Raw genomic sequence first — 66,044 nt, forward strand, 5'->3', positions numbered from 1 at the left:
TCAGTTGGGGAGATTGGATAAGCCCAAAAGGGTTCTGCAGGGCCCAGGAGGAACACGTCTGAAGGTAAAAGGCATGTTCACAGCCACTCTCAGCAAGAACAACCACAAAACCAAAGAAGACATTTGTCGTAAAGGGTTTATGCACACCGCTGCTGAGCGGGCATGCTGCAGTGGCACTACAGCTGGTTGCTAGAGTTAATCATATTAGCTTAGACTCTATTGACGCTGTCAAACAAGAATTCCCCAAGCTTTTCAACGGCTTAGGCAAAATGGAGGGGGAGTACAGTATTGTTCTGAAACCAGAGGCACAGCCGTTTTCCCTCTCGACCCCTAGGCGAATCTCTCTTCCACTCTTACCAAAGGTTAAAGAAGAGCTGAACAGGATGGAGCAGCAGGGTGTCATTTCCAAGGTGGAGGAGCCCACTGATTGGTGCGCGCCTATGGTGGTGGTTCCTAAGCGCACAGGAAAAGTGAGAATATGCAGCGATCTCACTGAACTAAACAAATATGTCATGAGAGAGAAGCATCCACTCCCTTCAGTAGAACACACACTAGGACAGCTTGCAGGAGCAAAAGTGTTTTCAAAGCTGGATGCCAATGCAGGATTTTGGCAGATTCCCTTATCCAGGGACTCTTCTTTGCTCACGACCTTTATTACACCTTTTGGTCGGTATTGTTACAATCGTCTGTGCTTTGGAATCTCATCAGCCCCAGAACACTTCCAGAAACGGATGGCACGCATTCTTGAGGGTTTAGAAGGAGTCCTCTGCCAGATGGATGATGTGCTCATCTGGGGGACGTCACAAGCAGAGCATGATGAGAGACTTCGAAAAGCACTGGTTCGACTGCAGGAGGCTGGAGTAACATTGAACGACAAGTGTGAGTTCTCCAAGAACAGGATAAAGTTCCTGGGGCAGGTCATTGAGGCATCGGGGGTTAGCGCAGATCCTGACAAGACGCATGCCGTGAGTTCCATGGATGAGCCCAGCAACATAAGTGAGGTGAGATGCTTCCTGGGCATGGTGAATCACCTAGGAAAGTTTCTTCCTCACCTGGCGGAAAAAACGCGCCCCCTAAGAGATCTACTGAAGAAGTCCAACCTGTGGTCATGGGGGCCACAGCAGCAGCAGGCTTTCGACGGCATCAAAAAAGAACTGACAACACCCCCAGGGCTTGCTCTGTATGATCCAAATGCTGAAACGTGCGTATCAGCTGATTCATCTTCGTATGGCTTGGGAGCAGTGCTTCTCCAGCGGCACGCCGATCTAGGGTGGAAACCAGTAGCATACGCTTCAAAAGCTCTCAGCGCGACAGAGCAGCGATATGCTCAAATTGAGAAGGAGGCCCTCGCTTCAACATGGGCCTGTGAGAGGTTTGCAGAGTTCCTAATTGGGAAAACATTCCACATTGAAACAGACCACAAACCTCTGGTCTCGTTGCTTGGCTCCAAGGGCCTGGACGAGCTTCCACCTCGTATACAACGTCTACGCATGCGATTGATGAGGTTCTCTTATACCATATCTCATGTTCCTGGTAGAGACATTGCAACAGCAGATGTACTGTCCAGAGCTCCTGTATGTGACACAACTGAGGGTTTGCCGGAGGAAGAAATCAACTTGTATGTGGAGTCCGTCATAGCAAGCCTGCCAGCCACAGAGCCACGACTCAGAGAAATCCAGACACATCAGGACAATGACAGCATTCTAAGCCAGCTGAAGAAGTTCTGTGTGGAAGGATGGCCAGATAAGTACTCCATCGGAAGGGTTTTCCAGCCTTATCTGCCATTTTCAGGTGACCTCACAGTCCACAATGGTTTGCTTCTTTATGGGAGCAGAATAGTGATTCCCACATCGCTCAGAGCAGACATTCTGTCTAAACTACATGAGGGACACCTAGGAATAACGAAATGCAGAGAGAGAGCTAAACAATCTGTTTGGTGGCCAGGCCTGAGCAGTGAGCTGATAAAAGTGATTGGGACCTGTGACACTTGCTGCCGTGAGCGGACTAACCACAAAGAAACCATGCTACCTACCGAGTTCCCACAAAGACCGTGGGCCATGGTGGGAACTGATCTGTTCCAGATAGAGAATAAACAGTACCTGGTCATTGTGGATTACTTTTCCAGATTCTTCGAAGTTGCCAAACTGACATCTACAACATCAGAGGCAGTGATCGAGCACTGTAAATCAATCTTTGCACGTCATGGCATACCAGAGCGGGTTCGCTCTGATAATGGACCTCAGTTTTCGTCTGATTCCTTCAAAAGATTTGCACAAGAATGGGGTTTTAGCCATGAGACATCCAGTCCCCACTTCCCTCAGAGCAATGGGGAGGCCGAGAGGGCAGTCAGGACCATCAAAAGTCTTCTTAAAAAGTCTGGCGATCCCTATCTCGCCCTTATGGCATACCGGGCCACTCCATTGGCAAATGGCTACAGCCCAACGGAGCTTCTCATGGGTAGACGGATAAGGACAACTATTCCTGTCATCCCATCACAGCTACATCCAAGAGGTACGGACACAGACAAGCTCAAAGCTATAGAACAATCGTACAGACAAAAGCAAAGACAAAACTACAACCGCAGACACAGAGCACATGATATGCTACAGCTCAATCCTGGAGACAAAGTGTGGGTCTCAGACATGGATACTAGAGGGACAGTCGTGTCCATGGCAGGCCCACCGAGGTCCTACATCATCGAGACAGCAAAGGGCACGCTGAGAAGAAACCGTTACCATCTTACATGGACACCTGGGGCACCAGAGATTTCTGGCGATCCACCAGAGGCTTCACCTGAGAACTCTGTTCCAGCTGCACAGATTGTGTCGGTTCCAGACACTATCTCACAGGAGGCCAGCCAGCAGACTCCTGAAGCTGGGAGCCAAATCCAACCCAGGTCTAGGAGGCCTCCAGCATACCTAAAAGACTATGTTTGCTCATAGGGCTTGGAACTGAGTGAGCACTGGGGCAGAATAATCCCCACACTCAGGCTGAGGGCTGGGTAGTCTACCCCATCCCTCATAGAGACAATGAGAAATAAAGCAAATGGTTGCACTGTTTAAACATGTTGTTTGTAGCTGCACTGAATAGTTCAGAAATGTGCACTTATGCTTAGTGTTCAGAGTTGTATACTTTGAGAGTTTATTTTTGGACATTCTGAGTAGTCTGGTTTGAAACCAAGCGAGTTCAGTAAACAAGCTGTTACCAGATAAAGCACAAGGACATAGTAATAGTATACTTTAAAGCGTGCGGGTCTAATCTGTTTTCTTGGTTATATTCCAGCATCACATCCTATTTAGTAGGGGGGATGTAGTATCAGGTAAATGTTAAGTGGTAGGAACGTTTCTGCTGGGTTGTTGTTGTAGGGGGGGATGGAAAATAATAAAGGACACTCATGGAGTAATGGCGCGTCTCGTGTGTCTGTGAGTTATGCCTCCAGTCAAATAACATCCATAACCTCAAATAACGGAACAATAATGTTAGAATGAACAGAGAATTGACATTTAAAGTACCTTTAACTGTTAATTCTGAATTTAAAGCCATATGAACGTTATGTAAAATCTATATCTCGGGCATGCATTCTGCAGTATTTAAGTGTTGGTGTTAGCATGCCCACATACCACTTATTTAAATATGTTTGTTGTGCACTGATATAGGGTACTCATGTCACCACGTTCCTCACATCGCCCAGTGTTAGTATGGGCAAGGGTAAGAATCTGCTTCTTTATATGCCTTGATTTCTTTGTGCCACACTTACACATGTGACCACATGTGTCCTATTCATGACATAAAAATTCACACTAACATTTCTGCTCTTTCTTACACGTCATGAGATGTTTGAACATGCTGATATGGTAGATTATGCAAGATTTCTCTTATGCTTTTATATTATCTAATATATTATCAGAGGACCTCAACATCCTCTGGAGTGGAGGATGTTGAGGTCATTAACTCTGCAACTGAAGTGAGTTTTGTAACACAATCACACTCATTTTCAAATGTGTAAAAATTACACAATGTTAGACATTTTATAGGCAGTCACCACAAGAGATATAATTGGAAAGATACACAAATACAAGATTATAGAACTTCTAGCATTGGTATTTAATGAAAACTGTTTTCTTATTTTTTTTTTTCAGTTTAGCTAGTATTTATATAGGTTCTCATTGTAAGGTAAAGATCCTACAATCACACAATTCTTATTCAAGCACTTGGCAACAGTGGGAAGGAAAAACTCCCTATTAAAAAGAGGAAGCCGCCAGCAGAACCAGGCTCAGGGAGGCAGCCTTCCACCATTGTCTCATACATGAAGCTGTATAGCCAATATTCAGAACACATGACACAAGTGTAGAAAAATGGCAAGCCTTTAATTCCTGCTCATCGAAAACTAAAAAGTAATCGCAGATCGCAAAACCAATTCAACTCCAATTGCTCCACAAAAGTTGTAATAAAACTCATCCAACAGAAGTCATGAAACAAAGACTTAAGAATAACGTAAAAAGCAAACTAAGACGTGAAGGAATAATAAGTAGATATAGAAAGTCCACAAATGAAAAACATTGGGTTAGAGAACCCAGGACCATGAAATACCTGAAAATTCAAAGGGGAAAAAAAGAACAGAACTCAGACAGGAAGCATACTTAAACCAAAAAGCAACTAAGAAAACTCTAACGTGATCATGACAGGTGAGATAAAAGACAATCTATAGGAGATTATTCCTGCGTTTAAATTTTTTTCTTTTCTTTTTTTAATGCTCTGGTATTTTGTTGTGAAGCACTTTGTGATCTTTCTCTCAAAAGTTGATATAGAAATTACATTTTCTATCAGTCTGAAAAAACTGCTATACATACACGACTAGAATCATCCGTGACGTTACATGCCAATACTGCTGGTTGTATAACATCATTGCATAATGAATAATTGGTTGACTGGCATTCAAGCACTCAGCTGATCCTGATGGTATACATTTATAAATGGTTACAATTTAAAAAATCTTTCAATTTCATGTTGCAATATGTTTGATACACGTCCTAGGTTTAAATTCGCCAGCTGGGATTTCTGTATGTTGTTTGCACGCTGTAACATCAGTAATAGCTGAATTTCTTATGTAAACGCTCATTATTTTCATATAGTTATCAAATAATATTGAATATTACTTTTAATTTGTTTGTATATATTAAGTTTAGCAGCAGTAAACGCATGCTGGTTCCGTATCAAAGTAACAAACTTTGAGACCGCACTAGTACTTGGAACTGGATGAAAGATTTGTGTGTGTGTGTGTGTGTGCGCGTGCGTGCGTGCGTGTGTGTGTACTAGGCCACCTAAATATTTAACCTACAGTGATACATTGAAGCAATGTTTGTGCTGATGTTAAAGCCAAAGGAGATTTGGAGCTCTACAGTTATTAAGTCAGCAGAGTGTTGGTGACTCATCATTCAGTAACCCTGATTTATAACTTTATGTGGTCTGACACTTTGTGGCTGAGTTCATGTGGTTCCGCAACACTTTCACTTTGCAGTAATACAATCTGAAGGTTGTTGAATGCTTAGCTTTGCGAATTTTGTTTCACTCCTAACTTGTTGCAATGGCTGTATCTTCTTACAGAACCATGCTGGAATCCAGTGAGCTCTTTAGAGCTACAGATTTGTTCACAAATGTTTGTAAAGACAGACTGCATGGCTAGGTGCTTGAATTTTTCATTTAGTGCTTCCATGTTAAATAGTCTTACTACCCACATAGCAACTGGAACTTCTTTGGGCAGGCAAACCTGTTTAAACCTGTTTTCCCCCTAAAAAAGTTAGGGCATTGTACAATTTAAATAAAAGAAAAAAATATATGCTTCATTCTATGGGTACTCACCAATAGATTTCATTTTAATAGATTTTTGGATTTATATTTACAGGAAAAAATATATGACAAAGATTATAATGAGAAGTGGAATGTTTTAATGTATCTATAACACACAGTGACAGAGCTTCCTTTATCAGACACTGTGAATGCCATTTCTTAGTAGTAAGGTAACGCCTAGATTCATACAAGACTTTATAACAAGACTTGTATGGACTTGCTGGCAAGCCCATAAAAACGTTAAAGGATGCTATTTCATTCTCCTTAATGTTAGATGACCTGATTGGCGACAGAGGACAGCTAGCGGTAGCATCCTGGTGTAGCTCCTGTTTTTTCTGTTTTTTAAAATGGGCTCTTTCTTGGCATTGTGGAGTAATTGCCAAATGCAATTGTCTATTAGTTATCAATCTGAGTAGACAGAGGAATAACAAAGTGCATCAGGTAGAGCAATTTATTCAAGCAAGTCCCACATAACCGACTTTTTGTTTCCTCATTCTCTCTCTCTCTCTCTCACTCACTCACTCACTCACTCACTCACTCACTCACTCACTCACTCACTCACTCACACACACACACACACACACACACACACACACACACACACACACACGAGGCATGGCCAAAAAGTGTTGTGAGTCGAAAAAACCCCTATGAAAAACACTTATTTTCCCCGATATCCGATCCAGTAATTTAGGTCAGGATGGGACCGATACTGTATATCGAATCGGGCCATCCCCAATTAATACTCATGAATAATGTAGTTACCATCGTTGTGCCATGTGTGGAAAAACATACTACAAGTCATTTGATAATTAGTAATGCACATTTCTTGCAAACCTGGAATTGTTACCATTTTTTTTAGTCTGGTCTATTACTAGTGCTCTATCACTCTTGCCAACCTTCAGTCCAGCTCAACAATCCTAAAGTTGTAATTTTCCACTTGTAAGCCAGTTTTCAAAGAGGTGTGGCTTCAGCCTCATGGACGCAGCGGTATTTATTGGTATGAAGGATATGAAGTTTACACACTTTTATGGATGACAACATTTTGTGAGAAACTTTATATGGATCACGCTGAGCAGAGAAATAAAGTAAGCATGTCGCTGCCACTGCTTCTTTGCAGAGGTTTGTCTTCATTAACGGGTTTGCAGTTTGATTTGGAAAAAGAAAATGCCTTTAAATTGAGCATTTCAAAAATGACTGCTGACAGTGCTTTGCAGCTACTACGAGCCAGTGTTTTTAATTTTCATTGTACTAAAACTAGCAAACAAATTTAGACAGTTTTTACAACAAAAGATACATAAAACTAATCTTTATGCTGTTTTTTAAAATGAAAGTAACAACAGATAAAATGATGTTGCAGGGGGTGACCACAGACACCTTTTGATCCCCTCTTGATTTATTTTTTTCTCCAGTTTAAGTGGTGTTAGCAGTACTTTTATTGTGAGTCAGTACCTGCAGCCCATCAAGGTTCCACAGGTAGTGCATCTCCTTCAGGAGCTGTGAAGGTTTGCTGCGTCTCCCAGCACAGTTTTGGGAGTGTGGAGATATCAGGAGAGGGGCTGTTAGATGAAAGGGCTAATATCTGCGCTTACAAATGATCTCCATTAAGCGTGTGTGTGTGTGTGTGTGTGTGTGTGTGTGTGTGTGTGTGTGTGTGTGTGTGTGTCTGTCTTTAGAGAGCATTAATTTGTGAAGTGAACCTACCTACACTTTTCAGATTATCTGAACAGGGATGTGCTCTGATCTGAACTATTTATTTTTCCTTTGTGTTCTGTTTGTGAGCTTTGTAATTGAGCAACACCACTCCAGCTCTACATCAGGAGGCAGGTCATGTAGGTATTTGAGAGAGCTAGTGGGAACCATTGTCTGTCTGTCTCTGAGGTAGTGAATGGTGACCCTTAACATCCCGGGCATGGTGGTGATGGTACTGGGCACCAGACTGTGGGCCTCAAGGAAGTCCAAGGGGTTAGAGGAAAACAGCAAAGCAGACCGGAGAGAGATCACGCTGTTGGGCAACAGAGGGATCAGTCTGGCGGTTGGAGTCTTCACTATGACAGGTTAGTGTGCAGTGTGTAGGGAAAATGGTGAATATGGGTGAAATTTTAATGACTATTGTTGCAGTGAGATGCATTCAGGCACTTTTATTTCCACTGAGATTTTTAAAATCTATGAATTTATGGTCACTTAATAGTCATGTTGTAACCAACTATGGAAAACTCTACAGTTTTAGTAATTTAAACATACTAATAATTAGTGTCACTGTCACTTTATCAATGCTGGTCATCATTCCCTTTTGCTATTAAAGTATTTATTTATACCTATGTTTATACCTACACTCTATACCCATACTCCATACTGGTACTCAGGTTGTTGCACTCCACTTATTGTATTATTTATTGTAGTGTTTTATTACTTATTATTCTGTTTGTTAAAAAACCAAAAAACAACTATTTATTTATTACTTAAAAAAAAAATTGTTTCTTCATTACTTGGTTTCTTTTTCGCTCCGGGACCGTGTGCACATATTTTCGTTCCACCTCATGTTAACATGCAATGCGAATGACAATAAAGCCCCTTGAATCCTTGTGTGAAAAGCCCTCTGATTTCACACGAATAACCCACTAAAGCCAAATGCATCTTCTTTTTTTATTTGTACTGAAAAACAATTATGAATCAAAGCTTGGTTGGTCTTTCTATGGCACAGGAACCATGTCGATAGATATTTTTTAAAATTGTATTTTGTTCATTTCTGAAGAAATGCTCCTTAAAACAGTTAAAAATGGCTCCTACAAGCTGGCCTGAGGCTGTTGGGTAGGCTGTTGCTTTAGATTTGATCTGTCCCAGCCTGCATCTGAGTTTTGCTATTAAAAATAAATTAATGGCATCAGATTTTAAGTACTGTAGTCCTTAATTGTAATTTCTTTTTAAAGGGTTTAGGTAACCTTGGATATCAGGACTTCCACCAGAGGACTCTCTCAGCCTCCTCATCAAATACAGCCAGGATCACCTGCTAGTCTTCATACTTTGAATCCCATCTGTGCTGACTGGAGCAGTCACAGCATCAACAGGTACCACAACAGAGTCAACAGCAAGTGTAAAAATATGAATGAATTAATATGACTTTATATAACATTTTTATGTTTTTATGCCAGATTGGAACATGACCTTATATGGCTCCCCATCCCCCTTCAAGCGAGGAGACGCTGGTCAGGTTCTGCCAATTGCTCTGCAGTACCTCACTCCAAACTACATCTCCATCATTGGTATTGGAGCTGTAGCTGCTGCTGTGATGTCCTCAACAGACTCTGCACTATTATCTGCCGCCTCCATCTTCTCATCCAACATATATAAGAGCATCCTAAGGACCACAGGAAGAGACCTGAAAGAAGAAGATTCGAGTTGTGGTTATGTCTTTTCTGGTTCAGTTTCCAGATTTTATTTTATTTTGGGGTTTTTTGCAGGCATCAGACAGGGAGCTCCAGTGGGTGATCCGTGTCACTGTGGTCCTGGTGGGCGTGGCTGGCACATCGCTCACCTTCCTAAACAACAGCATCATGGTTTTTTGGATCCTGGGCTCAGACATAACCTACACCATCATGTTCCCTCAACTAGTCTGCGTCCTCTTTTTTAACATCTCCAATGGTTATGGCTCTATCATGGGCTTGCTAGTTGGAGTGTTGCTGAGATTGCTCAGTGGTGAACCATCCATAGGGTTACCTGTTGTCCTTCACTTCCCAGGTTGCACTCTTGAACATGGCATTTATGTCCAGCGCTCTCCGGTCAGGACTATCTGCATGTTGTGATTTCTGAGAGGTGGGACGTACCCAAAGTGAAGGCCAACAAAGAATCACAAAAATGAACATTAATGATCAATGGCATCATCAAAACACACGAGGAGAAGGTGGTCAGAATGAAACTGAACTAATACTAACCCCCAGTCAGTTGGAGTGACAAACTAAATGATTTAGTGGGATGCAGATGTGTTTTTATGGTGATTTATTACCACACCTTCTGTTTTTCTGCCAGAAAAACAGAAATGAAGGACTTTGGAGGAATTCATTGTTTATAATCAGTGCATGGTTTGTTCCTGTTTATGTTAAGAATCTGTCACTGACTTACTTTAAAAAAAATACTTGAACCTTCTCTTTTTAGCACTTATATACCATTGCTTAGAAAAGGTTGTAGCTATGCAGCTTACAGCTGTTGCACACAAATACTTCATAAATTACAATCTTTCTTTTGTAGAATTCAGTAAAATTGTAAAATTTTACAGTTGCTTTGTGATAAATGTGTTTTGTTTTGTTTTTTTAATCGGAATAATTATATTAGGGCATTTGCAGTTTTATCAATGAGTCATTATACAATTATGAAAGATTTTGAAATTGTAAAAAAAACAAAGATCAGATAATTATATTTATCAATTTCTAGTATCAAATGTAAATTTTTCATGAGCTATTTTACTTGCTGTGTGGTATGCTTGGCATAGCTCTGTTATCAGGACTCTGGAACCTGAAAAGTAGATTTTAAAAACATTGTTTAATAAATTAATTGTTGTAAATAATGTTTTGGAACAACTTTTTCAGTAACTGCGTTTACATTTTGTTCCAGAATAAGTGTAATTTACACCAAAAAAGTTTGTTTTGGTATTTTGTGCATGGATTACTTTCAAAATTATATTTAATAAAAACGAAGAGGGTGTATTTTGTGTTAATTTGCTGGCAATTCCTGCTTCGACCTTATGGTGGCAGTAGCACTCCACACAGTCTGTGGGCGAGTCCATAGAAAGGCAAGCAAGGAAGCGCACGTGTGGCAGCAACAACTAAGATGACTACCAGCTGAAAAGTAGCTATCCGTGGATTGTCGCTTCACTGGCGTAAGGCGAGAGAATGCAGAACAATACAGCTTTCATGTAGCGAACCTCATAAAATGCGCGAACATACGGGAAATAATGAGTTAGCTAGTTTTCGAGGACCCGGGCTAGCTTGGCAGCCTGCTAGCTCGGTTAGCGGTAGCTACAAACCCTGGACGTTTTGCCGCAAAACGTCGGTTTACGTTTGGACCTGAGTGACGTGCTTTCTATTTGATTCGTAAAATAATGTAACGTTGGCATGTACCAATACTTCAAATAAAAAGCTGTAGATTTGCCGTTTGTCATATTAAATATGGTGGGAAAACTACTGCTCTTGCGGTTTGTCTACCTTCTTATTAAAAGCAGTGTGGCTCACTGTGTGACTGCCAGGTCATATGTCAGGTATTACAAGTGAAGGAGTGAAGTAGCAGAGGTGTGCCAAACCGTTTTCTTACACATAAGTGCTTTCTACTATTATACGCAGAGCATCTTTTTACACTGGAACAGGTGGTGTCGAGCCTTACTAATGTCGATCAGACTCAGGTGGACTGTTGCGTGTAAACAGTGCTCGGTTGGTAATAAGGGGCACAAACTGTATCCTTCAACACCCCTCAAACTGAAAATGTACCCCCACATTATTAAACCACCACCATCAGCACCCTAACAAGGGTGGGCTCCATGTTTTCATGTTGTCTTGACTCTATTCTTGCCGTGTGATTGGCTGATTACATGTTTGTAGTATACAAGCAGTGGACCCTGTGCACCTAACAAGGTGGCCAGTGAGTGATTATGTGTGTAAGCGCTTTTGAAACGTTTATTTGATCAATACCACTGTAAGAAAAAGTGTTAAACTTTATTTCACATAACTATAAGTTTTTCAATTTGAGTTCAGCCCTACACTTGGAGAAAAGTATTCATTTATATTGATTTTGATTAGCAGATTAGATTTTTGGTTTTAATTAATGAGCAGTTAATGAACAGGTGTACCTAATATAGTGGCCTGAACCTATATGTTTCATAAGTCCTTACATCTTTTTCTCTACATCTCACCACTTTATGTTTTAGGCTTTCTGTTTAAGAATAAACTAAAATGTGCTTTCTCACCCCAACAGCTGATTAGCTTCACTGCAGACATGGAGGGTGCTGGTGGGGAGGCTAGCCTAGATGTACAGGGGGCGGCGGCGGCAGCAGCACCGAGCCTCTTTGGACACAAACCAAATTCTGCTAAGCCGGTTTCAGCTTTGCTAGAGGAAGCAGCCCAGCTGAAAACAGAAGGAAATGCTTTCTACAAGGATAAGAACATTCGCTCAGCCATTGGTCGTTATCACCGCGCTCTTCTGCTCCTGCGAAGCATTGACTCAGATGTGACGACATCAGTGAAAGGGTTTGGGCCTGAGACACCTGTGCTCACACCTGAACAGGAGGCTTTATTGAGAAATACTCAAGTGGACTGCTACAACAACCTTGCTGGTAGGTAAATATCCTTCTGAGATAATGTCATATTCTTTCAAAGCTGTTGAAGTAGTCTTTGAAAAACTGCTCTCTAGTCACTAGTTTGATGCAAGTGCCTCAGTATAATCATTTCTTTATATCTCTTCCAGCCTGTTTGCTGCAGAGAAAGACTGTTGATTATACTCGTGTGCAGGAGTACAGTCTGCGAGTGCTAAAGTGGCGACCAGGCAATGCCAAAGCGCTGTACAGGGCCGGGGTAGCCACTCTGGAGATGGGAGATGCAGAGACAGCCAAAGAGTACCTCATCCAGGCCTCTAAAGAGCAGCCTAATGGTAAAGACCCAGACCATCATGATCTTCAAGCGCAAGTTGACGTAATAGTTATTTAGACATATATAGCCAGGTTTTTCTTCCCGCATATTACATTTTTAAGGACCACCAAAGAGGTTATAACCTTCTCCCAAAAGAAAAATCTCTAGGGCTCTGATTGAAAGTATGTTAGGTTTAATTTACTAAAGTTTTAAAAACATTTTGGTCCATCAAATTGCATAAAATAAACAGAAAATGTTGAGAGTTCTGTTAACTCAGATGATGCCAAATTTTGGTCATAACTACATGTGGATCGCAAAAATGGAAGATAAAGTTTAAATAAATGAAGATAAACAATTCCTGATAACAAGTCAGGAATTGATGGGTTCTGTTGAAACTATTTATAACATAGTTATATGGACCTTGTACTCAGAGCTTGTTTCTGTGCTGCCATTATTAGTGCCTCTGTGCTGTCTTTCTGGATGTCAGCCACTTCCTCTATCTGCCAGTTGCACATACTGTTTTAAATGCTACCGAAATATGCAGCACATTCATCATAGTAGTTATCATATTGTGACTAGCACTGCTAGCACCAATAGCTCTCACAGAGGCTGTGTCATAATCTTTGGGCCAAGAGGTATTTCTGGTGGCGACTTTCAAGAGCAAAAACATTAAACATTAATTCAGCTAGTTGCACTAGCTGAAAGCAGGAAAAATTAGCAATAAAAAGAATCTGTGTCTTTGATGAATAAGTTGTGATTTGTAGATGATTAACACAGAGCATGTCGAAACAGCAGTTCTTTGGTGGGAGCCGTGGACGCCTGTGCTCTCCAAATGTATTTATTTTTCAGTCTACATTTGCAATTAGTCCACCACCATAACCAAAAATTGTTCTTTTGTTACACTGCTATCCATTCGGAAATGGTAATTAATATTAACACTCATCTTTAAAGTAAACAGTCAGCTCAGCTTGAGAAAAGCTTACTGACCTTGTTTAACTTTGTGATCAATTAAACCCATGAGTTAGAAGCGTCACCATTTCCCATGTTAAAGGTGTTTAATTAAAGCACGTTAGAAGACTCATGTATGAGTCATTTCATTTTATCAAGACCAGGTGGGTAGCTTGTGCAGTTTTTTTTTTTTTTTTTTTTTTTCTGAAGGATATAGATTTGCTCATAGTAATTTAAGCATAGTTTAAATTACTGATCTTTTCTCTGGAGACCAGCGAGTTAAAGTATACGTTTCTGTCACAGATGCCAATGTGAGGAAGTACCTGCAGAGGGCTGAGGAGAAACTCAGTCGGGACTTACAAAAAGAGAAAGCCATGTATCGAGGCATGTTTTCCTCCAACCAGAATGATCGCTCCGAGGGTGGGATTAACCAAACCAGAAGAGCTGGCGACGGCGTTTAGCCCACAAGCTGAATGTGCCAAATAAAACCTCAGCCTGAGAGACTGCTCCAACCTCAGACCACACCACAAAGGGGTTAAAGAATGTTTACATGTCTTGAACGACTCTTGCTGTGTCTCCATGGGAGAGGATTGACGTAAGCATAACAGACATTATACAGACTTGAGGAAAGCAGTCAGTTGGAAAGCAAAGATGTCACTGCTGAAAATAGAAAAGACAGAAAAGTTGGTTTCCTAGCAACACAGTCTAATATAGTTCACAAAATGCTTCTGAAAGCTAAAGAGGCTCTTCATGCACTACTCAATTGCCTCTGTGATTGCAGTTGTTTGGTCAGTGATATGAATGTTAATTTTGTGACTTTTCAATAAAAATATTTGTTAAAAAAATGCTAATTTTCATTAATTTTTTAGCAAAGCCCTTTGCTGACACGTATCTTTAATGCACTTACAGTAGGAAGAGCACACGTTCAGTTATAAGTTTCCTTTATTAGTCATAAGCCATAAGAGGACACATATGTATCTTGGATAACTCATCAATACTTTAATTCAATGTTCATTTCAAAATCCTGAGCAAAATATCAAGTTAAAGAGTATTTGCTTAATTTTGGTCATAATCTGGCCAATGTGATTGTACTTCAGTGGCAATACTGCCCATGATCAAAGAGGAATATCACACTCTCACAATAGCTATAATCACTGAACAAGTCACAGAGCAGCATGCAGAAGGGGATTGTGCACGTACACATTCATACGCATGATTATGCACTGAAGCTTCTTACAGTTGTTATTACTACAGTATTTTCAAATGGCTACTCTCCTGTCACAATAGGATCCCAGAAGTGTTCCTCTTCAGGATGGCATTCGCACTGATAAAAATTAGGGTTTATAAGGGTTGCAGCCCTTTACAGAGCCTAAAAAGAATCATTCACCCCTAAATAACAGGTCACTCATGTTCCCTTCAATGATGCCTCCTTTCCACTGATGTGGTGCCTAATTTAGAAGGACTGCCACACATAGAGTATTCCTGGTACCAATAGCTAGCAGTGCACAGTAGCATAAAGTTGTTGGAGTCAAAGTTGAAATTATTTAGTGGCTATCAGAGAAATTCACATAAGTTAGGTCAGTCATGGTCTCTTTCCTGTGGAAGTTACTTCAAATGCATAAACCTGTAGACTGCTACTCAAAAGGTACCAAAGCAGAACTAGCTGCAGACCGGTACCACATCAATGGACAAGCAGTATTACAATTCTCTGTGGGCCATGTTGCATCTTACACCTCTTTCTTGCTGCTGCGGTGTGCACAATTTACATTACATGGTTTTCTAATACAAAAACTTCTGAGCTTTAAAGTGCTCCATATATACTAAATATCGTGTTTGGGGAAGGTTCGCATTTATTTTATACTTTTTGAGAAGGTTCTAAAAACGTATATGCCTAGTTTTACAAAAGAAACATTACTAGAATGAATGAAGTGACCCAAGACTAAAACTTCACAGACCTGATGTGCCTGAGAGGAACTTCAACACACTGGAGATGAGTGAAAGGACCAGTGGATATCTCATAGCCAGTGTATCAGATCAGTCATAAAAATCCAAATATTGGTACTTTATTTTAAACATCAAATATTACTAATCGTCACTGGTATTTTTGAATGTACAACGCAAACGATGAAGTTCACTTTTTTGTACAGCAGTCACTTCCTGGATGATTTCTGTTTGAGACTAAGCGACCTCATTGAACCAAACACTTTCCTTCCCAAATCCCTCAGTGATCGGGAGCGCTGAAGGGGCAGCCGTGGAGGTGGAGAAGGAGAAAATGAAGGGGAGGAGAGAGGAGAGAGTGAATGGCAGCTGCCTTCTAGGCTCTGAGAACGAGAGAGGTTAAAGAGGCTGGCGGTGGAAGACAGCCGTTTGTCCTCCTCCTTCGCTCTCAGTAGTCTGACCCCTTCGTCTTTTCTGATTCCCATGCCACCATGCCCCACGTCCAAGGAGGAGACCCAGTGTGGCCGCTTTGTGGGCTCTTCGCTGTGGTTCCGAGGTACCAGCAAGCCCTGGGATTCACTCCTGAACAGAGCCCGCCTGGAAAGCTTGAGGCTTGAGCTGCGTCTCTCCCCATCATCTTTACCTCTCTTCTTTGAGAAGACAGGAGAGTTGTCTACTTTAGGCCTTTTGTCACCGCTGCTAGAAGCTTTAACCCTTCTGTGCTCTCTTCTCCAGCTTCCCACGCTGTTCGTTCTCCAGCCATAGCCATACTCTGCCCTGTCTATCTCCTCTCTTTCACTTTCAGACTCTTTGCTCCAGAGGCGTCCGTCAAAGCCCTTCCAGAGTTTGCTGGAGGACTTGTTGGATGTGTGAGCGGCTGCTCGCAACTTCTCCTCCTCCTCACGCCAAACTGAGCTGTAGTCCTCTCTCTTTGCATAACTGCTAACTGTTGCTGCCCTGATCAGCTTATGGGAGGCATGTTTTCCTCTGTAGAGCCCATCACCCTCCGCCCTCTTCTGCCTGCTGTTGCCCTCGCCTCCTCCACTGCTCTGCCGAAGTGATCCTCCTCTTGGTTGGATCCCGCCATGCTCAAAAGGAGAGGTCCTGGTATTGGTGCGGGGCAGGGAGCACTGGAATGGTGCATCTCGTCTGAAAACAGAGAGGGGAGTCGCACCCAGGGGGGATGGTTGGAGAGGGCGTGGAGGTGAGCGACCTCTTGGGGTAGGACGGGAGGCAGGTGAGGAGGCTGTGGAGGAAGGAAGGTCAGGTGTCTGTTGGTAGTGGGAGTGTGAGGAGTAGTGGGAGGAGGGAATGTGCATGGATTGGTAGGGGTGTATGGGGCTGCTGGAGTGTGAGAGAGGAGGGGTGAGGCTGGACTGAGACTGTGGAGAATGAGTGACACTGAGAGACAGCTGTATTGGTCTCTGGGGATTCAAGTCTGTCAGTCTAGTATAGTCATGTGACTGATCTGTTTGAGCTGTCAGGTGAGTTTTAGTGTGGCTTCTCATCTCACCTGCAGTATCTGTTGGGAAGCAGTCAATATCTAGCTCCACGCCTTGTTCCATGAGTCCAACTACAACAGCTCGAGACAGGCCAGAGAGGCGGGAGATCTCCTCCACCATGGGCGAGTCTTCACTTAACTTTGGACTGGAGTTGGACTCCTGGATCAAGCTGCTGCGCTGAGATCCGGGAGCTGATCCTGCATTTGTGCCAAACACTGGCTGTCCAGCCTCAGGTGGAGCACCACTGCTCCAGTCTAATGAGCGACAGAAAGCTGATGAGCCAAACCCAGAGCTGGCTCCAGACCCCAGTGGGACCTCAAGGGAGCTGCGGTGGCTCAGGCTGCTTGGACAAGTTGAAATGCGAGGACGAGGTCTCATTGCTGGGGTGGGTGTAGCAGAAGAATGTGATGAGGCAGAAGCGGTGGAATTGGCCGCAAAGTCTCTCCTCAGAGCTCCGTTTCTGGGATTGTCCACTAGCCCATGACCAGAATTTAAACCGGGAGTCAGGTTCAAGTTGAGGTTTAGATGCAGATTTATGTTTAAGTCTTCTCCGGTGGCTGAAGGAAGATTTCCCAGGTTGATTGAATTCCTGGTGCCCTTTTTTCCGGTGGTGCTAAGGCTGACTCTGGCTGAGTTCCCTAGCAGTGACTTAGAGGGTGTGATGTTGACGCCTGGCTGGGTGGAGGGTGTGCTGCGGCTCTCGAAGGCAGAAAGAGACTGGGTGGATCCGTGAGTTTTGCCAGGGGTGCAAAGGCCTCTGTGTGTTACTGGCCCAGGGGTGGCAGGTGAGGTGAGATCAGAGGTGGACTTTGCCCGACTGTGGTACTGGCGAGCCAGACGAGAGATGTACTGCTCCAACTGGGTGAAGGAGGGTGGAGTGGGAGGTTGCTGAGGCTGGAGAGGCAGAGCTGTGTCAGCATTTGACTCTGTGGGTTCATCATGCTGGGGTCCCTCAGGGCTCACAGAGGCTGACTGTTCTTGATTCTGGGTGGTGAAGAGGGGGCTTTGGAGGGCAACAGCATGCAGTGGGCTTGGGTATGAGTAAACCTCTTTGGTCCGACGGGACATCAGGTCTGTGCAGTAGCGGGAGTCAAGCTGGAGTTTTGAATTTTGGGAGCAGGAGGTGGAGGAGGAGGATGAAGGGTTGAGGAGCGGGAGGATGAAAGAAATCAGGGAATCGCCAAGTCCTGAACAAAGTTCAGACAGAAAGGTCAGACCAGTTGCTTCAAGGTCATTTGGGACTGTAAGAGACAGAGAGAAAAAAAAACTTTAGACTTCAGTGGACATTTCGAGGTATTTTCACTTACAGTTGAAACCTCATATCTACATGGACTGATTTACAAGATAGGGATCTATTGTTTGCACCAACTCACCAGAAACGGGCGTCTCTTCTGTTGGTTCAGCGTCCTCCTGGCTGTCCTGGAGTACAGGTTGCTGCAGCTGCACTGCACCTTCTGGCCACAGGAGGTCAGTGTTGTCAGCACACGCAGGAACCTGCTCCCACAGCTTCAGGGGCCTGGCAGGGGCCACCGGTCCTCCATGGGCTGCGTCGCTGGACACAGAGTAGCAAGAGTCTGACAGGGAGCTGCCGCTCACTGAATAGAAACCTTGAAAAAAAGACACGGACATTTGTAAAAGAGGCATTTCTTTGTGGATTTTGAATGTTCTCCTCTCCTCCTTCTAGGTTCAGCTTCCTTCCACCATGCAAGGATGTACATTCAGGTTAATTATCAATTCTAAACTGGCCTTAGGTGAATTGCACCTCTCGGATAGACTCCATATAGAGAAAATAACTCGACTAAACCGATAACACACAAACTGTAGTTATCTTCCTTTTATTAAATACACAGAGGTATCTGACAGTGACTGACAGGAAAAGTAAACAAACCTGTAGATTTATTAACTAAATCCACCTCTTAATGAACTCTATTAGATATTTTCCTGGGCTGTAACTGCTCAAGAAATCACTTTAATTCAATGTTCCTTCACTGAATGTGTGTCTCAAAGCTGTGAAACTCCTCCATCCTGCTTTACATTTAGGATGAAGTTATAATCATGGTGTGTGGTAACAATTTTCCTCCAAACAACCAGATTTTGCCCCATCTGTCCACAGAGCATAGCCTCAAAAAACGCCGTGGCAAACAATAGCGGCTTTTGCATAGTGGTGGTTTCCCTCATGATTCCCACTACTTCCATGAACACTCATTAACCTGTAGTGATTTCTGCATACTGCCTCTCTTTTGCTCTTCTGTTACTCTTGGATTCTTTTTCACCTCGTTCAGGCTTGTACGTTGTGCTCTTACTGTGACGTTTACAGGACGCCCACTCCTTTGAAAAGTAGCAGCGGCCTTGAATTGTATCCATTTTTAGGTAGTCGTGTTATAGATTAATGAACACCCAGATCTTCAGAACACCTTTTGCAATCTTTTAAAGCTCCCTGCGTTTCTAAAACATTTCTGCTAAAGCCCCATGGAGGTATATGATTGCAGTATGCTTCCCAGCGATCAATCTTTCTTAAGATGAGCAGACTTTGATATTTATGGCCTTCTTTAAAAAGAGAATCACCCCTACAGTCCACATTTCCAATCTCATCACCTTAACTGGAACAGCTGATTCAAAGGTTCGATTGCTTTTGTCAGCCTGCACTGTTAGCAGTCAAATACTCTTTGTCTCTTACTGTGACTTAGATGAAGCTCAGGCCACGGTTTATGAGTCAGAGCAGAGACATCAGTGCTTCCACAAGATTCACAATCCCTTCTGCATTCGGATAAATAGGTGAGTCAGTAAAAACAAGCTACCATCACCTATAGAAACTCAAACCTCGTAAAAATTCCAAAAGAAAAGCGTCACAGTGCAGAAACCACTGTTAGACATGCAGTGTGAGCCATGAACACTTAGACTTATCCTGAAATTACATTTTTACTGACTAAAGAATGGACAAATAAAAATCATTTTGATTTTAAAAGAAAATCTCTCTATATATTATCATGTCTTTAGGTTTGATAGATTTTCCAGAGCATAAATAATAGTGGATTGAAAAGTGGGTGAGAGTCTATACCTGGCCAAGAAAAGCTTTCAGAGGAAGCAGAGAACGGATAAGAGTTTGAGGAGAGGCTAAAAAATGTTGACAGCAAGAGACAAACTGAGTGAGTCAGTGCCGAGTCACACAGAGTGCAAGCAAACAAAAGTAAAAAAGAGACGTGGTTAATGTTTCATGGAAATTCTCTCAAGGTGAGCTGTAGTTCTATCAGGAGGTGAGAAACTGTTGGATCATTGGACAGCTCAGCGCCGTTGTCTCAGCCGTCTGACATTTAAACCGCCCGAAAGAGGTGTTCAGGTGTGTAATTACCTGAACTAGGTCTGGAGTCGCTGTCCAGGGGGATCATACCATTAAGATCCGGGGTTGGAGGAGAAAGCAAGTCAGAGGGGGCATCCCAGGAAAGAGTGGACCAACGTGAGCTACTCCCTCTGCCCGATGAGAGGTGAGCTGTCCCGTCCCCTGAATTACCCCCGCATTCCTCTGGGCTGCTCTGACAGGCGGTGTCAGAGGGAGAAGGATCCTAAAAAGAAAAGAAGAACAGTAGGTGACGATGGATGATTCATTCACACAGATAAAATGGAAGTAAGGGTTAAAACCACAATAAAAAATCAAAATGACACATGATCGTCATCAAAATGTTTGTCAGTGGACAACTGGAAAAAAACATGACTCATATTAAACATACTGGCTGTTGAGATTTTTTTACTAAACTGCTCTTTGCAGGCCTAAAACTTAGCAAGCATAAAATAACGTTACTTTTTATGCATTTGTTCTTCAGTTGCAGGTTAGATACTGAAAATGCATAGCATACAGCAGGAGTGTGCAAATCTGACAAGAGTGATCGAATAACAACACGATTTTACCAGAAGTTGGGTATATTGATTTACTGTCACTTAAGATATGAATGCAGCAAACATGAAGTAAATGGATGGACTGCTATCTAAATAAATTGCTTTACAAATTTCCCACGTGTGGGACTAATAAAGGTTATCTTATCTTATCTTATCTTTACTGTTATTGGCTTCCCAAAACACAACAAGCTACACTTCACACTCACACACACATTCATACAGAAATGGATGCTTTGGGAGGCAAGTTAAAGTTCTTCCCAAGCATATTCCAGCATCCAACTGGAGGACTCAGGTATTGAACCACCAACCATCAATAAGAAACAGTGGAAGGAAAACTAGAGATTAAAGATCAGCTCTCATGGGTATATATTTGGCTAATATTTAGCCATGGAAACTGCATTAGGTGCATCCATTCAGCTACTTGTTAACACAAATATCTAATCAGCCAACTGCATGGCAGCAGCTCAGTGCATTTAGACATGCAGACGTGGTTAATACAACCTGTTGAACCTCAAACTGAGCATCAGAATAATGGAAGAAAGGTGATTTAGGGAACTCTGAACGTGGCACGGTTTTTGATTCCATACAGGCTGGTCTCATTATTTCAGAAACTGCTGACCTACTGGGATTATCCAGCACTTTCGTCTCCAGGGTTTAGAGAGAAGAGTTTGAAAAAGAGAAAATATGCAGCGAACAGTAGTTCCCTGGGAGAAAATGCTGCGATGATGTAAAAGATCAGAGGAGAATGGTCAGACTGCTTCAAGCTGACAAGAAGGTAACGGTAACTCAAATATCCACTCCTTACAACCAAAGTATGCGGAAGAGCATCTCCGAACACAAAACACATCCAGTGTGTTCTGCAGCTGCAGCAGAAGACCACACTGGGCGCTACTGCTGTCAGCCGAGAACGGGAAACTGTGGCTCTAAGTTGGACCAATTCACGAAATAGAACAGCAATCGATTGGAAAAACACTGTCTGGTCAAAAGATTTCTGCCTCTGCTCTGTTTGGATAGTAGGGTCCAAATTTCGCACAATGAGTGAGAGCACGGATTCACCCTGCCTTGTATCGTTTAGGCTTCTAGTGGTGGTGTGATGGTGTGGAGGATATCTTCTTGGCACTTTTTGTGCATCATTTTAACACCGCAGCCTACCTGACCATGTTCATGCCTTTATGAGACAGTGCACCATCACCCATAAATTCACTCAAACGTCCTCCACACTTACCAGATCTCAATCCAATAGAGCACCTTCGGGGAAAGGGGTAGAGTAGAAAAGCACTATATAGGAGCCAGCTCATTTACCATAAAGCTTCATAAAGAATAATTTAATTAGATTAATACTCAAGTTTACCTAGTTGATAGATGCGTGGGGGAGAATAAAAAGCATGCAGAGGTCAAAACTTTCTGAATATGAAAAAAAAGAAAACCCTGAAAAAGGTTGGATAAAAACAGTGTTGTTACAAAAAAACTACAATATATTCCTTGGAAACCTAGTAAGTTAGAAGAAGAAAGTATTCTAGATGTTATTAAGCATTCAAGTATACTTTCCACCAGTGACAATAAGGATACTGCTTTAAAAACACAGCTTAACCCTCTGCATGTTTTGGTCCAGACCCGCGTGAAAGGGCTGTGCATTCACAATATCATTTACCAGCCACATGCTCCAGCAACGTCACACCACACTTACTGGAACAGTCAGAAATGAGGCCTTGTGCACAACAAGAACAAGAATAACAATCAGCCCATCAAGTTAGCAAAGTGCCTCCATTTTCCAGATTAGTAAGAGGGCAGAAGAGTAACCCCCCCTTCACCCTCTTCCAAATCCCCAACCCATCCCTTTAGGACTGCAGCCAAAAGCCCCTGCATTAGTGTGATCAGGCCCAAACAACAGAAACACTGTGAGTGGTGCTGCTGATCAATCCTGTGGTTACTGAGGAAACAATACAGGTAGTGACTCACTGGGGTGACAGGAGAGGAGGGGGATTCAGAGGATAATGGGAGAAGACAGATGACGTAACAAAGAGCTGCCAGAGCGGCAGAAGGTAAAAAGGGGGATGGACTGTGGAGGAAAGAGAGAAGGAAGGAAACTGTGTGAGAGTTTCAGACTTTGACCAGTCTTCGGCTTATCTCTCCCTCTCAGGTCAGTGAGATCCTGTCCCCCTCCTCACTATTTTTTATTTTTTTTGTTTCCCTGTGAATCTACAGCGAGTCGTGGCTGAGTGGGTGACCAAAACTAAGTGCGAGGGACAAAAAAAGAGACAGAGAAATAGCGGAGTGAGTCACTGAGTGAGTGAAGGCGGTGAAGGGAGAGTGAGGTGAGGTGAAGGGGGGGTGGGCGGTTGCCGGGCGAGAGAGGGGGGCATCTTGAAGGACCCCCACCTCCCCCACAGGCCCCTTAACAAATAACCCTCCTCCTTCTGCTATAATATCCTTCGAGCCAGCCACCCTCTACTCACCATAGCTACAGCTGCTCGCTCTCTAACTCGCGTTCGCTTCTCCTCCCACACAGACCCACAACAGCACAACAGGCCTGGCGAAATATTTAACTCAATCCTCAGCCTGAACACACACACATACAAACATGCAGTCCAATAGTGACGCGACTTCCTCTCACATGTATGATCTGAAAAATTCGACATTTTTAAAAGACCATTAACTTATTCTGCCTGTGCAACGATGTGAAACGCGTTTTTTAAAAGTCTCCTGAAAGGGTAAATATCTGCAACAAATCCGTGCCAGCAACACAAGGCCTTGCACGCTACGGGATATATTGTTACACAGTGACTAGCACATGATCAAATCATTGGAGAGACGGGTGATGGTTCGCTCAGAGCTCTGTAATATGATAGTCCTGCATGTGAGGGAGGGGTGCACATAGAAAATGTATGGGTCGATGGGATAATAATGCTGCAGCGACTGCACAAGCCATACACTTCTTCTTAATAGGTGCATTATGTCATCAGCGAGAACGAATTGCAGCGGTTGGCTTGTCGAGACAGAATAATTTGGTCAAATAGTGTGGGACGGCGCGAGCGATCGGTGTGAAGAACTCGCACGGTGGTCTATTTATTGTTTCATACATTATTAATATGGCATTGAAATGTAAAGACAGCCCACACTGTGAATCTTCATCTTCACTCAGCTTTCAGGATCATCCTGAAAAAATTATCAATGTTACACACTTTTGTTGTTTTACTTGGAGATACCCCGAGGCACAAAAAGGGGGGAGATGAAAGCTGTCACTCCACAAGTGAGGGGGGCTAATGACTCACCATGTAAGATGATGCTTCCCAAACCTAATTTCAAGACAGCCTTCCTTCAATGAGCGCGCACACGGCAATGTAAACACTTCTCATTAGGACCTTATCTGAATATTATTCCCATCAGTTATCGATTTATCGACTCATGATTGAGCAGGTCGTCTACTAATAAGGAGGTCGGTGGTTCAATCCAACATGAGCATTACTGGGCAAGATACTGAACGCTGACTAACCCCTGATGTGTCCATCGGAGTGTGAGTGTGTAAACGTTAGGTTAAAAGTGCTTATCATTTAAAGCAGGGGTCTCGAACTCCAGTCCTGGAGGGCCGGTGTCCTGAAACTTTTCCATGTGTCCCTGTTGCAACACACCTGAATACAATTAGTAGGTCATTAGCAAGAGTATAGAACTGGACTGCATGCTGAAGTGGCAACCTCTAACCCTACTCAAGTAAATGTAAGTAAATGTAAGTGTTTTACTTCTAACAGTACTTTTATTGCACCATGTTCATTCACTCATGAGCTGCTGTAACATGAATCAAATGGCTGAATTGTCACTTCAGCATGCAGTCACGTTCTACAGGGTCTTGCTATTGACCTACTAATGGTATTCAGGTGTGTTGCAACAGGGACACATGGAAAAGTTTCAGGACACCAGCCCTCGAGGACTGGAGTTCGAGACCCCTGATTTAAAGAAACGTGAATATGTGACTGAGGCTTGTAGCAGTGCTGTTCAATACTGCCAAGTAAAGACAGGTCCAGTATGACTGATATCAGTACCCATACCTATAGTTTAAACTTATAAAGGCAGGCTAAATTATTAACTTAAAGTAATTTAGAGGATAGAAACAAAGTATCGATTCTGTCGCGCTAGTATCGATATGATACCGGTATCATTGGTATCGATACTACTGATATTTGGATCAACCTGCTCGTCTCTAGCTTGTAGTAAGAAAGCACTCTGTGTGTTTAATGTGAGTAGAAAAGCGTTATATGAGTATCACCGGCTGTTTGCGCTTAATCATGAAGCTCAAAGATATTCAGCTTTCTGCAAGAAACGACAGCTGATTTCCACATTTGACAAGCTTTAATCAGTCCTAAAAGATTTCCTTATTACAGTAGCTGCTGATTAATTTCCTGTCTATTAATTAATCGTTGCAGTTCTGCTGTGCGTGTGAATTAATTAAAGCTCTGCAGCATATTCCCTCCTTCTCCCACTCCTGTTCTCGATGTGTTATGTTCAGCGAGGAGATTTTTATTTTTAAACTCTGAACGGCAATGAGCCGGAATCCGCCATTTGATGCTCATTTCGAAAGCAAAAAGTTATGTTTCTTCTAGTTTCCAGATTAGATGTCGTTTCAGTAACTCAAAGCTTGTTCTCTCCATACAACAGATTGCGCAGATCTGAATTATTCATAGTACTAATGCAAATTAAATGTGTTTTCTGTCCATTCTACAGAACCACTGCTCTGTTTTTTTTAAAACATTTGTTCAAAAGCCGACATTCTTTAAAATACTCCCTCATTTTAAACTGCATTTTTCAGCACGGATGACACCACGGCCGTAACAGTCAGCCATAACCCTGATGTGCGCAGTTGTGGCTTCTATCCTCCTCTTTCTGCTGCTAGAGAGAAAAAATGTGAATCATATTTCAAGAGTTTATTAAAAAAGAAAGAAAGAAAGAAAAAAAATCTAGTGTTGCGGTAGAGCACATTATGCTATGAGTCACCAAATCCTTGGCTTACAAAAAAGGCTGAACAACCAATGATTTCCAAAGTAATGAGTAGTGTATACAGGGAAAATGAATATAATGGGTTTACATATAAAACTGTATGTTGATTCTAGTAAACAAAGCAGTAGGTAACCGTCAACTTTCCCTTCCTCGTTCTCTCTCCATCTGCAGCTACATGTCGCAACAAGACAGAAATTTGTTTCCCTTTTATGCAAATGTTGTTTTGTGTGTGCGTACCATGTTTACATATCTTTGTTTTGACCAAAAATTGGAACGTTACTACACTTGTGGGGACCAAGAACCCTTATGGGGACAAAATGCATGTCCCCACGAGTTTGTAGGCATTTTTGAGGCTCAAAATGTGGTTTTAGTGTCAGGGTTACATTTAGGTTATGCTTGTGGTTATGGTTATGGCTGGGAAAGCATTATGTCAATTAGATGTCCCCATAAGGATATGAAAACACAACTGTGTGTGTGTGTGTGTGTGTGTGTGTGTTGGTGAAGGCCAGCCAGGGCAAAGGGCAGCGTGCCAGCCTGCTTGCTCTGCTACATCGGCAGCTCCCTTCAGAGGTGAGAATGAGCAATGCTGCTCGGCCTCTCCACAGGATTTCTCAGCACCACGGGAGGAACTACAGATGAGATGTTGGTGGGTGGGTGGTGAGGAAGGCGGCACGTTATGAGAAGCGCTTCCATGCGGATGCCCTCTCTCAGATGGGACTGCAAAAAAGCTCTCTCCCATCACTTTTTATTTCAAGTGTTTTCCGCTTCTCCTCTGCAGACTATTTGTGGGGATACAATTTCATTTCACTCTGTCAAAAATAAATAAATACAATATTCTGCAGATGTGACCTCAGCTGTAGCCTGGCTTAAACAGAACATGTATTAATATGCTGCAGGCTGCTGACTAATACCGCTCACTGGTATCAGGAACACATATTCACAGTGTAATAACAGGTTGTGTAAAGCCACCATGATGAAGCATTTGTTACTTTCTCAGAACGAGTGTTATTCCTGTAGCTGTCGACGGCATTGTTTCATATCACAGCAGACCATGGAAACAATCCGGAGATAACATACAGTGGAGCAAAAAAGTATTTAGTCAGCCACCGATTGTGCAAGTTCCCCCACTTAAAATGATGACAGAGGTCAGTAATTTGCACCAGAGGTACACTTCAACTGTGAGAGACAGAATGTGAAAAAAAAATCCATGAATCCACATGGTAGGATTTGTAAAGAATTTATTTGTAAATCAGGGTGGAAAATAAGTATTTGGTCAATAACAAAAATACAACTCAATACTTTGTAACATAACCTTTGTTGGCAATAACAGAGGTCAAACGTTTACTATAGGTCTTTACCAGGTTTGCACACACAGTAGCTGGTATTTTGGCCCATACCTCCATGCAGATCTTCTCGAGAGCAGTGATGTTTTGGGGCTGTCGCCGAGCAACACGGACTTTCAACTCCCGCCACAGATTTTCTATGGGGTTGAGGTCTGGAGACTGGCTAGGCCACTCCAGGACTTTCAAATGCTTCTTACGGAGCCACTCCTTTGTTGCCCGGGCGGTGTGTTTTGGATCATTGTCATGTTGGAAGACCCAGCCTCGTTTCATCTTCAAAGTTCTCACTGATGGAAGGAGGTTTTGGCTCAAAATCTCACGATACATGGCCCCATTCATTCTGTCCTTAACACAGATCAGTCGTCCTGTCCCCTTGGCAGAAAAACAGCCCCATAGCATGATGTTTCCACCCCCATGCTTCACAGTAGGTATGGTGTTCTTGGGATGCAACTCAGTATTCTTCTTCCTCCAAACATGACGAGTTGAGTTAATACCAAAAAGTTCTACTTTGGTTTCATCTGACCACATGACATTCTCCCAATCCTCTGCTGTATCATCCATGTGCTCTCTGGCAAACTTCAGACGGGCCTGGACATGCACTGGCTTCAGCAGCGGAACACGTCTGGCACTGCGGGATTTGATTCCCTGCCGTTGTAGTGTGTTACTGATGGTGACCTTTGTTACTTTGGTCCCAGCTCTCTGCAGGTCATTCACCAGGTCCCCCCGTGTGGTTCTGGGATCTTTGCTCACCGTTCTCATGATCATTTTGACCCCACGGGATGAGATCTTGCGTGGAGCCCCAGATCGAGGGAGATTATCAGTGGTCTTGTATGTCTTCCATTTTCTGATGATTGCTCCCACAGTTGATTTTTTCACACCAAGCTGCTTGCCTATTGTAGATTCACTCTTCCCAGTCTGGTGCAGGTCTACAATACTTTTCCTGGTGTCCTTGGAAAGCTCTTTGGTCTTGGCCATGGCGGAGTTTGGAGTCTGACTGTTTGAGGCTGTGGACAGGTGTCTTTTATACAGATGATGAGTTCAAACAGGTGCCATTCATACAGGTAACGAGTGGGGGACAGAAAAGCTTCTTACAGAAGACGTTACAGGTCTGTGAGAGCCAGAGATTTTCCTTGTTTGAGGTGACCAAATACTTATTTTCCACCCTAATTTACGAATAAATTCTTTACAAATCCTACCATGTGGATTCATGGATTTTTTTTTCACATTCTGTCTCTCACAGTTGAAGTGTACCTCTGGTGCAAATTACTGACCTCTGTCATCATTTTAAGTGGGGGAACTTGCACAATCGGTGGCTGACTAAATACTTTTTTGCCCCACTGTATTTGGTGAAAAGTAGCAAGCACTGCTGGGCAGTTTGTTTGTAAAGCAGCAACCTTTAGTTCTGAGGAAAACAGGTCTGCACATAGTATCTACAACAAAATCCCTTCTGTAAAGAATCTGTTTTTGTGAAACTGGGCATCTGTGCAGTGGAGGTTACTGTGATGCTTCAGACTTGTGGGTTGTGGTGCTGCCTGGCTCTGAAACTATTTATCATTTTCATTAAAATGTAACGTAAATTTGGCATTTGCTCAAATTCCAGCCTGAACCCATCACCTGTTTGTCAAGTCTGGAAATGTTCCAGGTATAATCCACATTGTACAAAGTAACACACCACTTCATGTGCAATGCAGTGAAGTTTCAGATTACTTTTGCTTATTTTTGGTATTAAAGTTGCTGGAAAAATGTTTGTTTTATTTATTTATTTTTTAGATGGCTGTGAATACCATAAAAAAGGTGTTTAAACTTGAAGCCAGTCATTGCAATCAATGTCCATCCATCAATGTTTTCTAGCATATAATGCCTGATGTTCATGTTGCATGTCTCCTTTAACCAACAATCAAAAACCAGAAAATATTTGTTTAATATCAAAAGACAAATTTAACAAGTTGAAACAGTGGTCATGTCTAATATTTTCAACATTATATTTCTGTTTATAACACTGGTCATCCTCTTCCTGTGCCCTCTTGCCCATTGCCATTTTACATTTATTATGTTTTGTTAAAAACACACACACACACACACTGATGGATGCACCCACAGTCATCTTAATCATCTCATTTTTGGCCGATTTTACATCTTGATGACTCCTCAGCTTTAAATGTAGATCACCAATAACGGAGCAGACCAGCTACGGCCCCGGGGCCCATGCCTCAGGATGAGACCTGTTCTCATCCTGTCCTCCTGTATCAGCCTACATGTCAACCCACATTCTCCACACAAAAGACCTGCATATCCATTTCAGGGCAGGTTTGGGGAAATGGGGTTAAATGGGTGTTTAGAGACAGCCTAACCCTCTTCAGGTTGGTCACACTCCACTGAACATACACACTTTAAAAAAAAAAATAGGCAGCGCACTTTTTAGACAAAAAGTGGAGGGGCTGGTATTTAGAATGTGATCAGAGTAATTGTAAATGCAAACGGAGAGCCAAAGTGACCTTTGGAGAGCTTATGGTCCTGAGCCAAAAAATGCAGCGCTGGCTTGTGTATTAATACCTGCACCTGATTTGAGCGCCACATGTTTCTTTCTAACCATGAGGCAGGGCACAGAGCCAGAGCTGGTCCCGGTTTCCTGACCTCAGTGACATTTGCTCCATGTCACACACACACACGTACACACTGCATGCCTGGCTTGATCTCTGGCACCATCACATTCAATTGAGTATTCAGCTCTCGGCACAGCCGTGCGCTCGAGGCAGCGATAAAATCTGTCTAGTGAGTCGCAGAGGGACTGGCTTTTTGGCAGATCACCATCAGCCCTTCATTCATATTTAATCATCTGTCTGTGGATCCGACCTGTGAGCTGACAGACGTACTGACTGACCTGTTGCCGGCGGGATGTCGCAGAGCCATGCTCGGCATCCATTGCGCCGCTTTCCGAGGTCTCTCTCCCCCCCTCCTCCTCCTCCGCCGCCCGTGGATCCTCAGCGTTGGCGGCAACGGGCGGTCGATCCTCCAGAGCGGCGTCCACCATCTCCAGGTGTTTGCACCTGAGCACCTCCAGCTCCATCACTCCGGCCAGCGTCGCTTTGAGGCGCTCTCCGATGCGGACGCGCTCGGTGCCCGACCAGAGCGAGTTCACGCATCCGCGGCGGGCGGCCATCCTCCTCAGGGCGCACCGCTGACCACCGCTCAGTTACCGCACACCGGGATAAGGGAAGGAACGGACTAGGGTCCAGCACCAGGTAGAGCCACACAGGTCCGAATGAGGGATTTCAACATAGCAGCTGCTTGGTTTAACGCAACATCAAGGATAGCGGCTCATTCTAACGTGCAGTGTAGCCTCGCGGCTTCAGGCAGCCCCGCTGACTGACTGACACAGGGCTGGAATTAATGAATCCACCGGCAGACTGAAGACACCTCAACGAGCCATGACTCATACTATCCCAGGTTTTCATTTCCGCTCGACATTGTCCATTTTTCCTTCCCCTGTCACTTTAAAGCTCGCAGGTCCGCCGGAGTTGTCCGCAGCGCTGGACTCCGTGCGCTGCGTCCCCAATGAGACAATGCAACAGAGAGGCAGCGATAGCGTTACATGTGGGAGCAGGCAGAGGGAGAGGGGAAGGAGGAGCCAGTGTGCAGGAGCTGCACACGGATTGGACGACCAAGTTTTTTCGAACGGACGCAAGAAAATTCCCAGAGTGTCCAACTTCAGCGCGCAGGATCGCAGAGGACAGATGCACTGTTTCCTCAAGTGTTCATCCAACTATAGCAGTAGAAAACACCCCAGCACCCACGCTCCGAGCAGCACACTGTGCACATAATCAGCAGGGTCGTTTCTCTGCTCCACTTTTTAGCCCATGTTTTGACCCCTAAACTGATTTTTTTTTTTTTTTTTTTTTATGTAGAAAAGTTGAATTTTTAATGCGCTGCAAGTGTTTTTTTTCCATCGGCTATAACTTGAAACTTGCACGTATTTCATCTTAAAAGCTGCAGCTATGCAAGATTTTATCATCTCTGCAAGATGGGGAGTAGAGCTGCGATAAGAAGCCACGTGACCCAGTATGAACAGCTTTATTTGCCTGCGTTGACGTTTCTGTAAGAAAAGTAGAATTTTAACTCCATTACATTTAAAACTAAGAGTCTTTGTTCTACTTCAGAAGCTCACTAGATAAACACCTTTTGTGTAAAATGCTGTCTTGTCATGTGACTTCAAACAATATTAGATATTGAGGGAATGTGTGACTAATTTAATAAGAAGATATGGCAGCAGTAATCTGATTACTTTGAGGAGTGCTTTTCTTTGAGATATAATGTGTATAATGTTAATGTGGCTATTTTCTTCACTGATACATTGCATAGAGTTGAATACTATAATCCAATGCCTGCATTAGTGAAATCTATACTCTATAGTCTTATTGAATGCACATATCAAAGGACGATCTTTGTATTCCAAGCGAAGTCTTTAAGCATTTATCCCTTCTATCGCATGTAACTCTATAGCTAAACAGCACACATGAGAGATGCTGCTCACCCACACAGAAGCCTGCATTTGCTCTGTCTGATTACGCCTCCTGTCATTTGGAGTGTTGCTGACATTTACCTACCTATTTCCACTAAACATTATGCTTTAGAATAATTGCAGGGTAAATAAATGAAAGCAGCTGTGTTTGCCATCCATCCAGTTTCTTTCTCCCTGGATTCTTATCCGTCTAATTCAGGATTTGGGGTGGGTGGAAGGCGGGGATGAGAGTGGAACATATCCTAGTTGTCACATGTGATACGCTAATAGTCAAATAGCTTCAAGTTTTAAAAGCTGCTTATACTTTCTTATATGTATAGTAATAAATCATTATAGTTTACGACCTTCTGCTAACATAAGGAAGAGACTGAGCACAGGAATTGTGCTGAAGCAGCTTCACAAAAATAAAGTTCCTACGTGTGGTGAATGAGAGTTACCAATGGTTACCAGTCAAGGTGAATCAGGCCCCCTCTCTGGGGGCAAAGTTTGATCTTATATGGGGAAAAAATCACAACAAAGTTTTTATCCTCTTCTTTTCTTGGGAAAAAAATGCACAGCTAACACAAAAGTGCTTTAGTTTCAGCATCGTTGACACCGTCGTGATATCTACTAGTAAAAGTATGCACTCTGCAAAAAGGGTCTTTCCCTATTGTTTGTTTGCTTGCCTGTTTTTTGTACTCTAGGGTCTTTATTTTACAATATGAAGTTCCTTGAGGTGACTGTTGTTGCAAATTTGTGTTAAACAGATACAACTGAACTGACTTGTTTGTCACTTTTGTGGTTTTCTTGCAACTAAACAGTTTGGATCTTTTAAAATCTTCATTTATTTTGTGATGACAAATAGCATAATCCTAAATTACCTTGTGCTGAGTGACATTCAGTGACCTCTGAGCACTATTTGCTCTCAGAGTGAGCTACCCTGGCCAGTCTGCTGTGTTTACTGTATGTGACATGTGGGCAGCTTGGAGTTGGCAGGCATGGGAGGAGAGGATGCCAGAACGGAGCAACACTGGATCCACCCACAAGTTTCAATTGTCTTACTACAGAAGAAGGTTAAAGCCTCAGAAAAAATAATGTTGTGTCATGAATCAATTTTTTTTTAAATCTGAAAGAAATCTGAGATTAAACCAGAATTCACAGGAAACAGTCAGAATTATGACTTTATTCTCATCAATCGGATTTTTTTTCTTTCATTTCTGACTTTTTCTCTAAAATCTGACTTTCCTCTGAAGTCTGACTTCTCAGAATCCAGATTTAAACTCAACATTTCAACTTTAATCTCAGAATTATGATTTTCTTTTCTCACTTTATTCTAAAAATATTGAGAATAGCCTAGTGATATAATAAATGAGAGTAAAGTCAGAAATCATCTCTCGAAATGAGAATTTTGACTGTTTCTCAGCATTACATTTATTTTTTTTTTTTTTTAAATTCGGACTCTGTTAGTTGGATTTATATTCTTTTAAATGTACTTCATAAAAATTTTAAAAAGCATAAAGTCGTCAGTTTGGGGGGGACAAACTGACAAGAGTTTTTATCACTCCACTAAGAATGAAGCCACTGGGGAAAATGTCATGATAGGCATAGGTGAGCGTCTCCTCTGCAGTGCAGGGGACCTTTGGGCTACCTTCCATCCAGCAGAGGGCAATCTTTATCCAGAGTAGAGCAGCTGTCCATTGCTGCATGAGCTCCTTAAAGAGAAATGCATTGTTCATAACTCAGCTGACAGTTTATTCACAATGGTTTCCACAAAATCTGAACTCACATTTTTGTAAAACTAAATATAGTTAAATTACAGTCTTTGTGGAACCAACATAAATAGCTGTCACTGTGATGATACTTGCTGAACTCTTGTTGCAAAATACTAGTTTTAGCTCCATAACAAACTGACAACTCCAGTAAATTCAGGAGGGAAGCAGCTTTCATGCAGATTTTAGAGCTTCCAAAAGAAAGAGAAGTGTAAAGAGACTGAATAAATCAAAATAATACAGCCCCAGTTAATATAATGATAATAATAACACTAATAATAATATTAAAGTTTATGTGTAAAGCAGAATTGCAAAGTGCTTCTGGCAAACAAAGAATAAAAGAACAAACTAAGAGAAAATTATAAAAACAATTTACAAATCAGTTAAAATGGGCCACACAGCATTCAAAAATGACAATACGAAGAAGATACAGTGTGACCTGCTGTAATAACTTAAAATGAAGACAAAAACTATCTAAATGTTAAAAGAATCAGCAGAGTATGCCAAAAATCTACACAAAAACGGATACCAACAGATATCATATACATGATATAAACAAGTCTTTGGCAGTGATTTAAAAGAAGACGCTGATGAGGCAAATCAGACTTCATCAGGCCGGTCAGTCAACAACTGATGAAGCTCGACAGCCAAAGCACAATCGCCCTTTGACTTTAGATGTGATGTGGAAACAACTACAGATTTCTGCCTGAGGATCTAAATGAATGTCTCTGTGTCCATATGTGTGAAACACACACAGCACTTAAAAAGGTAATAAGATAACATTTGGAGCTTGCAGATGCTGCAGACATGAGTTACACAGTGCTTCCTGTAATTAGAAGCACACAGGATCAAGTCACTGTCATCACTGGTGCTGGCCATTGTTAGTCAAGGGTAAAAGTTTAGCTTAACATGGGTTAAATGTTCTAAAGATGACCATGGTGTCCTACGTCAGACACTAAGTGAAAGGATAGAAGTATGGCTCATCTAGTTTTTGAGTGTGACAGTTTGGGTTGTGCAGCTTTGTTTAGGAACCTCTGCTTCTCTTGGAGGCAGGCCTCCTTCGTTACGCTGTGTTCTTCACATAGTGTCCTCCTCTGCGTACGTGACAGCAGAACCGAAATCACAAGCCGACGTGAGAACACTCAGAGAGATAGCCAGTATGTGTGAATCTGTTCTGAAGAGGACACACACACACACACACACACACACACACACACACACACACACACACACACACACACACACACACACACCTCTGCATCCATACACACTTCTCCCCGGGACGAGGAGCGTGTCCTTGTTTGCTGGTGTCCCATTTCGACTCCTCCCAGCCCACGCACCCTATAAAACACGAGTGGTCACCTCAGCTCGTCGGGGTTTGCTTACTTCCACCCGAGGGGACTCTGTCGTTAGCCCGGGCGAGACAGCCTCCATCACCATCGGCCTCTGCGAAACACTCAACAAAACCAAGCACAAATGGCTCCTTTTGAGAAATCTGTGGAAACGGTGCCCTTCAAGCAGAGGAAATGCCTCAGTAGGACAATTTGGTTGACCTTTCACTGAGTGGATGCTGTTTTTAAAGCATGTGTGTAAAATATGGTCTTCAAATTATTATTATTTTTTTTCTCTAGCAACAAGAAAAAATGAAGTGTGCAGCATTCGGTCTAAATTCCCCAACAAGCTGCCTGTAAGTTGATTCAGACTAAGATGTTTTAAAGACATAATAGATGCGTGTTGTTGAACTTCCTGTTAAAGCAGACGTGTTTTTGCTTTTAGGTGATTGTCGAACGTTACATCCGTGAAAGGACCCTTCCCCTGTTGGACAAAACAAAGTTCCTGGTTCCCTATGAGCTCACCTTGGGTCAGTTCCTCTGCCTGCTCAGGTACGTCATCTGTGACTCACAGCAGGTTCTTTTGTTCTGATTTTTAAAGCCCTTTTCTTCTCCTGCAAGTTGTCAGATTTGTCATTCTTCGCCATGCCTCTGCCTCCCTCACATTCTGTCTTTCTTTGTCCTAAAAATCTCAGTCTGCCTCTCCAACTGTCTCCCCTCCAGGAATAAAATCGCTCTGGACTCCACCCAGGCTCTGTTTCTCCTGGTGGCGGAGAAGAGCATGTCTTGCATGTCTTCCAACATGGGGGAGGTGTATACCCGCTACAGAGATGGTGACGGCTTCCTGTATATCACCTATGCCTCTCAGGAAATGTTCGGAGCTCCTCTGCAAGCAGCCAAGCGGCCCTGCTGAGCCTGAAAAGTGATAAAACGAACTGATTTGTGACCAGTGGAGACACCACACAACCAAACCTGGGGAAAAAAGGACAAACTGAGCCAAAGCAAGACTGTTCCTCCCCCCCAAAGAGCACATCTGTCTACCTCATGAAACCTCCCTGGACTTAAAGAGATAACACGAGTCTGTGGTAAAGACTCAGATTTGGTTTGGGGTAACAGGACTAATTATATTTAAGGGTTTCTATTAAAAGATATTCAGTATATAAAGCTTTTTTTTTTTTTAAATTAAGAAAAAAATGTAAGATTTTTCTTTTAATTTGAATGTTTGGTGTGTATTTTGTCTCTTTAAACATAAAAAAAAAAATGTCTTTCTGTTGAGTTTCAATGCAGATAAACCAGTGTTTGTGTTTGTGGCAGCACTTTCCACCCCCTCCACCAGACAAAATCAGGTTAAACATTGTAACTTATAAACACTTATATGAAATCTTCCTTCTGCCCATCCCCATCTTCCCTCAAGAATGTGAAACTGTCCAGAAAACATCTTCATTACAGGAAATATTGAAGCACTCCTAGAGGTACATTTGAAGCTGCTCTGATGTGTTCTTAAATCACCAAAAAATAAAATTTTGTCCCAATAAATTATTGACCTTGTGTGATATTTCCTACACAGATTCTAAGAATACAATTTCTTTTAAATAAGGAGAAATCATCTGGAAGAACATGATTTATTGATAGAGAAATTGATGTATTTGGCAGTTAGACTCCGATGACCCATCATGGCAGAACAGAATCCCAGTGGTGATTGGATATAGAACAGGAGTCTAGGTGCTGGTGAAGATTAAGACTGAGGCTTGGATGAAGCTCTCACTGAATTGTCTGCTAGGTGGAGATGGGGAGGAGGTGGGTTACACGAATGAGTCTGAAAGGGAGAACGACAGAGAGCGTAGATTTAAACAACGCAAAGTGGATACTGATTGGCTCTAAGAAGGCGGGCAAGAAGATAATTGGACTAGAGTAATGATGACAGTATTGAGATTGACTGTATTGAAAAGCAGTAGTGATGAAGAGAACAGCAAAGCAGCCTAAAACCCAGGAAGGCAGGCAAATGAGTGATTGCAGATCTTCCTTTCTGAACTCATGCATAAGACACGCAAGATTTTTGAGGTGCTGAGTAAGACTGTAATTTCAACTGTAATTGAAATTACAGATCTGGTTCATTTTGATGGCAAGAAAGGCAAGTGAAGATTTCAGGCTTTTACCTTTGGAAGTTTTTCGGATATCCTTGTTTAAAGATTGCATTCAGTGTGCAGAAAAAGTAGGCACACATCTTAAAAAGTGTCCAATATATGAGGTTTATTCCACAGGTCATTAAGGATGTTCAAACTACACTAATGCTGACTTGACTTATATAAGATGAGTATTTAATAGCTGCACATCTTACAGTTTGTACTCACACATAGGCTACAGGTGCTTCATTCCAAGTGGGCTTCCACATGACTGTGTTACATAAGCCTGACCCAGTCAGCTCCCTGCTGGGGTCAGCATGTCAGAGGGTTGACGTGGAGTGAAAGAGAGTCAGGGGCATGGCTGGAATACAGATGAAAAACAAAGAAGCAGTAGCAGAAAACAGTGGAAGGCAAGGAAGGAAGAGGCGAAAAGGGTGACGTCCTGACAGAGGAAGGCTGGAAGACGGAAACAATGTAAAGGAGAGATATACAGTGTGGAAGAGCGGCTATCCAAACACACAGTGCACAGAGGCACAGGGATGCAGAGCCAAACAGCCTCTCTCTTCACACCAGCCTGGGCATTCCAGCAGCTTTCTGTCAGTAAATTATCATACCTGAACAGGAGGAACTCTGGAGCTGCTGCCAGCTGGAAATGATCTGCTTGAACCGGGGAGGATCCTGACTTTTCAGGGGGAAGTAAATGTTTTTGGCTCTGTTTTATTTACAATTAAAAGAACATCAGAAGCAAAGGAGCTTCAGTAAATTCCAATATTTTCATAGTAAATGGAAAAAAATTCTTTCTAAATTGCATTTCTTTTCCATTTTAAAGGTGGCCACAAATTATGCTTTATGTTAAATTTTAGGAATCTCTTGGTATCTCTGATTGGCAGAATAATCCAGTCACGTTTCTTAACTAATGATTTCTTTCCAATTTTATTAGTTATCCTTTTTCCCTCTTTGCATCAGTTTAATGACAAGGCTTGTATTTTGATCTTTATCCTGTGATAGTGATGCAGTGGCTGAAATTCAGGATCAGTGGTTTTTACAACAGTTGTTATATTCAACAACATTTTTGTGCCAGAGAACAAAAAGAAATCCATCTTAAAAGAGTTTTTACCTCTTTAATGGGACACAACAAACAAGCATCCACTTTTGGTTAAATTCATTTTGTTTGCAGACACAGAGATGCAACCAACAGTACAATCAGGTAATAAAGTTGCGCATCCTTAAAACATGCAGCTTATGTCCGTAAGTATTTGGACCACAAACCCCATGGACATCACCAGATGCGGTCTTCATGGTTAAGATGTTGCGTCAGGCCTTTACTGCTTTCAGTTTTGTTTTGAATAGCTGAAAAGCTATTGACCTGAGAACAGGCGACTCACTGGGCCACTGAAGAACATCTGATCAGTTTTGCAGCGTTTGGCTGAATCTGAGCAGAGCGTAGAGCCCTGCATACTTTACAGTTGATCCTTTTACTTCTATCAGCAGTCACATCATTAATAAACACTATGACCTGGTTCCACTAGGCGCCCATGTCATAACACTGCCTCCACCATGTTTGACAGATGGCATGGTATGCCTTAGATCACAAGCCTTTTCTCTTCCTACTGTTCTGGACCAAGTTTATCTCTTATCTGTTCATTTACCTTGTTGTAAACTCCCTTGACAATAATATTCCTACCTCATGAGTGTTTTTGAATCCAATCATGCACTTAAACTGTCTTTTGTGGTGTATTAGTGGTGCTGAGCAGCCCGGTGCTGTCACACTTTTTACACATGTACCAGATTAAAGTTAGTGTTCTCTCCCCGATTGGTTTATTTGGGTGTTTCAGCTTAATGATGGTGTACCTTATTTACATTTTTAGTAGCTGTTCGCTTGTTTAGTTCCAGTGAACAGCTACTAAATCCAAGATCAACACTTGGAAAAAAAAAAAAAAAAAAGGAATCAAATGCAGGTCTTTAATCTGGTTAATTTGAAAGGACAAAAACAAACAAACAAAAAAAAACTGCTCAATCTGAACCTGGGTGATGTGATAAAAATGGTAAATGGCCTGTATTTGTATAGTGCTTTACTAGTCCCTAAGGACCTCAAAGCGCTTTACACAACCAGTCATCCACCCATTCACACACTGGTGATGGCAGCTACATTGTAGCCACAGCCACCCTGGGGCGCACTGACAGAGGCCTTAATGGTTAAAGCACTTTTATGGGCCTAACTGCGTGACTTATGTTAAAGGTGTAACAACACAAAAAGCAATACATTTTTACCATTCAATACATTAAACCATTCACGTCAAGTATCAATAAGTAAATGACATAGAGAAAGGATGGTTATATTAATTTGGGGCAAGAATGCAGATAAAGATAATTAAGACAGAGCAGACCTGTTAGAAATCTGTGCAGCTCCTAATAACTACATAATGTTTACTGTCACCATCACGCATGTGCTGGAAGGGCGTGGGAAAGTAGAATTGCTTACAACTGGTTGAAACAGCACTTGTAATAACTCAGGAAGACACAAGAGAGCGCCTCTGGACCAGAGGAGAAATATCATGTATCTTATGCTGGCTGATAACTTACTGAGTCACTGTGCAGCGTTTCAGAGTAATTTTAAGATAAGATGGAAACACATGACCGTGAGTGTAATGGCGTGTTTTAGGAGGTAAACTGATTCTCTCAACTGATATTCAGTTACATAAAATGATCAGATGAGACGATGAATCTGCCATTTGGAAAATATGCAAACAAACATGATGAGACGTGCAGTGTATGAGGATGTGTTTGTGCAACTCTTGGAATTGCATAAGTCATCTTTCTGCATTTCCCTTTACAAACACTGAGAAAACAGCCGATACATACAGGCCTGACGAGTATTATTTATACTTCAGTTGCTTGTTTTGACATCTGACATCTACATTAGGCCTGCTCAGGTTATATAGTCGCACAGATTTATAAGGCGAATAAAAGTGTATATTATTTCCAGGCTCACTGGAGAGTGTTTCCTGTCTTTCTGTTTACAATTTGTGCTCGTCTCTGAGCCCGGACTGAGTTTTTGTAAATTGTCTCCACGTGTCGTGTAAGAGCTCCAGAGAACGCAAGCATGTCTGCCTTCACCACCATTTTCAATTTGTCCTTGAAAACGTGCAGGCAGAAGCCACTTTCATGGCTAAATTACCTTATATGTCCTCCCAGCCCCCTGCTTTGACTCTGTCTAGCCTACAGAGGGCAGAAAAGCACACTAAACCAATTTAAATTAATACATTAAATAGTCTCTGGATGACCTTTGGATGACCTCTGGGTGACACAGTCCTTGACATAACCTTTGGTAACAGAAAACCACTACAAATTTAAAGCACCAAACTATGAATCAGTTAAGATTTATTTAGCATATTTATTTAAATGTGTTTCCCCCATTTTAATAAGTAGCTTTCTTCTGACAAACCACTGTTAAATGTGATATAGCAATATTAAATACAAATCCACTTAACCTTTTGAATGGTACAAGCATTCCTTTTTATTTATCCGGCAAAATAATAAAAAAGGAAGCTTCTGGAAAGAGTCAAAGTTAACAGTGAGGAAATACAAAAATAGAGATAAAGCACATCTAACCGCTGTTTTGATTCATTTCCTTTCTCTTTCCCATTTGGAAAAAAAAACTAGATTTCTTTGGATCAACATATAACAATATGAAGTGTATATTTGTAAGACATCTTTTACACAGGATACATAAATCCATGTTCCACCTCATCGTGTGACCTCCAGCTACCCATCAGTTTGGTAATTGTCCTTCTATCGGTCTGCAAATAAAACCCCTCTCCCACCGTTTATTTCACACACACTAAACATTATCCCCAGATTCACAAAGATGGACCCGCCCTCCCTCCCACCCAACCCCCAGATACCCTCCAGTCTCTCTCTGGTGAAAAATACCCCAGGTGCTGCCGTTCTTTCTTGAAGTTAGACACTGCCTGGAGAGCCCTGTGTTGACATCAATGATCTGCAGGGTGCATCTAGGCCTCCACCGTCCCACGTTTAGACGGGGGCACCAGGTGGTCTGGCAGCGTGGGAGGCAGCTCGTGGCCCTCCAGCTTTACCTTGATCAGGTGGTTGGCCAGGGCAAACTCCTCGTCGTCGAGGAAGCCATCTTTATCCACATCTGCCAGCTTCCAGATCTTTCCCAGGACTGTGTTGGGCAGCTTGGACTTCACCAACTCCTTCTTGGCGGCAGCGCCGGACACTTTGCCGTTGATGGGAGAGAGGGTGTAAAAGATCTCATCGTACGTGGGCTTGTCGCGACCCACCACCCACTCCAGCTCGTCAATGCCTTCGCTGGCACCCTCACCGTAACCGTGGCCAAAGGGACCACTCATGGTTCCCTCAAAAGCTCCACCCTTGACGGTCTGGCTGGGCATGGAGGCCTCTTCCTGGCGGACCATTGCCATGAGACGTGCGATGTCATTGGCGAGCATGTCCTCCACCGCCTCCAGCAGTTTGGGTTTGAGTGAAGCAAACTTGGTGAAGTCCTGACCGTTTAGCAGCTCCTGAGGGAATGAAGGTGGTTGAGAGAAAACAGGAATTGGTGATAGAAATAGATCAGTCTTCAATGGCTACCAATGGGAGCAACATACAAGAAGCAGGATTTCCTGACAAACCAGGAAAAATAAATCTCATCGCCGTCCTGGCCCATCCTGGAGGGCAAGAGCAGGAAAGAAGGGCAAAGATGTGAAGAGTAAAAGGTTGGAAGGTCATTCTACTCTGAACAGCCTGTTTCTAACACTTTATACAACACTCCAAAAATAGAGTTGTGTTTTCATCAGATCTGTAACTCAAGACAGCACTTCAGTTTTGTCAGGGAAGTGCTTCAGTTCTTTCTTTTTTCCCTTTTTAAATCTTACCTGCATTTTATCAAGTTTGGGGAAGTCTCCGGGTGAGATCTGGTGCTCCTTCTCTATCTTGTGGTAGATTTCCCCCAGGTTGGCAATCAACTCCTTCTTTTTGGAGTCCTTTCCAAACACACTCGGCATCTCCTTTTTCAGAGAGCTGATAATGTAAGCTTGCACCTGAATGCATAAGAGAAAAAGCAGAAATTCTTAGCACCCTCTGGACTTCTGCATTAAACATTTCAGAGCTACAACATCTGAATTTTGGACTTTTCAATCAGGCAGAAGGCCAAATGAAGGGAACTAGATTTAAAATGGATGTCTGCAGTGTATTTTTAAATTTCAGATATATACATATTGACTAAAAGCAGAAATAGATAAACCCTGTGCTATAATTTGTATTAGTCGTTTTAAAACTGACATATGTTCAAACATATCACTGGGCTGACATCTGCTTGTGGTGACTTTAAACATGAAACACTAAGTTGCAGGGTGGGGATTGTTTGTTTTTTGGTGTCACCCTATTAATGACATAAGACAGGGGCTTAAAAAGAATAGAGAGTGAAAATATGACCACATAAATTAAACTCAGCAGCCAAGTCTAAGAATGGTAATCTGTGACAGAAATATCCATTTAAAAAAAAATTCAACATTTTTTTTTTTTACTTTTTGGTTTCTTTAAAAATGTACAATTAAATGAAAAATGCCACCAAAATGTAAGAAGATAGGACGGGTCTATGGCTGGAACGTGTAAAAACACAGTAACACATACTACATCGAGACAGAACACAGTGACGCATATTTCCAGGGTAAATAAATGCATATAAAATGTGTTTTCTGACATCGCAGGCTTTCTTCCGAAAGTGGTCAGTGCTGTTTTTCTGTGTTTTTTTTAAATTATTTATAATTCATGTTTTTTTGTTTTTTTTTTTTTATATATACCATTTATAAAAATATGCCAAAAAAAAAAAAAAAAAAAGTATACTGGTACTTTCAACGGGTTGTGTTTATGATGTGAACGCTACAAAGCTTAGTTTATACTATTACAGTGTTATTTGTCACCTGTGCCCCAGATGTAATGTCACCGCTGCTGCTGGTTGACATGTGGTGAGCTTGGTTTCATGCAGACGCACACCTAACGCCGGTAAACTGCCATGTGCACTGAGCTCACTCTATGTGAAAAGAGCAGCAGGCTGAACTCTAAGCTTGTCTATAGACACTCCTATGATCCATCAGTGAGTGACTAGTGGATTATCACACACCACAGAACTAGTGGTGGTGTATAGCACTGAATTTTTTAAAATGCATTTCCTACCAATCCATACCAATTCTAAAGGTGAACCTGTGCCGTTTCTCCAAGTATCCATGCCTATCCTTTAAAGGAAGCATAGGTGCTACTCAAGCACTGGTATAAAAGAATGTGGTGCTTTGTGCAATGATCATTGCATTGGGCCACAGGGTTTAATTTTCTTAATACTGACCTTGGCGAGACGTGCTCGCTTGATGAGGTCATTAAGTTTGCGTAGAGCTGCATTGCGTGGCAGCGACTGAATGTCCACAAAAAGGTCCTGTTCCTCCGCCTCAAACAACTTCCTGTTGTCCGGGACCAACAAGGGCTGTGCCCAGAATGACCCAATGTACACACGCACCACCTAGAATAAAGGTTTTCCAAGTTAATATCCATTCATCTCCATCAGGTTACACTTTACAGCTCAAACCCACGGCAAGAAATTCTCTCACAGGCCACATATGTGACATTGTTCTCATGGATTTATAAACAGAAGTAAAACATTTATATAGTCCAACACAATAAAAACAAGAAAAGAGTGTAAGACTGAGTTAATCAGGAGTACATTTTTTTAAAAATGTGACTGATTTGTAGTGTTAATCCTTCAAACAGGATATGAACTACAGATCAAAGTCAATGAGTAATTATCTGCATGCTCCAAAGGTTTCCCTGGGATCACTTTATGAATATGGCTCTGGATCAAACATTAACTCAGTATTCAGGTGGAAAAATCACAAGTGCTTATGTCACGTGATATCAGCTAGGACATGGGATTTGACATGGATGGTATTTTATCCGCGTTTCACTTTCATTAAGGTGTTTTTTTTCTTAAGTTCCTTGGTAAAGTGAGAACTTGATAACGTTGGAAAAGCTATCCAACCTTCGCCTGGAGCTTGGCTTTCACTCTGAAACAGTAACATCCTTTGTTTGCTCCACATGTGTCTAACACTTGATTACTACCAGGCTAGAGTGAAATAATTCTCACAGCGTTACAAATCTTCAGTCAAAAACAGAATTGTAAAAAACAACAACAAAAAAAGCAAAAACAACAAAAGGGCTTTTTTTCCCTCCTTCCCACCTCAGGTGTGTTGATGATTTTACCCAAAGACCACATCAGCGCTCCATAGACCCTCATCAGCTGCTGGGTGCTGATCTGGTCTGCCTTGTTGAGCACCACGCGCATTTTGTCCTCATGGTTCTTGAGTGCGCGGATCACCTCGGAGAACTCATCAGAGATATCCAGCTTGTGGGCATCAAACAGGAGGATGATGCGATCCACGCGTTCAGCGAACCACTCGAGCACAGCGGCAAAGTCGTACCCTGGAGAGAGTAAAGAAAAGCTTTTTGAAACATCTTTAAATATATTAAATGTCGCATTACTGGGTTTCTTAACTGGACTGTTTTCCCAGCTCTAAACCTTTTGTCTACAATAAGGTCTGAACAACATTAAAACTTAGGTAGGTGTGTATGCTGCTTGAAATCAAGTTTCCCCAAACAGATGATGCATTGCCATTAAAACAAAAACAAGACAGTACATGTTAAATTCAGCCATATTACGAATTATTATAGTGTCATGCTGTTAACATATGGGGAGTGATAAAGAACTGTCATGACTAGATAAGCTCACAGTGACACACATAGCAGGCTACATTGTCCTGGGTATCAGTGTGCACTATTATCTTCCAATGTTTGTTCATATTCTACTTGAGCACATCAAGTGCAACGGTGTGGCAGCCATCTGACCTGAAAGAAACTCCAATAACTTGCATCTTTAAAGAAGTTAATTTTGGACTCTACACATATTTATATTCCAGGTAATGTTTAGATAAGGGATTTCAAGAGGCAGGTCTTTTTCCTCTGATTACTGATTAACTGGCTTTACTGCTTTACTGAGACAGAGAGAGAGTGGTATAAAGGTAAGTTTAAACCACAGTCCCTCTGGATAATCTGAAGCATGACATGTTTTTTTCTGGCCTGCAGCAGGCCGTGGGAGGTTGACAATGCAGAGCCTGTTACTTTGTCTGACATAACCTAGTACTTCTGACCCTTTAAAAACAAACAATTGAACCATCAATGTAACAAAAAAACATTTTGAAAATTGTGTTGCAACATTGAAGGGTGGGTGACTCCTGTGGAACTGGCTAAAAGCTTTTTTCTTTGGAGGTTTTAGCCTCAGGAATAAAATGACCTCTGGACACAGCAGATTCTGCAATGTGCCTTAGAGAAACCAAGCAACGAAAGATCAACAGAAAGCAGGAAGACACATACTTGATATAAGGTGTTAAACTGAAAATGTTATACACTGTAACATCTTTAAATAAAAAAAAATAAAAAAAAAAAGTGAATAGCTTGACCAGAATGTGCACTACACACACTTCTATAGCCGCCTGAGCACAGAAACTTACTGTACTATTCACTTCCTTTGGTTATTTGAGAAACTCAGGGCAGAGTCAGATTGCATAAATTGGCTTTTTCCCCCCCTAAGTTTTCATTTGCCTCAAGGACTTGAGGAGGTAGGAGCGAAGAGAGCAGTGGTTTTCATTAGTGTGTGCATTCTTTTCTGAGCCAATGAGACAGTCGCTCTAAAAGCTCATCGCAGCAGCTGCACAATTGACGGCAGATCTGCAGCTCATGCATTCCAACATGGCTGGCTTTTGTCCCTGTCCAAATACATGTATACAAAAGAGCAACGGAGAGATACGGTCAAAAGAGCAACTCTGTGATGGAGACACGAAGAGGGAGACATGGAGATAAAAAGAGAATAAAGAGGGAACACAGAGAGTAAAAGTGAAAGTAAAATGACAAGGTCTGGATGAATATAGCAGATGGATACTGGAAAATTAGTTCATGCTTGTAACATGTGAAAGTAAAGGGGCATAAAGGGGGACTGCTTGCAGTTAAGGATCCCAGTGGGAGCCAGATGAGGATATTTGTTCATTCCATCTTAAGTCTGTTTTTAAACGCACATGTCAGGGAATTGGAGAGGCAGCTGCTCAAGGCTGACTTAGAACACATAGCATTAACAACTGCTGTGTCTGTACTATTCACACAGACATGAAGGGATAGAGCCATGCACTCATGACTTCATGGCTTCAAAATCATGTGCCTCTTAGACAGAGAGCAGATGATTGGAAAAAACCCTGAGCATATTTTCTTTCAGAATTCTGGGAAAGTCGAAGGACTAATTTGGAATTCGAGAAACAGAATTCCATATCACAGCACAGCAGCTATAAAACAACAGATAGGACTTAGCATAAAGTTGTGCGATATGCCAAGGTCTGTTAAACAAAAGGCCAACAGAAACGACCAGCTTTAAACATCTGTTTGCTGCACATTTACTTCACAGCAAGGACATATTTCCAGAAAGTGACATCCTCTTCTTCAGAATAATCCTTAAGTGTTATTTTTTATCTCTTAATAGTGGCAGGCTCAGCCTTTTTAAAAAAATGTATTTACAATCTGCTTACGTGGACCTATTATGCTCACTTCCAGCTCCAGATGTTTATTCTTAGACTCTAGTAGAGTTTTGCACGAGTCAGTTTAGTTTATTTATGCAGGTCATTGGTGCAAGCCCCCAGTTCATCCATTGCCTGAAACAAACTGTTTTTACTCTCTCTCTTTAAGACATCCCTCTTCTGACTGGCTGCCTTGCAAAGGTTTTTACAGCAGGTGGGGGGGGATTTTATGCTCACAGAAGGAGACTGGTGTCTGAGGTGACCACAGTAGGAACATCCCCTCTCTGTGGCAATATAAAGAGCCAAGAGCAGAAAAAAAAAAAAAACACTGCCTGAGGTTTTGCCATACAGGGATTACTTTTCATTGCACAGTCTTGTATAATCTTACTTGCACTTCTTGCTGACTGTTTCAGTCCTTTGCTATGTTTAACAGGAGCTCCCACCAATGTAGGAGCGCATACATGACAGAAAAAAAGGGTAACAAGTCCCCTCTAATTTTGCTAAATAGCATTAAAATATCATTGTCAATTCATCAGCACTGCTTGTCGGAAAACACACCACCTAGTTCCAGTTTTACTATAGCTTTTGCCACTTCATAGTTTACTAAGGAACAAGCACTGAACCACACATGCTGACCTAATCAAAAATAAACACAGTCCAAGTGTTATGCAATAAAAAAAGCACCATATACTTAAATCAATTTCACGTTTCCTGATTTTTTTCCTGAAAACTTTTGTAATTGTGAAGTTATGTAAACAGCCTGCACATTTGAAATTGTGCAATGCGGATCTACGCTAAAAACTAGAGACGTAGCAATCTGTGGAAACCTGAAATAATATCATAGCTTCCTGTAGGCCTGGTACAAAACAGATCTGCCATTATTCTGGGTGAGGCACACATGACCGTCAAAGTTGAGCAGCACAATCCAATCAGTTGTGTTTATATATGACACAGTTAGTACAGTATGTCTGCAGTACCGTATTGTATTCATGTTTATACAGAAACAGAGGAGAGGATAATGTCTGTAAGACAGTGTGTATGCGGAGGACAGTCTCTTTGACAGCAAGAATGTAGGAGTATGTGCTGTATGTATACAGCTGTTTAAGGTATGAAACATCAGATTTAGCGTCCTCGTGTCTTTAGTCAGGGTCACCTTTCCGTGTGCCAAATCTCTTTATTCATACTCAGATGTGCACATCCGTTTCTACGTCTACAGTCGCTTGTCTGGCCTTGTCAGTTTCTCTGGCCTTTCTCTTTCTACAGGCTAATTACATAATCAGTTTTTCTTTATTTAGCTTAATAGTCTTCTTTTTTCCCCCCATTTCTTCATATAGTGCCTCACAGGAAACAACTGCGATAAAGAGCAGCCTGTAAAGAAGCTGCCAAACACAGGCGGTAGTGGATAAGGGGAGGGCAGTCTTGGGAAACTCTGCTATGTTTGCCATTTTACTCCACTTCCTGTCTCTGGGTTGTACAGAAAACCTGTGCTTATATATGTGCTTCCTCTCAAACACACAGAGCAGGTGGGGGGAAAAAAAGAAGAGGCTATGTTTTGTTTGTAAGATCATCAAAAGTTACAAGAAAAGTGCGTATGTGGCAATTCTGAAATGACCCTGCAGGTCGAAGCATTGCTGAAGCATGCAGATAAAAATATAAATTGATCTATTTCCACAGAGTACAGGGAAATGATTCAGATCTGTAGTGATAAATAGTACATAGGAAACAGAAAAGGTAAATCAAGTTTAAAAAGTAGTAATAAAGCAAATAAAAATAGGAAGAATGGTAATGCAGGACGCAATTTTTCATACCTTTTTAGGTCTGATTAGAAAACAAGAGGGATTTAAATGCAATCTATTATAATTATTCCCTACTATATCTTTTTATTCCTGGAGCTTTGCTTAAAATAGTCCTTATTTATCTTATACCGGGCCTTGGTCTTGGGCCTCAGCTCTGTTTTAGCTCCTCTCCCTTTCAGACAATTTCTTTAAAGGCGCTGAAGAGCTACAAAGAATGAAAAGTGCTATGTGGCCTCTTGGCACTGTCATGCTGTTGAGGTCTCCATCAGATTTATGTAACCTGTTTGGTTAGGCATTGACCTAGAGGTGTTAAAGGAGCTAAATACAGGTTTGACAACACAGTGAGCCAAACTGCTGCAGTAAATTGGCAGTGCATTTGCTAAACAGAAACAGGCTTGGGGAAAGGAGGGTATGTTTGTTGTTTCAACATTTCTTTTTCAGAAGTGAAGTTGTCACTTCCTGTGGTTTTATTTTGCATACATGCAATGCTTTCTGATTGCGCTTGTTTCTGGGTTCTGAGCAGTGGGTGTGGTGTGGTAGAGTTTTAAGAACATGAAACAAGGCGTATGTGAAAGGTGGGAAAACTGGATGTATGTGAGGCAGACCTCTGCTTATCCTCTGCTTCTCCCCTGACAGGATTCCAGGAGTATCAATGATGCTGATGCTCTCCAGGACGGGGTTAGGCATCTGGGCACACATGAACCTGCCAAGGAGGTAGAGAGGGGGAGGAGGGGGTGAGAGACACAGAGCACAGAGAGAGGGGAGAAAAAGAAAGTGAAAGAGCATTATGAAAGAGAGAGGGAGAGATTGGATCAAGAATAACAGGCAGTGGGTGTAAAAGGAGAGAGGGATACAAAACTGGTTAGGTGAGAATGCTTACATAGAACTCCTATTAAACAGACATTAATCTTGAACTTTGTAGCAACAATATCTCAAGAATAAAATAATGTTCTTTCTTGTTGGAAGAAACCTGAAACTAATATAAAATAGGAGTCTGTTAACAGGACAAAGCTGGGGTTTAGAGGACAGCTACAATCTCATTTTACAAATCCTTGATGCCTTAAGGTAAACTAAAAATGTACATTTCTGAAGTTAACAGTTATTCTACATCTGCCCTTTAATGTTCAACTAATCATTTGCTTTATAAAGTGTGTGGTTATTGTAAAAGACTGCTACCAACTGCTGCTTTTAACACATTTGATTCAATATTTTTAAGATTAAATGAATGGACGTGTGACATTTTTTGCTTAAAGACTTGCTTATTATCAATAATGGCTTATCAAAGCAGTAATTTCTTTTTGTCGTTCAACAAGCTGATTAATTATTTCAGCTCTAGTTTGGATGTTTTGCCCTCAACAACAGTGAGGCTACATAATTATACAGTCAGATTTTCCAAACGGCGTGACAGCCATGCTTTTAGGTCAGCACTGAGGTAAGAATATTTAATAAGGGAAACATATGAACAATACATGAGAAGCCATAAATTATATGCCTTAGTCATTCCCAGTGCGGCATAATTCACTTTACAATACTCTCATCAAGCTGGGACACTGGGGTTTAAATTTTAAAGCCGAGTGTGAGCCCTTAAACAGAAATGAAGCCAAGAAATTCAAACACAGACAGATATAAGAATGAAAGTAGATGACTGCTTTTGCATACACCCCCATTGTCCCACTCAGGACAAAGAAGGGGATTGTTAAGACACCACACAGTCAGGAGTACTACTTCTCACACTCTGTTGCCCTTTCAGTCAAACTGAACTGATACTCACAACATGAGCTCAGAAGCAGCAGGTCATAAGACTGGGGGAGAAAAAAAAAGAAAAAAAAAAATCGTGCTTTTACATTCCTGCTGTGACCGCGCTGAGAACGCACGCACACACACACACACACGAGAAAACCCTAACAAAGCAGGGAAAGGAAAAATCCACAAAGAGCAACTTAAAGAAATATAAGAATAGGGCTTCCTGCATAGAGGCCCTGTGTATTAATGTTACAATAATAAACTACAAAAAGATAACAAACGTGCAGGTTTTTCACTCTCTCGCTCTTAAAGCTGATGGCATGTGATTCCCAATAGGAATTTTGGCTGAGCTTTTCCATTTCAGCCATCTATCCAAACATTTTTCCACATAGAGCTAGCAGGAAAAAAAAAAATGTTCCAATGAACTTGAGCTGGAATTCTTTGAAACGGAGGGCCCAAGGGGACGAGGGGGGACGGTGCATTAGCATATCAAAGATCCTTCAGTTTTTCACTATATCTTCAGAAAGCGGGAAATGCACCACAGTGTAAAAGACATCAAGCCTATGCTGTGATAGCAAATCTGGCTCCAGCTAATGACCTCCTGACCTATGACCTTCCCTCACGTCGTAACCTCAACTTCCCTGAGAGAAGAGGAAACGGGGTATCTGTCATTACTGCTGGAGATGCAAACAGCAGGTTACAACTGTGTGACTTTTCCTTCTTCCTGTGAAGTCTTGCCTCGTGTGGGTGAATCAATCATTTCACTACACACATACCTACACAGGTCTTCATGCTAACCTCTGTATAAGAGTGTACGTGTGTCAGCCGCTATCACAACAAAGTGCAGAGTCAGCACCCTGGAGGAGTACAGGACGGAGCAGGATAATGTGGGCCGGGGTGGGCCAGTGCGGAACTTGAGCTCTGCTGACTCCGATTTTACTGACTAAACATTTACAGAAAGCACTGACATACACTGAGGGGCTCTGACTGCAGTTGAATTAAACATAAAAGGGGAAGAAGAGCTAAAACATTTGCATGCTCATCTAGGTGTAAAAGAAACTGGGTAACTTTTGTGGAAACACTCAGAACAGTATCACTGCACAAACAATGAAAGGTCAACCACAATTCAATAAATTCTATTTTTTTTTTTTAAACCACCAAAATTGGGAAGCTACCTACTATTTTGGGCTTAGAAAACCCAAGAGAAAGCTCTGGATTTGAGGATCACATGACTGATTTCTGTTTACTCACTTCATAAATAACTGCTTATACCGAGAGCCTGGTATTTAAAGGCTAATCTGAAGTTTGAATGACTATAGTTAAGAGCTATTAAGAGAAGCTGCCCTGACAGTCTCATTCAGTCAATTACCAATGTGACCCTTGATATTACCTACCTAGCTGAAGACCAGGCTAAATTCTTTGACTTCCTGAGAGGAAAATGGAAAACTGGCCTCAGAAGTATGGTTCAGAAGTCAGCCTGGTTCTAAATGTTTATCTACATCCAGTTCTTCGTGGAAAATTTTAATCAATTCATCAACTTGCAGGCCACTTCTTGGCTAAATGCCACGTGAGCTGTTTAAACAGTTCATACACCTGCTATTGTCTTACCCACATATCCTGTTGTGTGTGATCATGTGAGCTCTAAACCAGCATATGCCCGCTCATGTCTGCATATGCTTCTGAGACAGAGATGCACACTGAAGTGAAAGACTACCACAAGTCCCACAATACCGCAGGACTGTTTCCAGCAGTTTGGCAAATGATGCTACAACGGACAATAGCTTTTGTTCAAATCTTATCTGTCTTCCCTTCAAGTCAGTAATAAAGCCATAGTGACCAATGAAGTCTTAGAGTCCCCTATTCTTACTTCACATTTTCAAGTTTGAGTGATGACACTTGGCAAAGGTTTGACACTCATGCGAGATAAACCAAACACTCTACAATAATAAAGGAAGGGCTGTCATGAGATAATGGGAAATTAGTCCAGCTAGGGAAGTGTCAAGTTGAGTGTTTGCGCTACCCTACCTACACCCACATAATACCCTGAAACTAATAACAGAACAAGTATTATGACTGTCCCAGAGTTTTTCAGTTGTGCATTATTTGTTAATCCCACTCAGGGTGCGACTCAGGCAGAGAAGGGGGGCATACCTACATCCTCTACAGGAAATGACATAATCAGCAATCAGATGTTTGACATATGTCAAATTCTGCCCCCCCCAAAAGCCCCCCAGCACCTAGGAGACTGTTTTAAGAAACGTCACACTGGCTCTGGCTCACTGCACATTGCTTGTGCAGTTTCACTTGCACTCTGAGCTGGGAGGAGCATTTACTCAATGAAACACTCAAAGATTGAGCTGCCCTTGGCACTCTCTGGGTTTGAAAGAATACCCTAGAATCAGTTTTCTATGCCATTTATTTAATTTTATTCTGCTGTTTTTGATTATTTCTGCATTCTTGTCATAATTAAACTGCATTAACTGGTAAAAGACCCACAAGGGGAATACTTCTGAGTCATCTGAGTGTTTGCTGGGGGACATTTTTGTTGGATTAGGACATGAGCTGAGTAACAAATATAAAAGTAATTAATAATGCTTTGGGAGTGGCTGTGTTTCCCCATAATCTCTTCATTATCTGGATCATGGACTAGAATTGACCAACTTCACATAAGCCAGTCTAGTAGTGCCAAAAAGTATGTTACAATAGTCAAAATCGATAACCACGCCTTTAATCCTTTGTGATAGGACTATAAAAGGTCACAGGTAGCGGATGAGGGAGTTGGTTTACCATGCCATAGGACATGAAAGTTATGGCTTCATGAGCTGAGGACAGGACAAGGTCGGCATGCTCCCTAGCAATATAACCTTCAACTATTTCTAAGTTCAAGAGGCCACACTGGGAGAAAATGGTCAGCCAAGAGTGACTCTGCCAGGTGGCGAAGAAGATCATTTGATTGGTAGCATATGATACAAAGCGAAAGGGAAAGGCTAGTGGGAAAAGGTGTTGGAAAGCACCTTCCAACCCTCTGCTTTATATACAAGCTACATCTGTCATCTATTGACACAAAACACCAGCATTCTTTTAAGATGATGAAAGAGGTAAAACCCTCACAGTCTCGGCTCATTTTAAAAGATTGTGCAACAGCATAATGTGAGAATGTACCTTGAAACGTGTCGTACATGTAAGAACATGTAGGAGTGCATTTAAAATCAGGGCTGCTGTGTTATTATGACAGTTTCTCAACACACAACAGCACTAAAGTGAGAATTCGAGTCAGCCCCATTCATTTCATTCACAGAGTAATGAATAACCCTGGGAGGTGGAGGTAGTGGTGGGAGTCATATAATTTTTCATATCCTCTTTGATAGAGTGGAGTCCTGCTCACTGGCTTTACCTGTTGAGAAATGCGTTACCAAAGGCGTTGAGCTTGCGGAAGGGCTTCTTGGGATCGACAACCAGGGCATTACCCGGTATCACCCCGTCCTGTTCCCCGTGCATCACCGCGATGAAAGAGTCTGTTGTCGGCTCCGGGCCAATCCGCATACCGGGGAAGTCCTGCTCCATGAGGTGCCGGATAAATGTGGTCTTCCCGGTGGAGTACTGGCCGACCAGGAGAACCATGGGCTTGTTATCAAAGTCGGCATCTTCGAGGGCTGGGGAGTGGAAGTCGTGGAATCGATACGTGTCCTCTAGCGGGAACAGTTTGGTCCGGTAAAGCCGCCGCAGTCCCTCCGACACGTTCTGAAACAGCTCGGGATCCTTCTTCAAGTTTTTCCTGAACATGGTTGCTTCTTTTCGCCTACTTGACACGAGGGTTTCAGTCTCCCCTTTAATAAGTATCGAATTTAGAGGTGTGGGTGCTCACACCGCCGAGAGAGTAGCTGCCTGCTGGTATAAAGCTACGGACTGGGCGAGGCTGAAGTTTTTGTCCCCACCCTCCTCTTTGCTAGCTAGCCACGCAACTGCGAAGTCAGTCATTCAAGGAGGACTCCTTTTTCACTGGACGTTATCTAACGTGACGTGACACGACACGCCACCATAAAAACTAAGCTGCGGTCAGATAGATGCAGTCAATTGCTGCTTAAATGTCAGACAGCAAAACTGTTTATTGGCTTGCCAGCCGACTAGCCACCTGCTGACAGTTGGTGAACCGCCGAAGAGGACTTATTCCGGAAACAGTATTTTTTTTTTTTTTGCGGGGACTACCGCTACAGTCTGTATTTCACAATAAAAGCCTCTGTTCTTCATAACCCATATGAAAACTTTGATGAAAGCATGTATTCATTCATTTGTTCATATATATATGAACCTGTGAAGCCTCTGCATGAAAAGTTCATACACATACAGTTGTGTGAAAACGCGCTTACCACCTGCCTGATTTCCAGGGTTTTTTTGTATATTTGTCTTGGTTAAATGTTTCAGTTATTATTAATGAGGAAAAAATCCAAACAAAAACGTAAACAAATAAACAATGAGAGTGTAGTGGCAGTTATTTCAATATATAGAAAAAGCATATCATATGAATGTGGAGGGAATGTCTACTAATTAATATTAGGGAAATGGATATAAATAGTAGAATGTTCCGATGGATTAAGGATTTCTTAACAGACAGACAAATAAAAGTATCGGAGGGGAGGGTTTAGCAGAAAATTGAACGCCATAAAGGAGCATTGTGAGTAGACTATGTTTTTAATGTTGCTAAATTATTTATTTAAGGATGTAGAGAGTGGAATCGGGTTATCACTTTTTGCAGATAATGGGGGAATGTGGAGAAGAGGAAGAAATTTAAAATTTATTATACTGACGCTACGGGGAGCAGAAGTGGAAAAGAATATGAATTAATATTCACTATATTGTGTTTATGTGCAGTGTTTGTAGTGGAACTAGCGTTACTTTTAATTTGAAATGACTACATCAAATTGCAAACAGTGATTTAGTTTTGGTTTGACTTTTCATTACAAAAACAAAGACAGCTTCTTTGTTAGCACTCATGATGATTGTGTTCTCAGGCTGAGTGGTGAGTATTTTTTTACTCTGTTTTCAGTTTGTTGAGCTGAAAAAGATCTTGTTACGATATCTTCCTGTAAACACTTACAGGGTTTACAGGAAGAACCCCCAAAAGGTAATTTTTTTTGTAAGGGACCTTTGAGTCTATCACCATCGCTGACTGATGTCAGGGAAAGTCCCATATCCTTCTGACCATTTACTACAAATGATGCTCTTGTATTCACTTTTACTTTTGGTTTTCATTTCAGAAAGCTACATAAACCCATGCCATACAAATCTCAATCTTTGTGTTTTATTCGTGAAAAGGGGCTATAAAGAAACAGAAACTTCAACTGAATTCACAAGAATTGTTTAATTTATTGCAGCCTTCACATAAATCACCATGAAAATTAAACTAAACACAGAAACAAGAAACTGAAAGTGTTGCTGTTCATGAGCTACAGAGAGTCCCAGCAGTGTTTGCATGACAAGAGGTGTCCCTCCACAGATAACAGCAGCTCCACTGGAAGCCACAGTTTTTCCATATGGAGATGCTGTTACAGCTGGTGAGACCCAGAGAAAAACACAGCTGAGAGCACCAAGCCAGACCACGGCATTGGATGTACACTCATTCTGCTGGCATCTTCTATTTAAGTGTTTTTCCTGTCATATATTCAGTTGGCAAAACTGAATATAACCAAAACTTACCTTAAACAACTCCTCTGGGCTTTCCTATTTTTGTGGGGCTACCACTACAGTCTGTATTGTTCGTACTCTTGATCAGCCAGACAAGCATTTCAGAGTACTGCAAACTGGAAGGGGGCGGCAGCATCATGGTCCACTTTTAAATCATATGAATTAATGCTGCCCTCTTTTGGTCATCTGTTTCTGACTACATGAACTTGAATCATTTTATTACACATGATACTTCAGCTTTCATGTCACAATACTACCCACACCCAATAAAGACTTAGTATCATCCACTATTTTATCTTCTAATCTTGGCTTTTACTGCCTCTAAGATTACATGTGTCCCTTCTGATGCCAATAAAAATCAGGCTCATTCCCTCCAAGAACACGTGCTCCTAGAAGTTAACAATGGTTCCAGTAACCCTAGTAAAAAATAAATAGATCTATTGTGCTATTTCTTTTTATATTAGGTGTTGAAAGGATCTTTAACACAAGTGGTAAACAGGAACGATCATCATTTTCTTGTGTGTAGCTCATCTTCTTCCCAGAATCTCACTGAATATCCTCGGTGAAATTTGACCTTTAATCCTCTCCTTCTGTAAAAAGAAGAAAAAAGCCTCAGAGAACCATAAAGCAATATAAGGGCAGCCTGGAGAGAACTTCACCCCATTGTCTCCTTCGACTTTGGCCGCCCTGCTATATATTGTTAACAGATAATTCCATTATGAAGGGTCATTAGCGTCTTCAGATAATGTGCACCATGAGGCCGAGCACGGAAACTAGAATGAACTCGGTCTGGACAGAGAAAGGTGACGTCAGGAAATCAAATACCACATATTAAACCAACATTTTTAATGCTGGGAAAATCCTCACGCTTATCATCTCAGAGTTAGAACCTGCAGAAACTGAAATGTATTCATACTATAATCATTTTTATCTGAATAGGTACAATATCGTCTTTGTTACCGAAATGACACCAAACATCTTTGTAAATTACACACATGTTCGCACAGAACGTGTTTGCTTTTGAAGGCACTTGAATTCATTATAAATGAATCATCTAATTTCCTTAAAAGATCCTCTGTGATCAACTGTTCTCATTTTAACATATATACAAATACATATTACAGGGTTTGTCCTGCAGTGTGCAAGCAGATTAGATGCATGGTGAAATAAACTGGTCTTGTTAATCTCTTGAGTTAGTTTGCTTTCTAGAATGTAAAAGAAAAGTTAATACTTACCCAGTAAAAGCTGCAGGCAAAGCTTCTTCAGTTATTAATTGTAAAAGGAAAACACAAGACAAGTAAAACCCAGATAAAAAAAGAACAAAATATAAGTGTGAGGGGGAAAAAAGACAAACGAATAAATAGTAAATAAGAGCGTTTTTACAAAAAAGACACCCAGCAGTGAGCGGAGTCTCTGAGTAATGGTAGGCTCGTGAATGAGGGCTGCTTAAGACTACGTGGGGGAGAGAAAAATTAATCATTACACTTACTGTAAATATGTAACAAACCCAACCTGCACATAAAAGTCAGCAAATTGCATTGTGTTTGAACACCCACGGAGACACGCAGATGAGATGAAATCATACATGCAGCAGAGCAGCCAATAAGATCATCCGACCTTCTCATCAGGCCTCCCCCACCCCTAATCATCAGTGGACATAATTCCTCTGCTGACACATTTCACTCTCTCTCTCTCTCACTCACTCTTACTGGGGCGCGGTTTAATAAAATCCCCTGATTAAATATCTAAATGGAAAGAACATTATGAGATTACTTTAAAGAAATGATTGATGAATAGTCAAAATCTGGGCCAACTCCATCAAGTTGTACTGTTTATTCTGGTCTTGGATATCTATCAAATCCAAATCTGGACTGGACTTTTGAAGTGACTACAAGATGATATATGATTTTTTTTTCAAACGATTTGTAAATTATAGACAATAATAAGACCTTATGTATCCCCCAAAACACAAACCGTTTAAAAATGACCCAGATTTGAAGGCGTTTCTATTAACAGTGTTACTTTACGGTGTTGTTTTGAAGATGACTTTTGAAGACAAAGAGTGTTTGCCTGAAACAAATTTGTAAAGTGCATTTGGCTCAAGCTCAAAGTGAGTGATTCCTGCAAACAGTTCATTCCTGCATGTGTCTTTGGTCAAAGTGTGAGAACAATAATTGTAAATGAGTTACAAAGGGAGAGCCTCTTCGTCTTCCTCCAAGCCAGTTAGATGCATTTATAAATAGTTCTTAAATAGCACATCTAAACCAGTAACACACTCAATGTGTTTCCTGATCTCATTGACTTTGACGGGAATTTGGTTTAACACCATATTTCACACCAAATTATATTCTTTAAAACCATAAATAGACGTAGTGAAGTAATGATTTAATATTCACTTAATCTTTATTTCAGAGGTAAACACCTTGATTTATATACTTTATCCTACTCAGGCCACATCAGTAATAATAGTAGAATTAAAATCCTGCTTCGAACAGAGTATTTCTACACTCTGACCTAGGGCACTACTTTCACCAATCTATACTATTTCACCAGTGATTTAAAGAAACTGGTGTAAGAATGTTTTTTTCCTTAAAAAAGATATTTGATTTAGTTCCTGTAGATATTTTGCATTGTTTATCATTTGACATCGTTTTAGTACCCCGGTATTGATATGCTGTCGCAGAGGTGATGAATAGATGGGGTCAGGTGAACCCTGCAGTAGCTTACGTGTTACTGTTCATTATTTGCATGTTAGGGAGGCTTATTCATTCATTTGAAGTATAACTCAGTAGAAGCTCAAGGTGTATAAACGTGAAGATAGCGTCGTCAAAGTGTCCCCAGTAAGTGGAGGATCTGTATGTTGTTTGTTTTTTAAACAAATCTTAAGACTTCAAAAATCGTTCTTTCTAATAAGCGTGAATTTCGCGTTCTTCTTTTTGACTCGCGTGGGCTTCCTTACTGGTGAAGCGGTGTTGTCCGATGTGTGAGTAGCTAACTATCCCTACCTTCACTGGGTATATTAGCTCATATTTCCTCCGTACATAAATAAACTGGCACGTCAGTTTGCATTTAGCTCAAGTATACAAACTAACATTAACGGCACAAGTGATGAAGAGCTTATTGGAGTTCCTAATTGTTTCTAATCGTGCTAGCCAGCGAGGCTTCCCAGTTAGCTTTCGCAATTTGAACGTTAGCCACATTAAAGCTAATTTTAGCTCTCATCACGATGGTATTTATTATATCAAATAACTGCATATGTGTAGCGGGAATAAATTTGTGTTTTGGTAAGCTGCTAGTAAAGGAATCGTTTATTTATATTCACGCAGTGTTATATTCGGACAATAGTGGTCAGTGTAGCTGCTTTAGTCGGCTAAAATAAAGTCATGAGCTCTTGCACTAACTTTAGTTTGGTTAGAAGTCCTTTGGGTTCTTTTCATCATCAAATGAAAGCATTGTACCAGTACGTTAGACGATGAACTCCTCGTTAACGTTCCTGTATTGTTTCAGGTCAAAATGGCAGAGCTAACAACACTCGAGAGTCTGCTGGAGATGGGGTTTGATCGAAACAGAGCGTGAGTGATCCCTGATGCACACATTTTTTATTGGTTTATTTGGATTTCAGGTTTGAAGCTGATTTCAAGGAAATTAAACTGTGTCTACATTATCTATCATATTATCATAATCTGTCTTTAGAGAGAAGGCAGTGGCCAACACAGGGAACCAGGGAATTGAGCAAGCCATGGATTGGTGAGTTTAGCACTCAGAATAACAACACACTACGGTACTTTGAAACCTCCCACATTAACATTTTCCCTCTGTCATCACTTAACTTGGTGCCACAGTCCAGCTGCACACGCCAGTTTCCCTCATAAAACTATCCAGTGGTTTTCATTTCCCAATGTAAACATGATTGTGGTGATCGGATAAGTGACTGTTGTTTTTTCAGTTTAAGAAATATTGATTAACTTTGTAGTGTTGTCTCAAAAAGTGAATTAGAAATGCTTGTGTGTGCCTTCATCTCCTCTCACTTGGATTGGACTGTTTTCTTGTCGGACTGAAACATTTATTAATCGCATCTAATCTGTGCAAGATGCTACTGTGAGGCTTTTAACTCATTATAAACTTTCTCATATCACCATATTTTTAAAGCTTTCACACTGACTTCCTGTCAGGATTAGCTTTCAGTTAAAAATCTTGGTTCTCACTTTTATGGCTTTATGGGGTGCAGCCCCCTCCTAGATAGTCTCCCTGCTACTACTCCAGTCCTATTCTTCAAACCAAGTTCTTAGACCTGTTTGTGGTTCCTCATACCCGCCTGAAAACTAATATTCCAAAACTTTGGAATAGCTTGTCACACACTCTTTGCACCCTTGACTTTGTGGTATTCTTTAAAAGGCAGTTTAAAACTAATCTTTTCAGATTTTGTGGGTTTTTTTTACTTTGTTTGTGTGTGTCCATTTTGACTTGAAATAGGGTGTTTAAAAATGTTATCTAGACCTCTGTAAAGCTCTTTGTGGCTGTTGGAAAGTAATACATTTTGCTTACGCACTCTCCTCAGGCTAATGGAACACGAAAATGACCCAGACATCGATGAGCCCTATGTGCCGCCAGCGGGCAACATCCTGGGAGGAGAAGCACAGAGCCAGCCCAGCACAGCAGACAGCTCTGAAGGTCAGGAGGGGCAGGAAAGTTTTGAAGGTATGTCATTAAAGGGGCAGGAAAGAAAAGTCACCCACAGATTTTCAGTGTGATTGAATATACCACTAGACAACCTAAATGTATCTACTCTTAAGGACTTTACACACTGGACGTGTAAAATCCGTGTGAATATTTAATGTGTTAAAAAAAATTTTTTGACTTGATTTGGATCCAAATAAATAGATCTGACCAATCAGACCGCCACATTTGCAGTAAGTGTGGTCATACTGAATGTGTGCACCTGTGCTGTATATCCAAAAGGAAATGGTAAAATTACACTATTTTGCCTTTGATAGCTATACCAGTTAATCGTGTGTGTATATATATATATGTGTGTATATATATATATATATATATATATATATATATATATATATATATATGTGCGCGTGCATACAGCTAAATTCAGTTACAGGATATGCACCCCCAGTAAATCTATCTTATCTAGCTCTTTATCTCAAAAATGTTGTGTCAAGTGGTTGAGTCACTTCCTTGATGTTTCGTTGGTGGTGTTTCGTTGTGGTTCATTGGCACTGCTGTGTTGTTTTAAGGTTTGTGGTATTTGATTTTAGATGGGCCTCTTGTCTTGTTTTGCGTTTGTTAGTAGTCGGAAGTAAGCTGTCAAAGTTTTCACGTTGTCTTGCCTGTTTGCTTCGGCATCAGGAATAGCAGGTGGAGACATCGGCTACATTGAGACAGAGGACGGCGTCAAACGGCCAATGACAGAAGAGGAGAAAAATGAGCAAGTCAAGAGGTCAGAGGATACTCAAAGTGCATTTTACTGATTAGCAGTGTGCATATTGAATATAGAAGCACGTGTGTAATTTAAGCTGTGTCTGTTTTTCAGGCTCGAGGAGCTGATGCGGGTGAAGCAGGCGGAGAGAAGAGAGCGAGAGCGGGCAGAAGAGGTGGAGAGGGAGAAGCAGCGGAGGAAGCAGGGCCAGGAGCTGCAGCAGATGCGCCAAAAACTGCAGGACGATGAAATGAAAAAAATTGCTGAGCAGCGTCAGAGGGAGAAGATGGAGGACAAAATGGCAAGGTATGTTTTTCAACAACACACATACAGTTAGAGAACGTGATAATTAGGTTTGGAGAAGGATTGCATACCAGAGTACATAGTCTAATAACCATTCAGTCAAAAAGACACTTCTTTGGCTTCGCTCCCAAATGTCTGACATTAGAGCAGGGCGATATGACCAAAAATATTTATATGATATACATTTGAAAATTTGCAATAATGATATAACTGATGATATAACTGACACTAGACAAAATACTTTACAACTCCACAACTTTATTAGTGCAAAAAAAAAATCAATGTATTTTTACTTAAACAAGCAGCTGTTTTTTATGTGCATTAAAGTTATATAAAAATTTAACAGTGCAAATGCAAAATCCTTGCTGACAGTTTAACCAAAAGGCGTTTCCAGTGGAAATTGGCCGACATATCCTCAGCATAACCATGTATAATATCCACAAAAGTTAAAAAGAGGTTATACACACACAATATGGTAATATTATGTTGAAGCACAGTACGTATCACTCCGCGAGGCTCCTGCCTACGATAGCCGTAATGCTCCGACAGTCCATCAAGCGGTGCGGGTTTCTAGCTTAGCAAAGTCGTACTAAAACATTTGACAGATTTTCGAGCGCCATGTACGACACAAAATCGTTTCGAGGTCAGTAAACACAACCAGAATTCATACATAAGACACACGGGATTATAAGGGGCTGTGTCGATTTTCAGAAAAATCAAAGGATTGATTTTAAGTGTGCCGTATTTTCCAAAAAACACGGTAATAACGACGGCCCGCTAGCATGCTCTACCAAAAATAGTGCTTTGTTGTGTATCTGACGGACGAAAGCTAAACCAGTTCCACACCACTGAAGCTGCAGCATTTTTACAAACCAATTCTGGTTCATCTGTTTCATTCAATGATCCGCTTTCGACCTTCTCATTCTCCGTAGCTGCCATGCTTTTTCCGCCATGTGCGTATAAAAACAAAGGCACTGCGCATGTGCGTTTGACCCATATTCTATCGCGATATTCCATTTTCTTATCGTTGCCCAACATTATACCGGTATTACCGTGAACAGTATGTTATGGCCCAACCCTATCTGACATGTTTATTCTCATAAAAACAAACTTTCAGTCTTACAGGCCCAAGACTAGCAAATCCCACCATCTCATATACAGGACTAGCTTGGCTAAAAGGCATTCTGTTGCTTTTTAAATAGTATAATGTTACTCTGCCCGATAATTGTCTCCCAGCATAATCTCATGACAGATGGATGGGCTGTAGAAGAGCATCAGCACAGCAACAGGGCTGGTATCTGGTGTCTGCTTGTGTGAGGAGGAGCACAGCCAGAGCCCTACAGAATCAAGTTTAAACGGCTATTCTTGTGCATGTTTCTGACCAGACTGTTGGAAACAGACAACGCAAGGATGACATGAGGGTCCCAGTGATGTTACAGGGATCATAATGTTTGCCACACTCTTTCACGTCTGACACATGTTCTCAATTTGAAGCTTCTTTAATCTGTGGAGAGAATTTGGGTGTTCTCTGGTTAAAAGTCATAAAGCTGCACAGTGCTGGGCTGTGAGCTGATACCACTAACAGATTTCAAGCCCTTGTTTCACCCTCGGTGAAATCATTTTCTGACAGTCTGGTGAGAAACATGCACAAGTAACTTACTGTGGTCACTTCAGCTGAGCACTGACACACAAAAGAGCAGATAGCAGTCATGCTGTTGATTTTTGTGATGTTTTCCAATGTATTGCAAGCCTAAATACTGTGGATTTATTAATAAAAAAGCTAAGCGTTTCACTGTAACTAGTTGTTCCCATGAACCCTTTTTGTTACATTCAATTGTTTTGTTTTTTTTATAAAAAGGTAACAAATAACCCAGGAAAATTTTTTATCTCTGCTTTACCTATTGGAAAATGTTCGCATTCATAAAGATTAACTTGTGTTTGATTAAGTAACTTTGTTCCTTTGTTAACTCTGGTTGCTGAGTCATTGTGTTGCTTATCTTTATTACCAACAGGCAAAGGGTTAAAGAGAAGATAGCAAGAGACAGAGAAGAAAGAGCACAAAAGGTACTTTTCAAGTTTATTTTCCATTTCTGTATTCTTCCACTTCTGGTGGAAACAAGAACAACTTGGACTTTTTTTTCTGTGAAGTTTGGAGGTATTGCACCCTCGAGCACCACTGCGTCATCCCACCCTGGCCAGCCCAGTCCGTCTTCACCCACCAGTCAGGGCCCTCCACCCACTAAAAAGGAGTATGATGAATCCAGGATACAGGTACCTAATTCATACTTGGTTTTAAAATTTTACTTTACATGTATGTTAATAAAGTTTGAAGTCTGTGCCCTTTGAAACAGAACGTCACAGGTTTCGATAAATGCATATATAATATGTGCACAGAGTCTTCAGGCCTAACAGGGTGTTTAGAATAAAATGGATGATAAGCAGAGTGTGCTTCAGGGCTTAGGCCTTTAGATGAAAATGAATCCACTAAACTGGTGTTGCGTTGAACTTTAAAATATGTACTTTAATTTTTGCTGCTTCTTCACAGGTCCGTCTGCTGGACGGCTCGACCATCACAACAGTCTTCAAGGCCCAGGAGCCGCTGGCGGCAGTGCGCGTCTATGTGCAGATGAACGGCAACACGCCCGAGGGTCAGGACTTCACGCTGCTGTCACCTTACCCCCGTCACGTCTACACTGAACTGGATATGGAGAAGCCCCTCAAAGAGCTGGGTGAGCTGGGAATAGCATTAGGCTGCCACTTAGCTTAAACTGGATTTGGTATCATCACGTTATAATTTTAATATTTAGTGAAGATTAAAAAAAATCACAAATTGAAATCAGACTTGCTTTGGTTCTGTGTGTTCAGGTTTGGTGCCTTCAGCTGTGCTGGTTGTTGCCAAAAAGTAAGAACAGGAGGATCTGCTCTGTGAGCCTACCTCACCACTTCCACTACATCGACACCAGAGATACCAGAATATGGACTGATCCACAAACAGAGCTGCAGTCTTTTTCATTTCACCCAACAAGCCAGATAACTTAATACAAGCACAGATGTGTAATTCCTCTCGAAATGATGATATGGAGGAAATTGGTTCGACTATCAAAAAGAAAAAGGCTTGATTGAATCCATCCTGTTCTGCGCTGGTTTCACCGGCTGTGGGTTGGTGTGTGCAGTGAGCCTGATAGTGAAGATAGCTGGTTTCTGACAGATACTGCTTCAAGGAGCACCACTCATAGTTTCAACACATTAAAGACAAAAATAGAGAACAAACTTGTTGAGTTTTAACCCGATCCATAAAAACACCTGATTCGGAAAGGACCTTAAGTTTAATCCCCACAATCTTCCTGATTTTGTGACAGTTTGCCTTTTCTTTTTTATATATAAGTTTAAATATATCAACAGCTATGTCTACCTGGTCACCAAAAATCTACTTAAAATAAAGCTGACTTGGAAAGTTTGTTACTTGTGAGCTTTGTTCATTTAATTCTGCTCATCATCTCCATCCTACTTTATATGTTCCAGTTATCACCAAACAAAAGGTTCAGCTGAAGCTGTGGACGGTGTCATTAGTTTTGTAGGCGTCTCATTGAACAGATAGAGAAAGACAAATTCCGACCTTGGGATGGGGATAAAGTTTAGAGAAGGGTTGGGCAATTTTCCAGTGAAAGTGTAACATCTCCTGTTATCAGTAGAAGTTTATAAAGAGATAAAAATAACATTTAGCATAATCAAGTCCAGATTATTGATGCAGCCCTCCACAACGGTCCGACATAAACTTTGGACTTTTAACTGTATTTTCATAAGTTTTATAACTACTGATAAAGCCCTCCCCCATGCTTCAAAGTAATTAAGTAATAAACAAGTGGCTGACAGAAAAGTTTGGTTTTTTTCCTCCACTGTCTACAATTTTTTTTCACAATTTGTAGTTGATGTGTAGTTAAACTTCCTTAGAAAGGGGAGTTTCTTTGGTCCGGCACACTCAAGATTACCGTGTGTTGTATTTAGCCCGCAGTGCAAAATGAGTTTGAAACCCCCGGTTTAGAGGATCATCTGTTAATCAATATTCAAGGTTAATAGTCCAAAATTCAAATGTAAACCCAAAGTGCTTCAGATTGTCTGGGGATCTGGAGCTTTTTTAATACTTTCTTACAGATTTGCAAAAAATTTAATAAAGTAGGTCTTAAGCAGGAAACCATATTTACACAATCTTGTTGACTTAGTGATTTTATCTCTGTGTAAAGTCTAAAGTTGACTCAAGTGATTTTCCTCTGGGTTTTGTAGTTTGCCACAGATCCTTTTCCTGCTGCGACTCACTCCCACATTACATGTTTGGCATTTTGTCCACATTTGAAATCAATACTTAATCCACCAAATAACACAAGTTTTTGGACTTTGTAGTCCTCACTAAACAGCCACTGGTGCTGGCATTATACAAGACAAAAATCACAACCAGACGCTGTCAGTTTAACTCAATTTGATATGTACAAGTCTAACAATGTCCACGTTACAGATGGCCTTCCTTAACTTCAAGGTTGGTTTTTTTTTTGGCTATTAAAAAAAAAAAATCCTCAGCATCTTTTTTCAGTAAGTTTTAAATCTTGTGTCTGAGTTTCAGCCCAGATCACAGTCGCTAACCAACAGCAGTCCCTCTTCTCACAGAAATTATGCTAGTTTGG

At 41.5% G+C, this 66,044-nt stretch overlaps 5 protein-coding genes and 1 pseudogene across 9 annotated transcripts; 4 read left to right on the plus strand and 2 right to left on the minus strand.

Moving 5' to 3' along the window:
• The first annotated feature begins 7,191 nt into the window (after window positions 1-7,191).
• ttc9c (tetratricopeptide repeat domain 9C) lies at window positions 7,192-14,245 on the plus strand. Of its 2 annotated transcripts, none has more exons than XM_085431192.1 (6): window positions 7,192-7,904; window positions 8,778-8,915; window positions 9,000-10,725; window positions 11,809-12,166; window positions 12,298-12,480; window positions 13,710-14,245. In XM_085431192.1, exons 4-6 carry the CDS (start codon window positions 11,830-11,832, stop codon window positions 13,865-13,867), a joined length of 678 nt encoding a protein of 225 aa, XP_085287318.1. In that variant the 5' UTR covers window positions 7,192-7,904; window positions 8,778-8,915; window positions 9,000-10,725; window positions 11,809-11,829; the 3' UTR covers window positions 13,868-14,245. The 2 variants fall into 2 exon arrangements, with proteins under 2 accessions (XP_085287318.1, XP_085287313.1); XM_085431187.1 differs by having other exon boundaries at window positions 9,000-10,720.
• LOC146717804 (high-affinity choline transporter 1 pseudogene) lies at window positions 7,736-9,650 on the plus strand (annotated as a pseudogene).
• Window positions 14,246-14,330: 85 nt separating the features above from the next.
• On the minus strand, window positions 14,331-30,627 carry LOC146717805 (uncharacterized). Its single transcript, XM_085431200.1, has 4 exons — window positions 29,948-30,627; window positions 20,196-20,406; window positions 18,220-18,453; window positions 14,331-18,087 (listed from the first exon to the last, which is right to left on the minus strand). The coding sequence occupies exons 1-4, from the start codon at window positions 30,224-30,226 to the stop codon at window positions 15,557-15,559; spliced, it is 3,255 nt and encodes a 1,084-aa protein (XP_085287326.1). The 5' UTR covers window positions 30,227-30,627; the 3' UTR covers window positions 14,331-15,556.
• A 4,021-nt stretch (window positions 30,628-34,648) lies between these two features.
• map1lc3cl (microtubule-associated protein 1 light chain 3 gamma, like) lies at window positions 34,649-36,191 on the plus strand. 2 transcript variants are annotated; one of them, XM_085431236.1, is made up of 4 exons: window positions 34,649-34,867; window positions 34,965-35,020; window positions 35,110-35,216; window positions 35,388-36,191. In XM_085431236.1, exons 1-4 carry the CDS (start codon window positions 34,810-34,812, stop codon window positions 35,575-35,577), a joined length of 411 nt encoding a protein of 136 aa, XP_085287362.1. In that variant the 5' UTR covers window positions 34,649-34,809; the 3' UTR covers window positions 35,578-36,191. The 2 variants fall into 2 exon arrangements, with proteins under 2 accessions (XP_085287362.1, XP_085287353.1); XM_085431227.1 differs by having other exon boundaries at window positions 34,649-35,020.
• A 3,960-nt stretch (window positions 36,192-40,151) lies between these two features.
• ehd1a (EH-domain containing 1a) lies at window positions 40,152-54,133 on the minus strand. The gene is made up of 6 exons (XM_085431213.1): window positions 53,347-54,133; window positions 48,815-48,912; window positions 44,037-44,278; window positions 43,152-43,322; window positions 41,686-41,850; window positions 40,152-41,331 (listed from the first exon to the last, which is right to left on the minus strand). Exons 1-6 carry the CDS (start codon window positions 53,733-53,735, stop codon window positions 40,801-40,803), a joined length of 1,596 nt encoding a protein of 531 aa, XP_085287339.1. The 5' UTR covers window positions 53,736-54,133; the 3' UTR covers window positions 40,152-40,800.
• Window positions 54,134-58,419: 4,286 nt separating this feature from the next.
• Window positions 58,420-64,825, plus strand: ubxn1 (UBX domain protein 1). 3 transcript variants are annotated; one of them, XM_085431267.1, is made up of 10 exons: window positions 58,420-58,474; window positions 59,142-59,206; window positions 59,328-59,381; window positions 60,193-60,332; window positions 60,996-61,086; window positions 61,180-61,371; window positions 63,381-63,432; window positions 63,517-63,639; window positions 63,914-64,097; window positions 64,234-64,825. In XM_085431267.1, the coding sequence occupies exons 2-10, from the start codon at window positions 59,148-59,150 to the stop codon at window positions 64,272-64,274; spliced, it is 936 nt and encodes a 311-aa protein (XP_085287393.1). In that variant the 5' UTR covers window positions 58,420-58,474; window positions 59,142-59,147; the 3' UTR covers window positions 64,275-64,825. The 3 variants fall into 3 exon arrangements, with proteins under 3 accessions (XP_085287393.1, XP_085287375.1, XP_085287384.1); XM_085431249.1 differs by lacking the exon at window positions 58,420-58,474 and adding an exon at window positions 58,577-58,617; XM_085431258.1 differs by lacking the exon at window positions 58,420-58,474 and adding an exon at window positions 58,589-58,648.
• The last annotated feature ends 1,219 nt before the right edge of the window (window positions 64,826-66,044 follow it).

This window comes from Copadichromis virginalis, linkage group LG2, assembly GCF_057382275.1.
Source record: "Copadichromis virginalis isolate Kocher_CV1m ecotype Utaka linkage group LG2, C_Virginalis_male_GT1.1, whole genome shotgun sequence".
NCBI lineage: Eukaryota > Metazoa > Chordata > Actinopteri > Cichliformes > Cichlidae > Copadichromis > Copadichromis virginalis.

Bases quoted from the DNA above. Each gene is read 5' to 3' on its own strand.
- ttc9c (XM_085431192.1), top strand. From the start codon at position 11,830: ATGGAGGGTGCTGGTGGGGAGGCTAGCCTAGATGTACAGGGGGCGGCG. The intron at 12,167-12,297 runs GTAGGTAAATAT...TATCTCTTCCAG, and splicing joins CTGCTACAACAACCTTGCTG to CCTGTTTGCTGCAGAGAAAG. The intron at 12,481-13,709 runs GTAAAGACCCAG...TTTCTGTCACAG, and splicing joins CTCTAAAGAGCAGCCTAATG to ATGCCAATGTGAGGAAGTAC.
- LOC146717805 (XM_085431200.1), bottom strand. From the start codon at position 30,226: ATGGCCGCCCGCCGCGGATGCGTGAACTCGCTCTGGTCGGGCACCGAG. The intron at 20,407-29,947 runs GTCAGTCAGTAC...TTTTCTTTTTAG, and splicing joins CGACATCCCGCCGGCAACAG to GATCCTTCTCCCTCTGACAC. The intron at 18,088-18,219 runs GTGAGTTGGTGC...TGTCTCTTACAG, and splicing joins AGAAGAGACGCCCGTTTCTG to TCCCAAATGACCTTGAAGCA.
- map1lc3cl (XM_085431227.1), top strand. From the start codon at position 34,901: ATGCTGTTTTTAAAGCATGTGTGTAAAATATGGTCTTCAAATTATTAT. The intron at 35,021-35,109 runs GTAAGTTGATTC...TTTTGCTTTTAG, and splicing joins AATTCCCCAACAAGCTGCCT to GTGATTGTCGAACGTTACAT. The intron at 35,217-35,387 runs GTACGTCATCTG...TCTCCCCTCCAG, and splicing joins CAGTTCCTCTGCCTGCTCAG to GAATAAAATCGCTCTGGACT.
- ehd1a (XM_085431213.1), bottom strand. From the start codon at position 53,735: ATGTTCAGGAAAAACTTGAAGAAGGATCCCGAGCTGTTTCAGAACGTG. The intron at 48,913-53,346 runs GTAAAGCCAGTG...CCTCCTTGGCAG, and splicing joins GGTAACGCATTTCTCAACAG to GTTCATGTGTGCCCAGATGC. The intron at 41,332-41,685 runs GTAAGATTTAAA...TCATTCCCTCAG, and splicing joins CCAAACTTGATAAAATGCAG to GAGCTGCTAAACGGTCAGGA.
- ubxn1 (XM_085431267.1), top strand. From the start codon at position 59,148: ATGGCAGAGCTAACAACACTCGAGAGTCTGCTGGAGATGGGGTTTGAT. The intron at 60,333-60,995 runs GTATGTCATTAA...CTTCGGCATCAG, and splicing joins GGGGCAGGAAAGTTTTGAAG to GAATAGCAGGTGGAGACATC. The intron at 63,433-63,516 runs GTACTTTTCAAG...TTTTCTGTGAAG, and splicing joins GAGAAGAAAGAGCACAAAAG to TTTGGAGGTATTGCACCCTC.